Source organism: Triturus cristatus, chromosome 3_1, assembly GCF_964204655.1.
Source record: "Triturus cristatus chromosome 3_1, aTriCri1.1, whole genome shotgun sequence".
Lineage (NCBI taxonomy): Eukaryota > Metazoa > Chordata > Amphibia > Caudata > Salamandridae > Triturus > Triturus cristatus.
In genome coordinates this window covers 815,352,809-815,424,897 of record NC_140583.1, presented here as the reverse complement: position 1 = coordinate 815,424,897, position 72,089 = coordinate 815,352,809, and positions in this window count along the sequence as shown.

Here is a 72,089-nt window from a genome sequence, read left to right as displayed (position 1 = left end):
TCTTTATTCATGAGTAATACAGCAGCCACCCTCAGCTTACTGGGAACGAACTGCCACTGCCTCAGAACTCTATCTCAACATTCTAAAGCAGCCTTCATGCCAAGATTCTAAAGGTGAACCAAGGGGAAGATGAAGGAGGGGGAGAGTGAGAAATACCATGAGTAAAATTACAACACATCTTCCTCCCTGAAGGGACAGAAAGAAAGGAGAGAGAAAGAGAAAAACAGAAGAGGGAGAGAGAGAGAGAGAGAGAGAGAGAGAGAGAGAGAGAGCTAACTGAAAGGGTGCCCCAACTTACAAATCATAAACAGTGAAAGCATCTTACGCCGAAGACTAACAGCAAAAACAAAAGATGCATAGCTTAGTTCACCCCACTTTGTAATCCTTATGCCAATTAGGTGAACTTCTGCATCTTATTCCTCTTCTCACTGGTACATCACCAGATTTCATACAAGTAACAGAGGGCACACAGTCCTGTTTAAGACCTTCCTTTCTGGTGCTCAAGGTGACGCGATCCATGCTCCATTTCTTTCCATCCTCCATGATTACCACATTTTCCTTTACCTCTTATTTTCTCTGGAGAAAAATATTTGTCACCTTTGCCAAAAATACTTACTGGTTTTCTTATTTGGATTTTTTGACCTGGACTGAGTTTGCTAGCCTTTGCACCCCATTTCTTGTCATACCATTCCTTATACCATTTTTGATTGTAATTCACATTTGACCTAAACTCTTCCTGATCGACTTCCACCCTTTCTTGCGGGCACAACCAGTTGGGAGACAGCTTTGATCCTGCCTTCCTCCCTCTGAGCAATTCAAAAGGAGAATGACCCGTGGTGAGATTGGGTGTAGTAAGAAAAGACCACAACATGTTTCTTAATGCAGACTCAATGTGCTTTCCAGCTTTAACTGCAAGTTGGATGCACTCTTTTATCATACGATTGGCCCTCTCGACTTTCCCATTAGCCTTAGGACAATACAAAGGAGTTCTTATGTGGGTAATGGACATATCCTTTAAAAATTCCTTCATTTCCTTTGAGACCAACTGGACACCATTTTTGGTGATTATGGTGGAGGGAATGCCTTCACTTGAGAACACTTCACTTAAAAATACAATTAGACTCTGTGTTGATGTGATTCACAAATTTAACTGTTATCCAATTTGAGTAATAGTCAATGAGTACTAACAAGTACCAGTCTTGCGGTCCCCTTGCGGATATGGGGCCAGTGATGTCAAAACCCAGCTTGTCCCAAGGAGACTTTGGAACTTCTACAGGTATTAGAGGGGAATGTCTTGTGCTTTTGGATTTATCACTCAATGCACATGCGTAACAGTCCCTTACTTTTTCTTCCATTAACTGAGCCATCCCTGGAAACCAATATTCTGCTCTCACTCTGGCCTTGCAAAGACTCCTCCCTAAATGTCCCTCATGGGTGAGTTCAATGATTGGGAGTCTCATCCCTTTAGGTGGAACAATTTTTCCTGATTTCAGAAGCAAATTGCCATCAATGGACAAAGCATCTCTCACATTCCAATAAGGTTAGATGTCTACAGGAAGACAATGACATTTCTTTGGCCAACCCTTTGTCATGTAAGATTTTACCACCTTAATTACATCATCTTGTTCCATGTGAAATTCCCATTGATCCTTAGATACCACAGGAAGACTAACCTCTAGAACGCTCTCAGTGCCTATCACATCTACATTACTCTTCTCAATGGGTGATCTAGATAAGTAGTCTGCCACTTTGTTCAATTGTCCTGGAACATAAACCATCTTGAAATTGAAGCCCTGCAGACCCAGAGACCATTTAGCTATGCGAGGAGTCATGTTTTCCATATCTTTTTTAGTGAACAAAGAAAGTAAGGGTTTGTGATCAGTACAAACTGCAAAAGGTACACCCCAAACATAGAAACTGAAATGCTTGACTGCCCAATACACAGCTAACGCCTTTTCTTCTACTGTGGAATAGTTTGTTTCAGCCTTAGACAAGCTCCTGGAAGCAAATGCTACTATATTAGTCTTGTTGTCTACTCTTTGTGATAGAGTGGCCCCAATACCTCTTCCACTAGCATCTGTTGAAATAATGGTATCCTTGCTTACGTCAAAATTGCCAATGAAAGGGGCCGCAATTATTGCTTCCTTTATCCTCTCAAAGGCTTCCTTCTGCTCATTACCCCAAATAAACATACTGTCTTTTATTATAATATCTCTGAGAGGTTGAGACATCGAAGAGAAATTTCTGATGTATTTGGCCATATATTCAGCTAAACCTAAAAATGACAAAACTTCATCTTTCCCCTTGGGAGTAGGAGCTCTTCTCACAGCATCCACTAAATCAATTTTTGGTTTTATGCCATCTTCCGAAATTGTGTGGCCAAGGTAGTCTACTGAAGTAACTCCCAATTTACATTTGCTAATTTTAGGGGTGAACCCCACCTCTTAAATTCTTGAGTACTAGTGATGCATTTAAGTTGTGTTCCGCTTCACTTGAACCATAAATCAGAATATCATCCTGGAAGCACATGGTTTTCGGACAATCTTTTAAAACATGTTGCATGACACGTTGAAACGCAGATGCTGCAGACGCAAGCCCAAAAGGCATCCTCAAAAATTTAAAGTTACCAAACGGCGTAGTGAAAGCAGTCAAAGGTTGCGACTCAGGATGTGATTTGATAGTATGCTGAGGATAGATCAAGCACACTAAAAAATCTCGCACCCTGAATCGTACTCACCATCTCATGGATTCTAGGTGGGGGATACCTATCCACTACAATGTTTGCATTTAAGGCTCTCAAGTCCACACAAAGTCTAATACTTTGTCCCCTGTCCTTGGTTGTGATAACAATGGGTGCCAACCATGCAGAACTTTCTATTTCCCGAATGACACCTTGGCAGACTAGTTTCTCGAATTCTTTTCCTAATGGTTCTCTCATGAGTAAAGGTATAACGTGTTCTCTGTATCACTGGGTTAGCTCCTTCCTTTAGTACTATTTTGTGCATGTAGTCTTTAAGCAAACCAAATTTGTCAGTGAAAACCTCAGGAAATTCCTTTGTAAGATTCTCACCAATTTTTGGGGGATCAATCAATAATACTTGTTCTAGATTATTGGGGTCAAGAGTAATACCTAAATCTTTTTGAAGTTTCCATCCTAAAAGATTCGAATCTTTCTTGGTAATGTATACTTTCCCTACTGTATGTCTATCCTTAAAAGAAATTCTCATTCTCACCATGCCTTCCAGAGGTATAGGTTCTCTGTTGTAACCTGAAGGACAAATGTCTGCTTTCTCTAATTTAATATTGAGTTTAGAGAACTTTTCATCAAAAATACTTTTCTCCACTAGAGTGAAAGGGGAACAGGAGTCCGCATACACAGTGAATTTTTCATCATCTAGACCAATTTTGCATGTAGGATACTGAGTTTTTTTTCATCAACACCCTCTTCATCAATCTGGAAAACAAATATCTTGTCCTCCCCAACCTCTTCCATCTGATTGGCCACCATATGAACTTTTGTGCTAAAAGCTTTACAAACTTTCGAAAAATGACCCAACTTGTTAAATTTTCTACATTGATTACGACTACCACATCTAAAACATTGTAGATCCTCTGACTTTTTAATGGGTACCTCTATATATATTTTTTTTTTTTTTAGTTTTTAAAAAAAAAACTTTATTTGTGATTTTAAACAGTTACATAGTAAATCAGCAGGTTCAGTAAAGCATTTACAATGAATGGCGCACATTCCATAATACAAATCACGTGAATGGTATCTCATGTTCAATCATACTGTCTAGTCAATGGCTAGGGCACAGGTGAGTAAATAGCACAACCGAAACCTCATGCAAGCAACGCAGGGTGACCGCAGCCACACGTGAACCCTGTCGTGATCCTTAAATCCTGCGGCACACATGCAGCCCCCACAAGGTCCGCATCCAGGCCACACCTAGCAGGTAAAAAAAAAGGGGAGAGTACCTATGCAACAAGAGATTGCCGTACTGTTGATCCTACTCCCCCCCCCCCCCCCCCCCTTCAACCTCAGCCGTATGCGGCGCAGCAGCAACCCCCTCGGGACCATGCGTTAGAAGTTATCCCACTAACGGCCCCCATACATCCTTGCGCCGTGAGGTCCGTGGCAATAGTTCAGCATATGTGTTACTCTGTTCTTGGCAGTATACCATATCCGCCATCCATTCCTTAAATTTCGGGGCTCGGCCCCTACCCCATCTGCAGGCTACTTTCTGTTTTGCCAGCAACAGAGAGATGGCAACATACTTTTTGTATTTCGTAGGTATATGTGCTGTGTGCCCCAGGAGTGCGAGCAACGGGTCCCTAGCTAGGTGAGTATCAATCATTTCCTCTAATGCTGTGAACACTTGTTCCCAGTAATCTCGCACTTTTTCACAGTCCCAGGCCAGATGCAAAAACCTCGCGCCCGACCGACCACATCTCCCACTGCAATTATTGTCAGGTAGTTTAAATCGCAGTTTCTTAACCGGCGTGTAGTATATCTGATGCAGAAACTTAAAGTGTATTACCCGGAACCTGCTACTAGCCGATATCTGTGCCGTCTGAAGACTGCAATATCGCCACTGATCCTCGGTGACTTCGCTCTCCAACTCTTCCTCCCATCGTAGCCTGGACGAACTGTCGGCCACCACACTGCACTCCCGTATTGAGGCGTATAGCCTGGACACTAAGTGTCCACCTTCCGCTGAACGCAACATACGGTGCAATGGTTCTAAACTCTCTGGCTCCCGGGGGAAGTCCGGAAGTATCGATCTCATACCCTGTCGCAATCGCACATATAGAAATACCTCTCTATTTTTGACACTGACTTTGCAAACTGCATCTTCACCACTATTAGTTTTTATTTCATTCTTCTCTTTAAATACTTCTGTAATCTTCATTTCTCGCATACATATAGCTGTGTGTTCCAAACCCTTTGCAATGTTAATAGCTTCTTCTAGGTTAGGATTTCTAGTAAGAAGTTCCTCCTGAATGTTACCATCATTAGTGCACCTGACTAATTAATCTCTAATAATGAGTCTGTGAGTGCACCAAACTCACGTGGCCGCCAAACCTCTTAACACCGCCACATACGAAAAACCTTCTCCTCCTTTTTCTGACACCTTTTAAAAAAATTATGTCTCTCCAGAACAATGTTTACTTTAACTCTAAAATGTTCTTCTAATTTTCTTAATGTATACTGCTAAACGTCCCCACCAGCATCCTCATCCAAAGCATCGCCATCCACCAAACTCCCAGTAATATCCTCAAAAACCTTCCTACCTTGTATACCTAGATTGTGCAATAAAATGTGTTGTTTCCTTATATTTGAGAAATTTCCCCCACCAATAGCTACCGGGTATGATTTAAATATACCTTCCCATCTTCTCCAAGGTATATCTGGTTCACCCAGTTCATTTAAAAAAGGAGGTGGTTGACTCATTTATTTAGAAATCTGTTTATTGAATTTTAAAGTTTGCAGCAAGAAGATTATACAATGCAGTGCAGAATGGCAAAAAGCATAATTACAGTTGATACACAGTAAGGACTCGTAGAGGAGGTGGTTGACTCATGCCTGCACCAGCCATGGTAAGGACCCACACAGATATTATGCACACAAACTTATAGAAACTTTCAAAAGTACTCCTTTGAATTTACCTCAAAGAACCCAACAAGCAATGATATACAAACTTTTAGTGAATGAATGGAGCCCTAGAACTGTAAGCAAAAATAAACACAAATAACTGTCCCCTTTTTATTCTTCAGTCCTCTTTCTGCTTTCATTGAAGACAGATTCCTTGTAAATAAACAGTCTCTTCCTGTGGGTGGGAACTTCCTGCACCAACAGCCAGGGGAAAAGAAATGACAGTCACACATGGAAAAAAAAAATCTAGTCAAAACACTCTCCCTTGAACCAAATGAGCTCTGGATGCAAAACGCTAAGTTTTTTTGAATAAATGAAGCGTCAACGATCCTTCCTGACGCTAAGTATTTCGCAAAAGAAACACTGTAGTAATCGCAAGATGACCTAGAAGTTAAATTCACTTTAAAACGTAACCAACTCCGGTTGTTTCGTGAAGCGGAACAAATGCTGCTGATCCAGTTTAATGCCGACCGCTCAGCAACTAAAATGCCAATTCCACGGTGACAAAACTTTAATTGAAGAAAAGCGACCCGGGAAAGGTCAGACACCATCAAAAAATTTCTTTTAAAGAATGTACGAATTCCTTTCAGCCCAAACAATGCAGTGTAATAACACTGCCTTCTCTCAAACTGCTCCAAAAAAATGACGATATTAAGGCAAGACAGATGAAGGAAAAGTGCTGCCGTCCCGTGTGGTACTCGTTTATGCCCTCCCAACCTCAATCCAATTTACGCAGGAAATGTTTCACAAAAATCCAAATCCTTAAATTCACTGGCTGAAGTTGTGGCATAAACAATCCTTGAGGCAAATTGTCATTTAATAATGATAGCCCCCACCAAGTACTCAATGATCTCACCGGCAGCACTGGACACACGAAGCCAATACGAAGCAGACCAAAATGTACTTTACTTCGTCTCGTACTCATCACGTTCAAAATCCAGTAAGGCGAAAATCATCCGGGGAGGGTGCAGCTCCGTCCCTGTCACGGCTTCTTTCGCTCGTCGCCAAAATGTAGTGAAGATCCACACCCAAAAGGTAAGTTCAAAGCTTCTTTATTCATGAGTAATACAGCAGACCCCCCTCAGCTTACTGGGAACGAACTGCCACTGCCTCAGAACTCTATCTCAACATTCTAAAGCAGCCTTCATGCCAAGATTCTAAAGGTGAACCAAGGGGGAAGATGAAGGAGGGGGAGAGTGGGAAATACCATGAGTAAAATTACAACCGTCTCTTAAGATTGGATTGCCTCTCACCTTTCTGTTTCCCTTTGATTTATGACCGGACACCATCCTTTGTCCTTTTCTACCAAAAATAGGCTGCTCTCAAAAACCTGCTCTGATTTTTCCTACTTCTATTATTCTTTTGAATAAGAGATTATATATCTAAATCTACAATACTTTCCTGCTCCTTTGACATCCTTATCTCTTTGCTCTTCCACCTGATAAGGACAAGTCACAAACTCTATTACATACCCTTGAATGGTGTTTAACACCCAAGGGTCTTGAGTCAACTTCTTCCATTTTTTCCTGAAAGATCTTAAACGACCCCCTATTGTTCCGGTGGAAGAACCAAAAATAAACCCCGTACTCAATTTGTTCTCTGTTACTGTGCAGACCTTGTCCACTTGAATTCCTCCTGGTTTGTCGTCTTGCTCTTCCTCTGCTGGGATAAAATTCTGAGTTCGCTTGATAACCTCTTCCTCTAAATTGATTTCCATACTGTGTATAGTATTGTGTACTGTATAGATACCTCTCCATTCCACAGCCAGTAAAGGGTTCCCTCCTACTGGCCCTTCCAAAAACCTTCCTCATATTTCCTTGCTCATCATCCAAAACAGTAAATGTATTCACATATTTTCCTAAGCCCTTCACTAGCCTTCTCCAAATAGCAACCGCTTTGCATCCTCACATGTCTCCTTCTGTGCCAGGTCCCCCAATTTTGGATTTCTCTTCATAAGGATAGCTCTGCTTCTTTCCTGTAACAATCCCACATTCGCATTCCCCAATAAAACTTCCCATCCTCCCAACAAATCCACTTGTTCATTAGCCTAAGCCTCCTCTGCCATAGCCAGTATTCTTGCCAGGGGTCCGAAAACATCTAAAAGCTTATCCTGGCATATTTTTAATGACCTCTCTAAACCTTTCCTTGGGTCCCTACCCAAGCAAAACAAATAACTAATTAATTAGATCCGAGTCCAAATTCGGGGTGGCACACACTTTCTCTTCAATCCTTGATCTTTAGCACTTCACTCCTTATTCTCCGTACTTCCCTAGCTAAGGGTTTTCGTATCCAAGTCATGATAAACTTTCCTATGTGTTCCATAGGTCACCATTCCCCGCTTCTTGGATGTTTAATGTTAAGGGGTGTAAACCTATCTCCCCAAACGGATCCCTAACCACATAATTTGAACCATCCACCTCCATCTTTTTAAAATCCTCATAATCCTCATCCAAGTACAGAACATATGCATCTAAATCTTTTGAATTATTGCCAAACCTTGAAATACGAAATCCATTTTCAAATTTTTCCTCCTCCTGTGCGCTGCTAAGGGCATTTCTTCCATATATGCCGGCTTGGACACCTTTCTTTGCAGTTGTCTGAAAAACAACCTTGTTTTGCTTTGACGTCAATGATATGTTCAGTGGATGGATTACTTATGCACATTAGTGTTCTAGTGTTAACGTGTTGAAAGTTCATTAAAGGTGCTGCTGCAAGAGTGGCATTAAAGGGTATAATGCATAATGGTAGCCTCCAGTCTTGAAATGAAATCCAGCCGGCAGCTCACCGCAGCGGAAACGGGCCTGCCAGGCACCCCAAGCAATCGGTACAGCCCAGGCTCCCTCCAAGCTGCTCCTATGATGAAGACATCGCAACTCTCGGGGAATATCAGGGGGATGAGGGGGGGCGCGCCAGGTCAGACGCTATCACTTCTCCCTCAAAGGCGGGTACACCTGGCAGTCCCCTTCCGGGACCCCAATCCAGCAAACGTCTCCAACAAATGGAATATGCTGCGCAGCCCTGTGGCCACATCTCCCCCCCCCCCACCCCCCCCTCCCTCGGCTTGCCCCTTCATTGTCAGGAGGCCTGCAAGAGAGTTGAAGACTTAACACATGGCTGGGCTCTGTCCGCCACCAGGAGGGTGAGCCCGTCGGCCAAAGGAACTCTGAGAAAAGTTCCAATGGCTGAGTGATCGTTCGGGCATGCTGACGAGGAATCTGTGCCCATTCTTTAGGGCATGCCTTTGGTATAATCAGTTCTGTGAAACTTTTTAAACTGTAAAAGATCTCTGGCTGTGACAGCCATCTCACGGAGGGAGCACAAGGGCACCTCATCAATCTTCATCAGACAGACTACGCACATCACCCTCTCAGTCTTTTTGTGAGAGAGTAATACCCATGGATTTGTACAACTAAGTAACATTCGCACACCCTTGCACCCTCACAACCCTTCTCCCACCGAGTCGAACCCCTTAGCTTCCAAAGGGTAGGGCTCCACTATGGTTCCAGTATCTTTCAGATATGGGAAGCAAACCTAATTGTCGCCGAAGATAACATGAAGTTTGATATTTATGCAATTGAAAATGATTCTGCATATTCCTGGATGAACAGAATTGCGACTGGAAATGTCTTGTAAATGGAAGATGACCCACACACAAGGTGACTGGTCGAAATCTTGAAACAGCCACTGGCAATCACTGGGTCTAGCATTCCAACCCATCTTTCATTTGCCCCCCGTGCCACTTCAGATTAGACCTAGCCATATGCAAATCAGTCTTGGTCCTGCCCCAAGAGATGCAGTTTAACCCGATCTGTCAAGGCAAATCCTATCTGAACTGGAACCCAAGAGCGTTTTTACCTGATTGGGACTCTTCATTCTGGTGTAGTTTGGGCAAAACAAGTCTTAGGTTGCTTGTGTTCTGGTTCAGAGGGCCTGACAGTTCAGTCTGGATTGTTGTTCTTTTGGAGCAGGTTCAAGACTGATTTGTATATCGCTTGGTCCAAATTGAAGTGGCATGGCAGGCAAAAGAACAAGGGGTTGGAATGCTACCCTGAATGTTTGCCAGTAGTTGGACATAATGCAAGCATTCCTCCAATCACTTATATTATGTTTGGTTTTAACTGGGAGATACCAGTAGGTATTCTATTTTTCAAAACCATAAAGTGAGGAGACTTGTCTCAGTCAGGTCACCACCCAGAGCAGAGTTTTCCCAGTCAGCCTGCAATTACACATAATTGCACAAAGCAAATCAAGAACTCTCTTCCGGGCTGGATAGAGTTCAATGGGGAAGAGAACCTCCATACAAAGTGTAACTGCTAACCCTTACCTAAAGCACGCCTCCGACCCGCATAGCCAGTCATTAACAACTGATAGGTGAGGAGCCCAATAGTAAGAAACCATACCCAACGTGCTGATTTCCTAGTCCTAGTGAGATTAGTAACACTTTGTCAGAGACCCAATGAGCACTGACGCTCGCTCCTCCAAAGAAGGAATGAAGCATGGCTACACGTCCCCTAAAAATGAGAAAGCAAAAGGATGAGATCTATATTTAAGTGCATAAAGTATATATGGGTGGGATACCATCTTGGCAATGTTCGTTCTGCCCGTTCCCATCAGTGTTTGGGTTGGGGGTGGAGGGGACCAATAACCCAAATCCTTGGTCAGGGAGTCCAGAAGAGATCTGACGTTACTAATCCAGTAATAGGAAACAGATATGTATTTTAACACCCCTCTGCTGTACATTATAATGATATCACAAGTCACCGAAGTTCCATGACTATATAAAGTCCTTTATCAAGTCCTAGAACTCTGAAGTGAGTTCATATAATGTATGACTGGGTTACTCTATTCCTTATAATACATGGCCACATATCACTCTTCCCTTCAAACTACCTACGAACTTGCCATGGTGCTCTTTAATATGACGGAGAGAGGATATATATAAATATCTATTTTCTACTTATCTGTGTTCATCTAGAAAGTGCGGCTTTAATTATGCTGTGTGACTTGCATTTTCCCTTGGCTGCTTGCTCTAACAGTAGGCATTGTGACGTCAGACCTCAACAATAATAGGTTCTAACACCATTTCTTTATTACAGGCGTCTAGATCCGTTAGTCACCTATAATAAGGGAATTCGAGAGAGGCTATTTATGGGTTGCAGGCTCACATATATTTTATGTATATGTTTATTTATATCTTCATTCCTATTCTGTTCTAGTATTTGAAACCATCAAGATCGTGCTCGAAGCCAGTATCCCAACAAAATGACTTCTGTGTGACCTGTTATCAGGCACACTACATATTTTGAGCAGTTTACTTGTAGCCCATTGGCCATACCAAAACAATTGAGAAGTTGCATCATCAATGGGCTCGTGGACGAGGGTTTTGAAAGGTAGATGAGAAGGTGATCTGCATGTAGGAAGACCTTGTTTTTGATGTGTCCGTCCTTCAGAAACCTTGTAAACTGTGTACCAGTCCTCAAAATTATAGACAATGGCTTGAGCTAATAGAACCAGATCACCTGTCTGGTTTCCTCATCCAATGGGAAAGCTGGCAGAATATCTCAATTTACCCATACCCTAGCAGTAGGTCTAGTATGTAATACTGGTCTACATGCTAAGAAGCGGTCCCAACGCAAATCTTCTCTAGTATGACAATGTGATATTGGGTCAACTGAAATCGACCACCAACCATGTCGGCAGACATTGTAGATAAGAGCGCAATGGCATTGTGGCGTCTTCTGGTATGTAGATCTGTCCGGCTTAAAGCCCCTTTGGCCACTAGGCACCGAAAGCAGGGTGATAGGCAATTAGCCAATACCTTAGCCAAGAGTTTGGCTTTAGTATTAATAAGCGAAATAGTTTGAGAGGACAGGTTGGCTGATTTGCTCAGCTTCATAGGACCGCGGTCAGCATCACCCCGGAGGCTACTGGCAGAATGTCTTATTCAGTCGCCATAGAGAGTATATCAAGGATATAGTGGTTACTTTACAAAAGAAGCATGTGGATGGTTAGACCGGAAATCCATTGGGACCTGCAGACTTTCTGGATGAGACCTAGGAGATGGTCTATCTTACTTGGTCAACGGAGATTGGTAGATTGCCTGAAATGATATATTTGGGTAATGATCAGACGACTCTTGGACGCAGGGGTGTGGAATTTAATAAAATATCTATTTGTCCATGGGGCAGGTTGCTTCATAAATCTACTTGTCCTGTAACAAAATCCACTTGTCCCTTTTTTGTGCCATGTAATGTGGCGACAAATTACGGCAGCAATCTCATTATGCAAGAGTTCTGATAAAGCCTCTCTAATTATGCCAGGGCTTGTACCATAGTAGGATTTGAATACTAGCAATTCCCTTACGTTGCTACGTTTCTGCATGTCTACATACTGGGGCTGAAGGAAGTGGTAAGCAGTAGTTCAAGGGTTGGAATGCCATTTTGAGTCTGTGCAAACCTACTAACTTGCATGTTTTAAGGGTTTTCACCAACTCTTTTCCAATCTTTTCCCATACTGAAAAAGGTTGGAAATTTACTCCTGGCAGTGGCAGACGTAAAACTTCGTCCTGGTTGGGGAGAAAAAGTGGTTGGAGGAAAAGTGAACTTGAAACATTCAGATTTTCACATGAGCAAATCTACACAAGCACATTTGCTCATGGTAAAATGTAGTTCACAAATATTTTCTTGGAGTACTATTTCTTGGCCTACTTCTGTAAATTCTTGTGAATTCACGGAGACTGTATATATGCACTTAATGCATGGATATATACCATGGATGCACTTTGAGACTTTCTTTAATAATTGGGCCTCTAATTAGGCCTGGGGTTAACCATGACCTTTTGTGTTTAGTAAAATTATCTCCCTCCTTCACCGTGACAGTATTTTGCTCTATTACAAGGAGCATATTGGCACACAAAGTTTTGTTCAGTGCCTGGAACTGCTGTGGCAATGTGTGTTTTTGAGACCAAAAACAGTTTTTTGCTTTTGGCAATGCTTGTTAGAGTGGCGAGGGCCCTGCAGCTCCCACACAGAAGGTTTTACAAAAACCATGCCTAAACAAGTCACGCATTGGCAAAACCAAAAGCCTGACCACCAATTTCAGACCTACTGGCTTTGCCAATGCTTGTTTATTTTTGTTTTCCACAATCTTATTTTAACTGGTTAAACTGGTTTTCCATTAAGAATATTTTTGGGAAATGCAAGCATACATCAACATGTTACTAAATGATGCTGCAAAGATATGGTACCTAAAATCTTACAGTAGTTTAGCAAAATATTTTTTTCCTACTTGCATTTTTTTGTGAACATTTTATTTTGAAAGCAAAGAATCATCACTGTTGCTTTCAAGCTTCTGCAAATATTTGCATATAATCAGAGTGCATTCTGGGAGCATTATACATAGCCTCATATTACTAAAATTTGAAAACGTGTGTACACGTTTATACTGGAACTACAGTCCGTAGTGCAGGCAGAGCTGGCAACATTTGCTTTTAGTGCTCACCCTAATAATAAAGGCTTTGCATTAATGAACCATAAATACAAGTTTGAACAGCATTAACACATGGACACACATATTACCTTAACTGTAGACAATGCCCTTCCTTGATCCATAATGTGCTATTGTAAACTGGCAGCTAAAGGGTTTGTGCTGTAGGGGGTTGGGCCTAGTTGTCCCAAGGACAAAATAGACCATAAAACGTGTTGCCCTTGACCCCAAACAACATGTGCCGGGCGTCTGGTTATAGGAATTCCACATCCCTGTAGGACGGTTCACGTGGGGGTAAATAAACCTAGTCTGTCCAAGTGAATGATTTATGTGCTCCTGAGAGGAAATTGTAGCCTCTGGTGCTGGTGTTTAACATGTGCCAAACATCTGTGAGGCCTAATGATGAGGTAAAGTGTGAAAATAGGGTACCATTCACCTTTGTGTTGGGCCATTAGCGACCCCTTGCAGATTCTTCAATGAACTCGGATGGGCGAATTATGGTGCAGAAGAAATGACATCGCATGAGGCACTTGAGTTAAGGACATTCTTGAACCAGTATGCGCTTGCTTCTTTATTTAATCATTCAGAACGTACCCATACTGTGAGGCAATCTTGAGTGGAGGCAGTCCAGACGTAATCTAATCGGAGGTCATGGCAAAGAAGAGAGGGCTTTCGAGGACCTCTAAGGCAGGAGAATTACCCTTAAGTTTTGGTGAGTCTGTCCTACTCAAACTCATTTTGAGGCCAGGAACAGAATTGGATCGAGATGGCGCAAGAAGCAGAACACAAGCAGGTAGACACAGTATGTACTCACGCCCCCAATATAACCGTGAATGGTGCAAAAATGGAAAAGGAGGGAAAAAAGGGAACCTAGCATACAGTGCCCAGTCACACAAACATGTCTATTCTGCATAAAATCTTGGTCAACAGGCCTTGTGTTAGATTATACAGTAGTAGAAGATGATGTGTGGGAACAAGGCCGATTTGCTAAGAACCTTCATCAGATCACCAATATGGTTTCTCTGGAACAGTCGCTGTTTAAGCTTATGGGAGTTTGTGGCCAACCACAGTGTGGCGTCTATCCGCAGTAGGGTACTCTGGCGATCATAGACTATCGAGGAGCTCCAGGTGCAGCTTCTGTGCAAGGGCCTGTTGTGCACGCTCCAAAATAAAGCAGGAAGCTGTCCTACTTCCTCCCCTCTTTCCCTGCCTGCCTCCCTGCTTTCCCTGCTTGCCTCCCCTCTTTCCCTGCCTGCCTCCCCTCTTTCCCTGCCTGCCTCCCCTCTTTCCCTGCCTGCCTCCCCTCTATCCCTGCCTGCCTCCCCTCTATCCCTGCCTCCCTCCTTCCCCGCCTCCATCCTGTCCCTTCCTTCCGCCTCCATCCTGTCCCTTCCTTCCGCCTCCTTCCTTCCCTCTCTTCCGCCTCCTCCTCCCCTAACACCCCCCCCCCCCCCCCCCACCTCCCATCCCATTCCTTCCTGATTACAGCAGGATAGGGACATGATATAATCTTGGTAGATCTGCATTCATGGTTTATGCCGTGCTATCCTTGCATGTGTAGAAAATATAACTGAAGGTATTTATTATGAACCAGAACGCCGGTTGTGTTTGGGTATAATCTCTCTAAATAAGCCTTGTGGACATGAAAAATGTCCTAATGATCTTGGTTAGCCTGTATTAAGGGAGTAACATTTAAATTGACCTTTGCGCTGATGTCATAAATGTGTGAATCCAGGTTTATACGGTTACTTGTTTTCAGAATGTGTTTTATTGGTTCACTAGCATGGCATAAATGTTTAGATAGCAATCCCTTTTCAATCTTGCTTCCATTTGAGCTGACGGCACAAGCAAGTTATAAAATCCTAGTTTAGTATACCTTCCAAAGTACATTGCCCTCCTGTGTGTCTACTCCAGTTGTTTCCCGATTTTCTTTTTTTTTTTTTTTCCCCAAATGCTGTTGAAAAACACTGCATGTAGAGGGGATTTTGGCCGTCCAGCTCACAAAGAAGACTGGAGGTCTCCAGTTCTGTTCAAATGCTTGAGACTGGAAATTCACATTGGAGAGTACAATGCATAGGGACAGCAGAAGAGTTGTCAACCGCAGCTCTGTATGTTAATAGAGTGAACACATATTGAAAATATTTTACATCTAAAATGTGTTCCCTTCATTGACAGCCACATGTTTCCTTTTTTAGCACAAGCCCACTGATTTAAAGAATTATGTTAAACTGACGTGTTAAGACTTTGGCCCATTTAAGTTTTATTGCTGGTCTTTGCACAGACAATTTATATTTTTACTGACTGCTGTATTCTTGCTGTTAAGTCTGTGTACTGCTTGTCTTAATGACTTTTTTGTTACTTTCCAGGAGCAAGAGCCTTATTTGGACATTGTTGCCAACCAGCTGGAAATAAATGTGTGTCGCCCATTCGAAGGTCCATTTCTGGAAATGAATGTTGTTCAGAACCAACTGGTAGGAGATGAAGAGGTGGATGGTGACCTAGTAGAGCACTTCTCAACACCGATTGGATCCCAGGACAGTGAGGATCTGCTGGAGCACTTAACCCAAACATGCAGTCACCTCCAGGAAAAGTTATTTATGCAGACTACATCTGAGGAAGGTCTCAATTTGGGGGAGCATCTGATTCATCAAACTCCACCACAGAATCGGAAAAAGCTTTCTCAGCAGACTGGATCCCAGGAGGAGACGAATTCGGAGGAACCTCTCCCACATCATGCTTTATCCGAGAATGAAGATCAACTCTCTCAGCAGATTGCATCCCAGAAGGTGGAGTATTTACAGGAATATCTCCTCCATTCTGCTCCTTCCCAGAATGAGAAACAACTACAGCATTGTGGATCCCAGGGAGAGGAAGAACTGCCAGATTATAATGCAGGCCAGTCCATTCAGCAGGTACCTTTTTTTTTATTTTATTTTTTTCATTTGAGAGTTCACACAATCCAAATCAGAATTTGTTGTTGTTTTGAAATTAATCATATTTTAAGCTTCAAGTGATGAATATTGGTTGAAAAAGTCTGCATCAATGCTGGTTGGACATGAACTGGAGCAAGATGGATGAATGTTCTGTAGGTAAGTAACATCTGCATGAATGAACCTATCCATAACATTTGAATGGTTACAGAAGTGAAATGCACATATAGGTTAAGATTGTATCGATTCATTTTGGTATATGTAGATAACCTGTTAGTTTAAAATGTTACTTGTGACATTAGAAAGTTAAAGATGTCATATGTGCGGTTATTTCTTGTAGGAGCTAGAGTCTGCTCTCAAGGAAAGAAATGCCATCATATATCAGCTGAGCATCAATCTTCAGCAGGTCCTGCAAAGTAGGGATGAGTTGCAGGGAGAAGCCATGCTGTTGGCCACTCAGTTCCAGGTTTTGCAGGAGAGAATGAAGGAGGTAAAAAACTGCCTGTTTAGAGATGAGCCTCCGTTTGTGAGGTAGGAGGGAGATTAAGTGGATATCCTTTGGCAATATTGATGATGAAACGCACTTCTAGAAGACCAAGTTGGGAAAAGGTTAAAGGCTGAGTGCTTATTGTATATAAAAAGTATTAACCCGGACTAGGCTGGCTCAGGGGAATATCCATGGCCCACCATCTCCTTGTGGAAAAGGAGGGGTTTAAAAATGCAGTTGATACCAAAACCTCATTTTGCATTGTATTGCAGAACCATCAATATACTCTAAATGAATATAATCTGAAGAACTCTGATATTTTTACATGCAGTGACACAAAAGTTGACAAAACTGGAAGCATTCGGTGGAGGATGTATTGAGTCTTACTAGTGCACTTGATCATAAATAGAAATATCATTTGAAACCGTGGTTGTTGGTGAAAAGAGTATTGTTTTAGCTTTTTCAAAATTTTATAAGACTAGATGCTCCTTGCTGACAGATTGGTAGGAAAAACTATCTGTTTGGCATGCAGTCATTATGAGTTGTATATGTTTGGAGTTTAGGTTCATCTTAAAATGTTCCGGTTAATTTTTTAAAAAAGTTTTTATATTTTATTTTAAACAAACATTGCAGGCATATACACTAAATTGTCATTGAACCTGCAATCTACTTTGACAAGTACACAGAACATGCAAACACATGATTTGAGGTATTGTACTCAATTGGTATCTTAGCAGTGTACCCACAACCAGTGCTATTTGCCTGCAGACGGTGTGGTATCTGTTTCCCGGTTTTAGAGGGTGTTCAGACTGACTCAGGCCAGCGAGATATGTTTGCAGCGGGGCCTATAAATTGGTAGGTCTGGAGGCAGAGGGGGAGAGGAGTGCAAATATCTGTGTTTAGCACAGGTTATAAGGCCTCTGAGCCATTGGGCAGATCTGGGGGTTCTTGCGATTTCCTATTGATGTTCATCCTTCCCTTTTCAAGCAGTAGGGCTAGTTCAATACATTTGTCGTAGGGCTTTGCGACATCCCTAACATAGCCAAGAAGTGCCACCATAGGTGTTCTGGGCAGATCTGGGGAGGTCATTGCCTCCAGTTCAGTAGTGCCCAGCCCAGGCAATATGCAGGAAATTGCCATTGAAGGCTCCATACTGTCAGCATCTGCAGTCAGGACAGTGCCATATCAAAACATAGCAGTGGCAGTGTAGTATGCTTGTGTATGAATTTTAGATGCATACATATAAACCGGCCATTTGAGGATATTGTCTCGGTCTGTTCACAGCAATATACCTATTGCATGCCCGTCAATGCATGACTGAGTTCGCATTCCCAACTAGATTTAGTGTGCTGGCCAACAGTCGATGGAATTGAAGTAATTGTGTTGTACATCCGGGTTTTGAGTTTTTTTGGGTGTAGGGTTTGTGGTAAGCATTGTTAGTAGTTACTACTTTTGTGGTTCTACCGGGAATGATGGGCACAATTCCTGCATGTAGTTGGTGGTATGTCAAGACTTGGAGTGGGTTGCTTGTGGTGTTTTGCAAGTATTCTGCATAGGATATGAAGGTTTTATCTACAACAAGGTCACCTATTGTGTGTAGCGTTTTTTGCTGTAGCTGCCTTGCACTCTTACCTCCGTGGTCCGTGTGAGTTGGAGGTTGTTGGCCAGTAGAATGTGTGGAGAGTACATTGCATCAACGTATGAAAGATTGGCTAGCCCTGTCCATGTCCATCGTGAGCACTTGACTGTATATTTCTTCTCGAGGTCACGTGTAATGGATCCAGTGGTGCTCATATTGTGCCTGGGCAACTCAGTAGTGCTCTTCTAAGTTTGGGGCATAAAAAGCTGCTGTCTTGTATGGCTGTTGCATTTTGGACCATACTATTCTGGGCTCCCGACCAGCCAATGCCAGTTATAGCATTAGCATTAAGGATCTAAGTTGGTTGAAAAATGCTTTGGTTAGTGGTGTAAGATATTTTGGGAAAAGGTTGAGCAGCTTGTAAAGAATCACCATTTTCCTGAGTGCCACCTTGTTGCCACCAACGACAGTAGCCCAACCCCGATTGATTATTATGTTGTAATATGCCAAACGTAAATGTAAGTGGTTTTGTCTAAACTACAAGTATTCGATTTTAGGTATGATTTACAATTTTGATTCTCCCTGAGTCACTCCTAATAACATCTCAAATCTGGGTGATCTGCTTATTAGGAGTCATTTAGAAGAATCAGAATGAAGATGAGATTGATGCCTGCCTCCACTACCGAAAATGCTTTTCTACTGTGGTAGCTTAGAATAAATAGCATTTCAAAGTATGATAATGGTATTATTTTGAAGAATATAATTAAAATCTGATTCTTTGTGAACTGTATTTCAGCCTTGAAAGTTGTTATACAATTACCCTGCAATTGAAAGAGGGGAAAAAAGAGTAGTAAAATGCCACTGAGGAATAACTTGTTTTGGCCATGTAATATAAAAACAATTGTTTTAAAACTATTTGTTATTGATGTAGACACCAGACACGAGATTGGGCAACCATGAACTGATTCTAAGAAAGAGAAGCAAAATGGATGCAGAAATTGGACCCTAACTCTAGTAGGGAAGAATGGTGACTCCAAATGGCATGTGTCTTTAGTTTGAAAGTGGACCAAACCACCCCTATCTAGTCTGATCGGATATTTTTGGGGAACAGACTTCAGTGTGTCTGAAAACGCTTTCGCAAACTTCATTAGATAGCAGGAGTAAATTATCCAAAGATGAGACTAAGATAATTTTGCGATTGAAAGTCAAATTCAGTCAAGTGAAATAACTCCTGAACAATTAAGCTTTTGGCAAATTACTCACTATTAGCTCCAATAAACATTTGCTTCAGATACTGTACAGTGACCTAGTTTGAGATTTTAAACTTAGTGCAACATCTGCTTATGCTTCCTCACTGATATTCGTAAGCTTAGAATATTGACTCCGGCATGCATGTCTCCTAATACTTTTTAGGTCGAGCCTAGCTCAGCATCCAGCGCTGCTCTAGGAGATGACCTTTTGGAATCGGTCTGCACTTTTCCTCACACTCGTGCTTGTATCCACCTTGCGGGAGCGAGCAGGGGCCATCTGTTACCAATTAACGTGGCCGCACGTGCTTGTTGACATTTCTCTACTCTCGCTCCCCTGCCTATCTCACCCTCCCTTGTCATTGCCAGCGTTTTCCCCCCACCCCTTTCTGTTCCACTTTGGCACCCCTTGGAGCGACCCCCACAGTTTTGCTATGTATCTTTTTTCCTTTAATATTTATTAGCTTCATCTTTTATCTTGTGACCTGCATATCACACTTGAGGGCAATAAAAAACAAGTTATTCTGACCCTTGCTGACCTTGGTAAAGTGGGGGCTTTCCTACACTCTTGCCCCGCTGCCTTACTACATTTTGTGAGGCGTAGGCTTTCTGAAATTCTGTTCCTTGTCTCTTAGCCACTTTTATGCAGTTGTTGTTTCATTCCGAAGCAAAGCCAACGCCTTCGGTTTTCGGAGAACGGGAAACATGTCAAACCCTTTTCCTTGTCGCCCCTCCCCCCGCAGCCAGAGAGTGGCAGGGCCCTACTTTCATAGCATTATGGATCAGATGCCCAGAGTCCTTGCTGTATTACCGATTTGCCCTTTGTCTGCCCAGCCAGCGATTGTGTCCTGCGACGCGTGCTCCCTCTATTACCTCTCATGGGCTGGGAGGGGATGGTAAGTCTCTGCGTTCGCGTTGTTTGACTTCTCAGCACGGAGAGGCGGGTGGCAACATCCTCTGCTATTTAAAAAGTATATTTTATATATAGCTTGCCAGTTCCTGGTGGCCGCCTTCTTCTTTTTTTTTTTTTTTTTTTTTAAATTCAAATACTGAATATCTTCAGAATAAACCTACCTTTATCTCGATTTAGGCCACGTCGCCCTATGAAGAGTTAGCAGCAGGGTCGGTGATGTTTCTATGGAATGGTTGATGGTTTTTTTTTTTTTTCCTAAAAGATATCAGCGATCTCTGTATGGCCAATACACCAAGTTCTTCCAGTGTGGCGCATGGAAAAAATCATAATCTATGCATAGATACATTGCGATGAGTGAAACCCAATTTAAAAAAAGAATACTCAATCCCCTATTATACTAACATTAAAAACATTAGAACACGTACGTGTCACGAAGGAGATATGTGTAGCAGCATCTTAATTGTTTGCACACTTTAGGCAATTATAAGAGATAGAATCTATCTGCATGTTTCTACACATTCTGAGCTATTGTGTGTTTTTTACTCTGACTTGTATTAAACTGATTGTAATATATTTTACAATCTATTTCTAACTGCTTTCCCTGCCTAGAGGAACTTCTATTAGTAGAAGGGGGCCCTTCTATTTACATTACATCCACTCATACACACAGGACACTAAAAAGATCTGTACCGAGATCAAACTAACCCACACAGACCAATCCTAAGGTAGTCATTGACAAAGTCTACTACCTTTACTCAACAAACACCAAGAAACAACACACGTGAATGATGGCACTCCCAGAGATACACAGAGCGAAAAGCAGTGCCATAAATTAACACAAGTTACTATAATCTAAATCGTATACAAGGTATGGTGTTGATTCTGTTTTGAACATTTTGGACTAATCCGTGGTAGTCCTTCACTATTTTTTTTTAATAATTCATAAAAACAGGCAGCGGGAAGAAGTTGCCAGCAATGCAAGGACAAAAAAACTATAAGACATTTTTTATGTTCATTCTTTTTTTTAATATGGTTGTTCAGTTGTACATAATGTCTTCTTGGTTATATATAAGGTAACAAAAATGCTTATAACACTTTTTTTTATTAGACTTTTCAACATGCTGCAATGCTGTGCAACATAGATTAAAAACATTGGCAAAGCCAATAGCTCTTGCTAAACACTTATAAGGTCCCAAAGGCGAGACCTATTGGCTATGCCAATGCTTGTTTTATTAATGTAGTGTTGTCAAGTCTCTATTTGGAGGTAGTCACAAGCGATGGCAAAGCCTGTAGTTTTAGTCTTTATAATGCGAGTGCCAAGCTATTGACATTGCCAGTGCTAGTTTGTGAAGCATTAATTGTTCAAAAAATGTAAATGAAATGTTTCAATGTACTGGCGGAAAAGAAAGCTTATTTCCAGAGTTATTTCAAAATTGTACATTGAATTCAATATTTTCAATCTTATTGTATGATCTGCTTCATTTTTTATACTCTTCTTAGAAAATTCTGAACATAATTTAAAAAGAAAAGGGAAGTGTCAGAATTTAAAGGAAACCACTTGCCTGGGCATCATTTACTATCTACTGGACTCCAAACTGAAACGTGCTCCAGCCGTTTGCTCCTCCTGCTGTAGCCTAGGGGTCAGATTTATGCGCCTACACGACAAGAGGCCGCTCCTTTAGAGTCATGCAAAGTATACCTTTTTCCTTATATACCAGCTGAGTTGCACACAATCCAGCCACTCCCTCAGCCTCACAAAAGCCTTTACGACATGTGCATTCGTGCAATATCGTATTGTAATTGCATTTATATATCGCTTAATGCCCCCCCCCCGACGAGTTGTTAAAGGGACTTTTCGGTAAGTCAGTACTGATCGATTTCACCGCACGTGCTATAACTATAGAGATGACACGCAAATACTCCTTCAACTGGAACGCCCCAAAGACATTGGAAACTCGCCAATTTTCAGTTCTCTCAAAGCAGTGCGTCAATGGATGACGTGGAGCTATCTCAAATTGAATGCTTCCAAAACAGAAATGCTCACGTGTGGCAATGACTATAGAATGCAGGAAAATAAGTATCCTTAAAATCTGCTCTTAAGTAACACTTGAGCAAAAATATACCCATTGCAGTGCTTTTACAGACAAAGCTGTGAGGGGTGAGGAGCAACCCTTTAGCATGGAGGTTGGGTTTTGAGGAGGAATATAGAGAATCTGCACACGAGGGAGAGAGCCAAAAAACTCTCGGAGTGCTGAATGGAAAAAGCAAATCCCTGAAAGTGGAATAGTGAAGTCATCCATTCAAAAGGATGATGAAGAGGCTATGCTGCAGTGGAGGAACAAACACAAGAGGAGGAAAGAATACATGGAATAAACCATAAGCAAATGGGTGTTAAGAAAGCCAACCAGTGGTAAGTAATGGGCAGGCTCTAAGTCCCTGTAAGTGTTTGATATGGTCCATTAGAGGTCTTCCAACAATAGACCGGTAAAAGTTGTCTTTTCTTCCCTCTACTTCATGGGTTTCCAACCCTATATAGCTTTTGAGCAGTTCTCTTTACATTTCAAACTTTTCCATGTTCATTCAACGGTTGAAGCAACACAAAAGAAGTGAAATCATTATATTCTCTCTGCAGAGATTTTTTCTTCACAATGTCTTCAATGTTTATTAAGTGCCCCTCCTGCAAGAGGATGAAAATTTGCTTCTGACCCCCGCTTTGTATGTATGTGCTTGTGCCATGGTTTGTCTGTCCTCCACAATGTCTGTAAAAGATTGTGAACTTTGCCAGAAAATATATTTTACAAAGACAAGGGAACCCAATAGGTAGACGGGGACCTTGGGTACAAAATATTTTAAGAAACAAAGGTCTCTAGCAATAAAATAATTGTGGGAAATCCCATATATATAATATATATACAATGATAACTAGACTTTGATTGTTCAAATGAACATAATATTTTAATGAAAAAGTATAGGAAAACCTACAGGTGGGGACATGTGTATCATAAAACGGAAAAAGCTCAGGCAATATAGGAAGGTGCGGCCAAAAAAGGATTATAGCTGTTAGGCTAACATCAAATATGTGAGAGCACTCTAGCACACATTAATACACAATATACATTTTTTTGTCAGTGTGCAAGAAGTAGACGGCGTTTTGATCCCTTTAACTAAATACTGGGATCATCTTCAGGACAGAGCAAATGGGTGCCTGAGGCAATTGCCTGTCGATCAAGGTTCTAGAAGGATTCTGCTAAACATTAAAGATCGCCTTATCAGGGCTAGCCCCCCCCCACCTCCCCTCCCCAAAAGAACTACTCAGACACTTAATGATCTCTGGAGCCTTTGCCCCTTAACAGGCCACTCTAAATGTGGCAACTATGTTGCATACCAGTACACTATGGAGAGTAAAGAATTTGTGTTTGATGCCATTAGAATCTCGCTCGAACATTTTTCCCAACTGTAACACATCAAATGTGATTTATGCTGTCATATGTCCATGTAACATGATCTACTTTGGCCAAACAACCCAAAAAGTAACACCTGGAGTCGCATTCGCTGCAAGGTTCAAGGTGCCCCCCTTGTGGACCATTGTGCCTCAAAAGGACACACAGAGGACCATATCCGTTGGCAAGTTATCAACGTAGTAAAACCACCCCGCATATGTCCAGCAGAGGTGAGCTCAGAAGATCTCATTGATTGCAATGTGTTGACTAGTGTCCCAAACAGATTTTGCAACACCAAGACTGGGGTCACAAGACTCCTGGTTTCACGAACGTGCGAGTTTCTCTTCATCTGTGGCTTCTTGTTTCCACACGGTGGTTCCTCATCCAGCACCACCTCTAGGACACAGGTACAGTCTCCCGCTAAAACGATCTGCTGTTTGGTATGTTACGGCTGCAGCTGATACCCCGCTATAGAAAGTCATGCTGCCTTTATTGGAGACATGTACATTTATCAGGCACACCTCCTGCCCATCTAGGTCCCCATATAGAATTACATATCACCCTTCCTGGTCTAGGCCGTGCTCCCTTTGTCTGAACGGTTCCCTGGGAGCCACCCATATCACGGCATCATGGGTGTATCCATGTGACCAGCGGGACCAGGCAGGGTTGCCCCCTCTCTCCTCTCCTCTTCGCTCTGGCGATGGAGCCCCTGGCCATTAGGCTGCGACGGGAGGGGGAGACTTGGGGGATCCCCATAGCGGGCGTCACCCACTGCGTGTCTCTATATGCGGACGATTTACTGATCTATGTCCGTGACATATCGGCTGACCTTACATCCATTTGGACGACACTACAGGAGTACGGGGACACTTCGGGACTCCGGGTCAACTGGGAAAAATCGTCCGGTTTCCCTTTGGGCGCGCGCGCAGAATCTCTGACGATAACGCTAGGTGCGCAGACATTGAAATGGGAAGGGACTCCCCCCAGATACCTGGGGGTGCGCCTATACCACTCCCCCAGAGACCTCTTCGAGGGAAACCACCGGAGGGCACTGATCAGCCTGCGCTCGGCTGTGGAGTTCTGGAAGACTTTTCCATTAGCACCTATAGGACGCGTCGCAATCGCGAAGATGATCATGGTGCCGCGAATGCTCTACTACTTCGCAAACCTTCCAATAATCCCACCCTGTCCTTTTTTCCGGGAACTAGACACGCTGCTAGCAACCCTGATTTGGGGGGGCGGTCGGCACCGAGTAGCGCTGCGTACATTGTATCTACCTACGACGGCCGGAGGCCTGGGGGCCCCATCCTCCGAATCATACTTTCTCGCGGCACAGCTCCAGTGGTTATCCCAGTGGACGGCGGAGCGACATATGGAGGAGACAGTCACGGATGCGGGTAGACTACCACTGCCCGCGATCCGGCGTATGCTGTTGCCGGGCTCAAAGCTGATACGCACACATCCGCTTCAGGTCGTCGTAGCACGCCGATGCATGATGCGGATACACCGCATGTCCAGGGGACGGCCGCTGTACTCCCCCCTGCTCCCCCTGGTGGGGTTCCCGCGACGGAACGGACACTACACCGCGAGGGCCCTCCAGGTGTGGACGGACCACGGCGTCACAGAGATGGAGGCGCTGTTTCAGGAGGGGCAGTTGAGGACGTACGCACAGATGGTGGAGTGGTATGACCTCCCCCAGGGACAATTCCTGAGACACAGGCAGCTGCTGGAAAGTAGTGGCCGCTTCTGGAACCCACGCGATGGGGAACCCCCGACGCATCCGGTATTGCATACAGTGCTGCGCATGGGAGCGGGCAGTCACCTGGTCACCTGGCATTATAAAGCGATCAGGGAGTTGGCGGACGTTTCCCTGGACAAACTCCGGGAAACGTGGGTGGACGATGCAGGCCGCGTATTCAATGACGCGGAGTGGCGCAAAGCCCTGGTGTCCCCCAAAAAGGTGTCCAGGAACGCGCGATTTAAAAATATCCAATTCAACATTCTCCACCGGGCGTATCTTACTCCAGACAAACAACACCGGTTTTACCCTGAAACGCGATTTGACTGCCCCCGATGTCACCTGACAGACGCCGATTTCAAGCATATGTTCTGGGCCTGCCCCTCCATACACCGTTTTTGGGAGGAGGTGTACCAAACCGTCTGCGCTACAACTGAAATCCCGGCCGCCGCCACCTGGGAGGAGTGTGCACTGGGGTTGTCCCCGAAGAAGAAAACCGCGAAGGTTCAGTGGAAGTTTATGTCCCTAGCCGTGCTCCTCGCGAAGAGCAACATCGCGATGCATTGGAGGGCCCCAGAAGGACCGTCCATACCGGCGTGGGCAGGCGCAGTGCTCAAATGGGGAGCAGCCGAGGAGGAACTGTTAAGGGAGGAGGAGGCGAAGGGCGCCCGTAAACACCCGATATCTATGGAATGGGCGCTCCTCCTCATCCTTTTTAAGCAAAACTACGAGTCGGGGGACGCCCCGGACGTGCCACAGCTCACCCCTCACGCCGCTCCGACACCCCCTGGCCGCCCCAACCTGGCAGAGGGCGCAGACGACTCCGCAGGTAGACAGAGTACCTAGGTGCGAGAGCAAGCGCGGACCCGGCCCCCTGTGTCGCGACAAGCGATGACCGACAGACCCGACCCTCCCCCCCCCCCCCCCCTCCTCTCCTAAGTAGATCTCAGGACGGATCGCTCGCACTAGCTATCAGTCCTCCCACAATCTGGCACGTGAACCTCGCCCCCGCCAGTCCCGCACTCCCACCCCCCCTTCCATTTTTCACCTCCTACTCCCTTCCTTCCCCACCCCTTCTTTTTCCAAGTTTAAGGATCCCCCCCCCCCTCCCTAGGGCCCGTTCCAAACCGCCCCGTAGGCGGTAGTTGCCCCGGTTGACGGCTTACACGCCGTGGTCCTAGATACATGACCTGACAGTGAACCTGGGAAAGAAGGGAACGTTGCATACACTACATTGGGGAGGTAGTGCTGACCCCGATAGAGACGGACGCTGGCGACATTACTGTGCAGACATACATGGGGACGGAGCAGAGTGCACTAGGGGGCGACCAGCCTTACCGCTTATAATAGATACCTTCGGCAACTAACGAACCACAGCACCCACTCACTATAGCTCACGCAACGGTTGATGATGATGTAATGTAATGATTGGAGCATATATAAGCGAAGGTTTACTGTAATGAAATGCATGCAAAACCCTAATAAAAAAATTGAAAGAAAAAATCATGGGTGTATCCAGAATATGGGGTCGCATACAACTATGAGCGAGAATACAGTTAGATGCTGAGACATGATTCGGCACCAACATGTATACTGTCAAACGTTTTTGGCAGCTGTATCCAGGTGGACCCTGTTGCCATTGTGGGTACATTCCATGTTGAAGCAAACTCTTCTGACGCATTCGTTGTCAAGACTGTCCAGTTCGACATTGATCATTTAAATGCTTTTTGATGTCTCTAAATTACTGTTTGGGTGTTTTTCCTTTCAAACTCTGTTCTCTCCTTTTGCACCTGCGATGCCGATCATTACAGATGAACCTTTAAAAAGAAAAGAAAAAAAAAGTTTAACCTCAGTTTATTGAATTGTACATTTCTTTGTGCTTGCATTCATGCCACATGTACAGTATTCACTTGTCTTTACAAGAAGTTAACACTGTTGGTTTGCTTTAGCTATTTGTTACAGTCCTGTTTTCACATATTTGCAATAGTCCGAATGTTGTGCCTCTACAGCAAGGCTGCCAGTGACTATTTGTAAGGTTAGCCAAACTTTGTATTTGTTAAGCATTCTAAATAGACCATGATTATAACCGATTTTAACATGGAAAACAATAACTTCTGAGCATTTTACTACAGTTTGCTGAGTCACAAGAAAAAGGGAAAAAAAAAAATTCAAAAGCATTTTCTAAAAAAGAAAATAGGTTGAGTTCACGCAAGGTGTGCGGATCCAGCCTAAGAAATTGGAGGAAGGGGCTCGAACCCCCCCTACACGGCCCCAAGGATCACTACCTCCCCGGGGCACCCTTTATTAAAATCCAGGGGTCCGTTGCACCCACCACCTACCCGGGGCTTTAGACAGTTGGGAGGAAGGGCCTTGCGGACTCCCTCATGGAGCCCTCCTTGACCCTGGGGACTGCCACCCCTCAGGGCCGGCTCATGCGATGTCCCGGGGTTCCCAACCCCGGGACATTGCCGTTTGCGATGGCAGGGCGGAAGCTCTCGCTTCCGAGAAGCAAAGCAGAATTGCTTTTGGGCAAAGGGAGCTGCCTGTCAGCAGCTCCCCTTGCCCAAAAAACAATGGCAGCTGCCGCAGGAGGTGGGGAGCCGGCAGGGACAGTGGGGGCACTGGGGTTTCCCCTGCGGTCCCCAACTTGAGGGCCGGCCCTGGTGCATTGGGTCCCCAGGGCCAAAGGTGGACAGGGGCCACTCGGCCCCTCCCTTACGAAGTATTTTTTTTATTTAAATAAGGCCGGGTCCTGGGGGATGGGGTTCCCAACGCCTAAAAAACACTAAAAGAAGGGAGGCCACACAGCTCCCCTTCTAAAAATATAAAGAAAAAAGAAAAGCAGGCATCTTGCCAGAGGCCCCGCCCCCTCCCTGCACCACTGTACAAACGCCCCTCCTTGGGCGATTGTCCCCTTCAATCCTAAGGGTCCTTAGGGGCTAACTAGACCACCAGGTACCCCCAGTAATCCCCACACAGTGGGATTGCCGAGAGGTGGTCCGAGGCCACGCCCCATTTTACACCACTCTGCAAACGGGCCTTCAGGCGACTCTTGTTTTAATTTTTTTTTTCAAGTGTGGGTCTTTCAGATGTGTATGATAGGCTAGATCTTATGTACAGTATTGGAGTGTACATGTTGCAGTCAGACATTACTGAGCCTGTCACAAGTTACTTTCCATCATGTGTCTGAGTGACCCTCCACAGTCTTTGTCCCATGACCGCCTGTCCCAACTGCTCAACGTCACTGGTAATGGCATAATATAATATCTTTATTTCATTTATACCATGGCCACTGGAATTACGTGATTTTGCAATAATTGGTTCTTGCTGTAGTTGGGTGCCAAACTGGTACTAAGGAGGTGGACCCTATGCCAAACCGTTTTAAGAAATGTAAATGATAATATAATAATGACCTAATACTTTCACAGAAGGTGCCTCATTGTGCCGCATAATTTGTTTTTTCTTGCTGCATACTTTAGTCAACTCTGCCGATAATGTGGTTCTACCCTGCCACCTAATTCTAGTGGACCAGTTCTTTAAAGATAGTCTAGTTTTGCCCCCTAAAAACCATCTGCGAATATTCCCGTGCATTATCCTCCCTACTCCATGTATTTCCTGATGATTTACTTGCTGTACAAATTATGCAGTAGAAAGAGAATAAGCTATACAAACGTCCTCTAATATAATGAGAAATGATCTATAAATAGTATTGCCATTGTGCCCAGGTGCTAATGTCATGGAGCTTGTATAGTAGGGGACCATAATGCCTTCTCTCTGCAACACCTGGTTGTTTTTTGTGGATATAGCCAAGCACTATAAGACCGGATAATTTAAGTGTATATTTATGTGTGGTTCTTATGGGACCTGGGAGTTGATGCATGTTTAACCACGATTATAGTTGGGGATCAGTATTCCTTCCTTCTGTCTCTCATACAGGCAACATGTTACTGGACATGGGGTCAGATGTACGACCAGTTTTTGCATGCGGAAATGGGTTTGCGAACCCGTTTAAACCCGTTTGTGCATGCAAAAACCTATTGGACCATGTACATAGCCTTTTTAGCAAGTCACAATTTTTTTGCGACTTGCTAAATAGGTTATGCTACTCGCTATTTGGAAGGGGCGTTTCCTTACAAATAGCGAGTCTCAAAACCATGTACAAATGTTTAGCGACCACATTGCCGTCACAAACCGTTCGCAATTACCACCTACTTCAAGTAGGTGTTAATGCATTTGCAAATGGGAAGGGGTCCCCAGGGGATCCCATCCCCTTTGCAAATGCATGCAAAATTATTTTTTAAGGGCAGGCAGTGGTGTTAAAAGATTAAACAAAAAGGTTTCATTATTTATTTTATTTTTTTTATATTTTATTTTACATTTTAAATGCATCCCGTTTTCCTTCAAGGAGAACGGGCTGCTTTTTAAAAAAAAAAAAAAAAAAAGAAAACTGCTTTATTTAAAAGCAGGCCACCACCCATGGAAGGGCTGGCATTCCCAATGGGCTTGTAAATTGTGAGAGGCTCATTAATAATGAGCCTCGCAATTTGCAACCCCATTGGGAATCGCAAAGTGTTTAAACACACTGTTGTACATTTCATTTAGCGCCTCGCAATTTGCGACTTGCAATGTGTCGTAAATTGCAAGGCGCTAAATTGAATGGTCGTACATCTGGCCCTTGGTTGGAATTTCCTGTATTGTACCTAAGCCCCTGGGACAGTATCGTGGCCCCAGTTATATATTATGACTTGACTACAGAAGCTGCAGCTTCGCGGAATTTAGAGCATCATGGAAGAGGGCAAAGATTATTTTTGTTGCTTAAGGCTTATTTATGCTGTGACTAGTCAGTGATTAGAGGGTAGTGCATTTGCTGATTGTAGTCATAGATTGTAGTTTGCATTGCATGCATCTTGTAATTGTAAAGAAGAGCGAATTGCTGTACTTTCACAGAACTTTGAGTCCTCTGTGTTTAAACCTACCATAAAAGCTTCATTATGTCACTTCGGAGTATGCCTTTCTGCGGCAAAGAGGTTGGGGTTGAAAGCAAGTCACTGGAAGCACAGAGCAACAGATATCTTTTCCATTTTTTATTTTTTTGGGCAACTTTGTCCTTGAAAGTTTGTAGTTCTTGTACAGTTGCATGGTGCAAATTATGTTTACTTTATTTTATCTAGGCCAATTCATTACTGAAAAGCAAGAATCAACACAAGAATGACCTGTCCCAATCTCAACAACATATAGCTATCTTTCAGAACCACCTCAGAGTACAGACAGCTCGCCTCCAGATGTTAAGTGAGAAAGCACGCGAGTTGGAAGAGCAGCTGGATTCCTCTGAGAAGGTACCAGCATGTTTAGGACTGCACTACAGCTTCATCTCTTGAAATGTTCCATTTTAGCAGAAAACTGTTCATTAGCCATAAAAATAGTTCCAGCTGATTGGTCTGCCTCCTATATGGATCTGAATCTGATATGTGGGGCACTGGTCAAAGTACTGGGAAGACATGGTTTGATCAATTTCGGCTCTTTGGCTGACAAAGTAATAGTTTACTCTGGAGAGAGCATAGTTTTTCTGTAAGTACAGAGTTTGTGAGTATACTTCACCGATTGTATGGACTCTGTAAAATAACTTTAACTGTGGCAGGTTCCACCTCTTGTCTTCATTGGAACATTTCGGTTAACCTTTTGTGACCTCCCAGATACCCGAGACACTGCCCCTAATTACTCTGATGTTCTGGCTCTCCACTTAATGGCGTGGTATGGAATGTTCCAAAGGCTACCACTTTAAAAAGGCTCTGCAAGATCCTTGTTTGGTTGCAAATTGGCTCCTTCTCCAACTCATGTATCGCCAACTGTCCTGCCTGGTTCTTGTTTTTCTGCCTATTTGCAGGATGCACAGAAAATAGTTTTTTGATGCTCCGTTCTTTGGTGGTGGTGGTGGGGGGGGGGGGGGGGGGGGGGGTTTGTCTTTTTCCAGCCTCCTTTTTCTGCAAATGTAATTAATTGTGTTTAAGTTTTTAATCCTGATTGGCGAAAGTGAATTAAATGTCCATTTGCCTCTTATGTTGTTGAAGACTAGATTGTAGTGTAAGCTTGATCGTGCTATGTTTTTCTGTTTATTTTATGTCAGACTGGCCCTGTACAACAGGAGACCATACACTTTGAGAAATGAATCCACCTCTTGAATCTGGCTATAGATGAATTTGCACTGGATGCAGTTCGTGTTTGAGCTTCTTCTCTTCTGATTTAAAGGGCACCTTCCCATTCCAGGTCTCTGAACAACTTTTTGCCTCTTGCAAGCAGAGGTCCTGGTCCTAAGAGTTGAATCCTGCGGTACGGAACACACTATTCAAACCTACTAAGATCATCATGGTCTTGCAAGGAATACTCCTGCCTTTGAACAGCTGAGCTATTTGAGCACACACGGAGGATGATCATGCACTGAACTGCAACTCATTTCCCAGGATGTTCCATAGGCCAAATCACTTCTGTTGCAGGACATCTTACTCCTTCATTGGTATTGAGACTTCAGACTTAATTTTACCTGGTTCCACAATGGTGAGCCAGAGAAAGAACTCTTGATGGTACCCATATATGGCATAATGACAAGAGAAGAAGCAGCTTTCAACTGTAGGTTTTTGTGCCAAGCCCTAAGGGTGCTCCTTCTAGTTGAACAGAATGAATAAAGGTAATTCCATTTTTCTAGTGCTTTTTCCAGTATTCAGCCTGGTTAGTTCATAATCTCTTTTCTATTATTTTTACCTGAAGGTAAAAAGCAGTTTTCAGGTTTTCACCACTAGCATATAGTACATTCTGCTAAAGATTGCCAGATTATCTTATTGAATCTCGGTTCAGTTTTCAACAGCCGTTGGGTTTTTAAATTGATCTTTTCGCGTCCAGCCAGAATCTTGAGTATCCTCAGATGGCTTCCTACATGAGGGGCAGGAAAGCATTTTCTGTGAAAGTTTCCATCTGGGTTGATCAAAACATTCCTCTGCATTTACTCCAACTTCACTAATACTCCGGACTCTCCAAAAAGTGCCTATTTAGAACTTGTCATAGATAATGCCTCTAGCCCTGCCTGGCTGCTACAGGTGTGATTTATTTATTTAGACCAGGTTCTGCTTTCAATCAGCAAGTTTTAGATTTCTGTTTCTGGATCTTCTTTCATCAGGAATCTGACTCAATCCATAGCTACCTTTGCTGAAGACCATAGCCAATGGCTTTACTTTTGTCAATAGTCTTTTGAACATCACCATAACGCATGAAGGGGTTTCTGAGACATCTTGATTTCAAGATTGGTGAGGTTCCAGCTCTGTCCTAAAAGGATCCATGCTTGCTTTGCTACAAAAATAAGTTGGAAATGATGACTGCTCTTTAATTGTTAAGGATTTGAAAGAATGTCATCTTAACCAGGAATTAACATTAATTAATTTTTACAAGAGATATTGTATGCTTGGCTGAGGAAGGCCTTTAAAATCGAAGTATTTCCAAGATTGTTGTCTTTGCCAAGTAACAAAGTGACAAAGGCTACTATTACCAGGTGTGTATTCTTGTATTGAAAGCTAATGACATGAGAGAATTTCATGCTCATTACACTGCAGCTAAGACGCCATCGGTGATTTCCAAAGAAACGTTCCATTTGCAGAAATTTGTAAGGCAGCCATTTGCAGAAATTTGTAAGGCAGCTATTTGCGCTCCACCACCACAGGTCTTTTGCAAGCATTAATTACTATGCAGAGTCCCAAAAGTTGTAACCTTTGTCAGGAGGTATTGTACAATCTATTCGTTTGATGCCTTGTTTGGCATGCACAGTTTCCTGTAGGGTTTTGGGGTTGTGAAATCCGCTTTCTACCTGGTTGGAAAGGAGGTAGAGCCAGAATTTCATAGTAAGAAAAATTACCTTTGTGACCTCTTTATAATATTGCTCTCCTATTTCACAGCCTCCACCCACTTATCCCCTTTGCTCTCTGTAAACCTCTATACTGTGATGCATGCGTAGATGCCAGAAAACACATGTGGGAACTGAACATCTCTGTCCATTTCCCATCTGTGATGGATGGATTTTGGCATCCGGGGTGGTGCTTGAGGATGTATGCTTATACTGGGTTCTTTAAAATTTGTTTCGGGGGGAAATATGGTATTTTTAAAATGTTTGTTCAAACCTGGACAAAAGTGCTGGAATCGCCATGAAATTTCTGTGTTGCATTTATCTGTAAGAAATCGTTTAAAAAGTTTATTCATTGGTTGTCATGTTTAACAACGTTTAGATATAAATAAAATTCATTATTGTTAGAAGGTATTTTGCTTGTAAATGAGTTTGAATAATTTGCAAGCATTTGGAGGTCAAGAAAGCATAATTCATCAGAGCAATGCAATTGCTATATATATTCCACCATCAAAAGTTGTTCTTTGCAGAAGCCTGGGCACCCAAAACTCCCAAAATGTGTTAACATTAAACACTGCCAAGGTGTTTATTCTACAAGTCCATACTTGTTACAAATGTCTGGGTCGGGCTTGACATGTGACACATAGATGTCTATTTGTTGGTCTAGAAACCCCATCACTAATAAATTGGCCCAAGAATCTAAAACACTTTCACAAATATATTTAGGTTTGGATCATCCTAAATAGCATACGTCACTTTAGCTGTCTAGTTGGTGGAGCTCCCTGAAATTAGGCAACAGTTGGCCATTCCAGAATCTATGAATTTTCAGGCAGAGCCACAGTATATGGATACGTTTTGGACTGACTTCCTTGAAGGTATAAATCATTAACTCTTTCAAACGTCAGCAGTTGTGTGCATGTGTCATAAAGCATGTTAAGAATTTAAAGTTGTACCATTTTGAATGGAGGCTGTATTGCCACTTCTCAGGGGTCAAGCAAAGCCTCCTCCCACTTCATTGTATTCATCGGTTTCTTGTCAAACGCCCCCCCCCCCCCCATTTAGATTTCAGACAGTCCAGTATGATAGAGAACATAGCACTAACAACTAATCACTAGTTAAGTAAGGTCTTTGACACTTAATAAAAAGTCTTCTATGTGAGCCATCAGGGAAATCTCTATCACAACTGCCACATTTCTTCAGTGTATGTCCCACCTGGAAGTATTGAAAAATCTGTGCCTGCAAGTGAAAATTCACTAATAAATCGGTCAGGCACTTAATGCCTTGAGGACAGAGCACATCACCCGGTTAAGAAATTTCAAGAATGACACGTTTTATAACCTTTACTCTCAAGACCTTGAAGAATAGCACTACTCCAAAGTGAAGTCTCGTGGGTTTCAAACCAGCCCCACCCTAGGCTTGCTATGGCAGTGTTCCAAGCATGTACTACTGATTTTTAGATTCTGATCTAGTGCAAGTGAATGCTGCTGTTGTGGCGAAAATGCAAAGTTGTTCACTGCTATTAATTGTGATACCTGATAGCACTGGGGCATATTTAACAAGGCTGTACAACTGTCTAGGACTCTACCCAGTGTTACTAGTGCGCTACTAGGTTGCTCTGTTCCCAAAGCAGGCCAAGGAGCTATGTAATGAGTCTGAAAAAGTAATCCTCCGCGACCCAGAGTAGTGCGTTCTGAAGTACCATAATAATTTTACATGCTGTCCAACCCAAGTGGGACAGCGGAGCATAGGCATGTATACTTGGCGGTCTTAAACTGTGTTTTTGCTTTCATCACATTTTCCTTAAAAGCATCTTGAGCTATAGATGCATGCATTGCCAAGTACCTGAAGTCCTGTCTGAATATTTAAAAAGTGCGAAAATGGGTTTGGGGGCACCAGTTGGTAAAGGTGAATATGACCAATTTCCTTCAATTAATATTAAGGCTTGGAAATTCTCCAAGCACATTCATTCACAAGAGCTGTTTATGTAGTCCTCTAGTTCAGCTAAATAAAGGAATATGTTGTCTGCAGAGTGAAATCCTATCATCTCTTCTCATTCTGATGAGGGTCTCTTTTAATCCAGATCACCAATAGTTCCATGGCAACAGCAAAGTAATGGGGATGGGGGAGGTGTGTGTTTGACATCCTAGTCTTGTTTTGCTCCTCAAATCTAAGGGAGTAGACTATGCACAGTTTACCCTGACTCTGGTATGTGGATTATTTAAAATCCGTCCAACCCAGGAAAGATTGCATGGGCCATTATCCATCGTATTCTAGACTGAAAACCTATAAGGCTAATTAGTAAAGAATTTTTTTTTGCATCCAAAGGGAGAATGCCCATTTGTTCTGATGCATAGCTGCCTGGATTGTACCTGTAATGTAAACATTTGAGTTTGTCTTGTTGCTCCTTTAGAGGATGATCCAGTGATTTGTTGATCACTCTAAACTTATTGGCCTCTACATTGGCCAATATATTTATTTCATTATTCAGTAGTGAAAAGGGCTAATAGGAGACACTTTTGCTGTCTGGCTTATAAATAAGTGGAATCATAGCTGTATGCAATGTGTGTGCAAACTACCTTCATGCCTTGCTGTTTTAAAACCTGCACAATCCTGTGCCCCACAGTCTTGCTAAGTGTCTTCAGCATGGCCCCTTTTTATGCCAGAGAGCCAAGAACAGCGCCTTACCTGTCAAAGCTAAACCCTCCCAAAGAATGATATTCAGGATGCATCACCTATGCTTCATACGAAATGCAAAAATTGTATAACTGCCCTAACCTAACCCCACCCCCCCTCCCCCCGGCACCACTGTTGATGGACATACTACTACCATATGAAAACCGGTGGTACCTCTTGCCCCAACATGGTGAATTTATTTTTAAAACTCTGGAATATCCTAGTCGGCTATAAATCTCCCTGGTCATCAGTATACAGGTTGGAGAAAAAAAAAACACTTGAATGTATTTGCTCATGTGTGGATCCGTTGTGGTTAGTCTGGCTATTTGGTAAATCTTCATGTTGCGCTTCCTTTCGGGGAGTTGATTGTAGGCTTATGTGTTCCACCTGGAGTGGTACTCTCTGCCTCTCAAACCAACCGGAAAGGTATTGGAAGAGCTATTTGTAGTCCGAGTAACCCTGTCCAGTTTCCATTCCTGGTAATGCCCAACTTGCTATCCTTTGCCAGCAGCCTGCCTTGCCTCAAGCCAGTCTTGCACAACCTCTAGGAAGAAGAAATGCCTCGTTTTCCGATCTGCTGTGAGTCTCTGACATGCCAAGAAATACATTGTCAGTTTGATAGCTACAGCCATAACTCCTTTTTTAGGTCGAGGACCGTCCGGTCTGCCGAAGGCAGAACCGGAATTCGGAGATTTAATGTTGTGGAGAAGAGGGGCTTGCAGCCGCCCCTCTTCTCCCCTCTTCTCCCCTCTTCTCCATTGGCTGGCCTCTTGAATGCTGGCCAGCCATTGGAGAAGAGCTTCGTCACTCCGAACAGGCCCCGTCCTTTTCGGATTCGGGGGCGTGTGTTTTGCAACTTTTCTGATTATCTCCTCCAGCCATTGGCAAGAGGAGAACACTCCCCCGAATCCGAAAGCGCCGCTGCCTTTCTCCGAGGCATTTCTGCTTCGCCTCGGAGAAAGGCAGTGGTGTTCATGGCGTCATCCCCGTCCACCACTCCCCCTGCTCTCGGCTCCCTCGGTGTAAACACGGTCCCTCCAACTTGGACGGTCCCGCCTTTCCGCAGAGAGAGCCTTTCCGTCCCTCCTCCCCCTCGCTCAGTCTACTGCTACAATAAACGCAGAAGCTCCCCGAGGCAGCTCAGTCTCAGATGGTAATAACACAACAAACCCAGCAGCCGCCGGAGGCCGCTCAGTCGCGGGAGGTCATTCCGATAAAAATCGGGATTGATCAGTCTCAAAAGCGAGAGCTTCAGTCTCACTCCAGGAGAGAACTCCTATTAAAGAGCAATGAAGAGCATGTGAGCGCTCCGGGCAGAGTCAGCATTCAAACCTGCTTGGATTTGGGGGGGGGGGGGGGGGGAAGGGTACAGCTTTTGAACGGTGAGGGCACACCGGGGGAAGCTACCTCACAGCTCCCCAGAGAGCTGCAAGGACGCTTCCCTTGCCACCCAAGCGCAAACCTACACAGTATTGACCCCCTATGAGATTAACCTCACCACATCTGGCGTTTAAAATGGCCGCACCTCATATGACTGAGGAAGGCGCCCAGTGAGTCCCAAGCACTTCACTTAGACCTGCTGAAGGAAAAGAACAGCTATTAACACAATCACACAACTACTGTTGTAGCTGTGGGAAGTACCGAGAACTGCCTCCGAGTCAATCAGCGGCCTCAACTGGCTGTCATCGGAACAGCAGTCTGCAGAGAACTCCCCCCGCCCAAGCAGCGCCTAGAGCTGCGTTGTACGGTGTAACCTGTGAGGAGCTACACTTCTAACCATGCGGAAGAGACAGGGCAGGAGGGTGCGCAGCCACCCTCACAAAGAGCCCCGCCCCTTCAGGAGGGAAAATGAACCCCACACACAAATAATGACCAGCGCCCCCCAGAGTGCACTGGAGACTTGCAGGAACTGGAGATGTTGTGTTCTGTGATTAAAGTCATAAGGGATGTGGCGCAAGCCCTGCAGACCTTGTGCTCTGTCACAGACTCTGTTGGCAGGCAACTCTTTGAAATCTACAGATGGGGGCGACAATGAGCTTCAGAGGGGTCTGCTGGTCGGCAACACAGAACAGATCACGATGACCTCTTTGGTGACGGGCAAGCACCTTCAGGAGAACTTCTGTCTCCCAGATGGATCGACCTTAACGCTCAAAGAGCACTTGTACATTCTCTCAAACGGCACTTTATTTTCAATTGTGAAATGTACTGCGGTCCTGAAAGTGCTGACTGCAAGAGTGAAAAATACTTCATTCGCTGCTATTGAATAAAAGCTGGAATGATTGCAATATTTCTAAATAGTTTGACTGCCGTCTTATAATTGGCTTCATTTCTTGCTGGTGGGTGACTGCCGTTTGGAGAACGCAGCCTGGTCCTGGCCCTGGCCTCATTTGCATAGCCATAATGCCATGGGCAACAATTACCGCTTTGGTTTGCTTTCTTCTTTTTAAGCGTCTGTTTGCTGCAGCAGTGATATGTTTGTGAGCTGGGAGTGGACAAGTAGAGAGTGGTGGGCTGTGGGCCTTTATTCTTAAGGTCACTCTGACTTTCAGGTCTTTCGAGATGAGGGGTTCATATACCGCGGCTTTCCAAATGAGGCGTTTCTCCTGTTGTTTCCATTCTGCCTGCAGTGCATTGAAGCCATTCAGTCCCAGTAGCCGCTAGTCTCGGGGTGGGTGAAGTCTGAGGAGCATCTCATTGGGGTAACTGGGTGATATTTCCACAGCTGCTGAGAGCTGCTGGAACTCTGCATTCGGTGGAGACAGCTCATTACCGGGTACCCACGTGTAACTGGGTGATACCTCCACAGCTGCTGGTAGCTGCTAGAATCCTGCAGTGGGTGGAGGCAGCTCATTCTCGAGTTACCCGGGGAAACTGGGTGACATTTCCATCGCTGCTAGTAGCCGCTAGAACCCAGAAGTCAGTAGAAGCATTTCAATCTAGGGTTTCCAGTTACTGGCGGGTAACTGGGTTAAATTCCCACAGCAATCCTGGCAGCTGCTGGAACCCAGCAGTCACTAAAGGCAGCTCAGTCATCTCGGGGATGGGTCAAGGTGAATGAATACCAGTGGAGGACGTCTACTTGTGAAAAACGAACAGAATGTAATTTTGACACTAAATTGTACTCTGCGCCAGCCCTGAAAATCTCAAAGAAAGTGTGCCGAGACTTATTTAACTGTCTGAATAAACGCGAGATTCACTGCAAAATTGTCCTTTTTTTCCCACTACACTTGTAATGTTGGCTTCACTTCTTACAGGTCGCATACTGCAATGTGGAGTTCCTGGGCTGATTTGCATACCCATAATGGCATGGTGTGCAATTGCTACTTTGGGCTGGTTTATTCTGTTTAATTGTGCTCCTGCTGGTGCAGTGATATGTTTGTAAGTTGGGAATGGGAAGCACCGAGTCCACGGACAGTGGGCCTTTGTTGGCATAGTCACCCTTGGTGTAAAGTATTTCCACATGAGACTTTTATATAGCGTGTCGGAGTGAAAAGATTTAATTCCCCGGCAGCACATTGTAGCGTCTAGGGTTTCCCCTCGCACTCGTCCAGGGACAACATTGTGCCGACTCGAGGCTAACGCAGCATCTGAGGCCTCCATCGGTGCAACAGCGAAGGGTGCCAGCAGATAGAGGGAGCTCAGTCTCCGGCTACAATACACTCACAAGCCGGCTGAGGGAGCGCAGATGCGATAAACCCAGCAGTCAATGAGGCAGCTCAGTCTCCAGGTGAAACAAGCATTTACAATGCAATGGTCTCGGCATGGTTAAAGTTAGAGCTATTGGCATTGCTCATGACATTATTTTTGTATGTTTTTATGTTTAAGCTATTGACATTGTAAATAACAATGCCGTTTCTTTAACCCCTTCGCTGCTAGGCCTTTTCCCCTCCTGTGCTAAGCCTTTTTTGGGCTATTTGGGGTAGTGCGCGCTTAGGCCCCTGTAACTTTTTGACCACATTAGGTATCCATGCCAAATTTGCATCCTTTTCTTCCAACATCTTGGGGATTCTAAAGGTACCCAGGGTTTGTGGATTCTCCTACAGGGTTCCCAGAAGTTAGTCAAAATACAGCAAAATTTTGTTTTTTTTGTGACAAATTGGAAAAACGGGCTGCAAATGAAAACTTTTGGGTTTTTCTCTGCAAATGGTATCAAAAAAGGGTTTGTGGGGCTGAAATCACCATTTCTCCAGCTTTTAGGGAATGACAGAATTTTGTCAGAAAACCAACATTTTTCACAGTTTTGGCATTTTTCTGGGACATACCCTATTTTTGCTACTTTTTGTGCTTTCAACCTCCTTCCAGTTAACGCTAGAAATGGGTACAAAAACAATAATGGATCCTGGAAAGCTATACATTTTTGAAAAGTAGACAAAATTCGGAATTCAGCAAGGGGTCATTTGTGTAGATCCATCAAGGTTTCTTTATAGAAACTTACAGGTAAATATAGGAAAAATTAAAAATTTGTTGAAAAAAGCAGCATTTTGAGTCAACGTTTTCACCTGTAACTTCTTCGAATTATGACATCTCTTTGAAAGCAATGTACCGTTACATCCGGTGGACCTTCCTGGTTGTGGGGACATATAGGACTTGTAGGTTCACCAAGAGCCCAACGAACCCAGAGTAGAAAACTGAGCAGCATTTTGTAATGTTTTTTTTTTTTTGTTCCGGGTATATAGCAATTATTGTGGGAAAATGTATACATGGAAAAATCGGTATGAAAGTCACCTATGTATTTCTGAAATGGGAACAAATTACAGAGTTTAGAAACAGTGCATATTTGCACATTTTCGAAATTGGGAATACTCATATTTGCATGACAATTATTGGTCATTTTTCAAAATGACTTTTTTTTTACACAATGTCTTTCATTTGGAAGGGAGAAATGCATCAAAAATCAATAGGTAATAACAGTTGCTTTACAAATTTGAACTACCCTAACTCTCCCGATAAAAATGGTACCTCACTTGTGTGGGTAGGCATAGTGCCCACGACAGGAAGTGGCTCAAAACCTAAGGTGAACGCACCACATTTTCACACTGAAAATTTACACTTTATTTGCGAAGAGTCTAGCTGTAGTTTTTGAACCCTAGCCCTGCCGGCACCTAGGGAAACCTAGCAAACCTATACATTTTTGAAAACTAGACACCCAGGGGAATCCAGGATGGGGTGACTTGACTGCCTCCCACCATGGTCTGTTACCCAGAATCCCTTGCAAACGTAAAAAATTGACAAAAAACACACATTTTCCCCACATTTCTGGGATGGAAAGTTCTGGAATCTGCGTGGATCCACAAATTTCCACCCACCCCGCGTTCCCCAAAGTCCTACGAGAAAAATGGTACCTCACTTGTGCGGGTCGGCATAGTGCCCGCGACAGGAAACGGCGCAAAACGCAACGTGGTCACACCTCAATTTTGCAGTGAATAATGACCCTTTTTTTTGGCAAAGTGACTAGCTGTAGATTTTGAACCCTAGCCCTGCCGGCACCTAGGGAAACCTACCAAACCCACGCATTTCTAAAAACTAGACACCCGGCGGCTTCCAGGGAGGTATGGCTTGCGTGGATCCCCCAACGTTTCCTTACCCAGAATCCCCTGCAAACCTCAATTTTTGCTCAAAAAATCACTTTTCACACATTTTGGGGTGGGAAAGTAGTGGCATCACCGGGCTCACACAAATTTACCACCACCCAGCGTTCCCCCAGGTCTCCCGGTAAAAATGGTGCCTCACTTGTGTGGGAGGCCCAAGTACCCGCGGCAGGCAAGGGCCCAAAACATAGTGAGGCGACATCAAAATGGCCTATCGCAATACCACCTGGTTTTGCAAGGGGGGTCACTTTGGTTTTTGGCCCGGTGCTCGGCGGCCATCTAGGGAAACCTACCAAACGCACGCATTTCTGAAAACTAGACACCCGGCGGCTTCCAGGGAGGTATGGCTTGCGTGGATCCCCCAACGTTTCCTTACCCAGAATCCCCTGCAAACCTCAATTTTTGCTCAAAAAATCACTTTTTTCACACATTTTGGGGTGGGAAAGTAGTGGCATCACCGGGCTCACACGAATTTACCACCACCCAGCGTTCCCCCTGGTCTCCCGGTAAAAATGGTGCCTCACTTGTGTGGGAGGCCCAAGTACCCGCGGCAGGCAAGGGCCCAAAACGTAGTGAGGCGACATCAAAATGGCCTATCGCAAAACCACCTGGTTTTGCAAGGGGGGTCACTTTGGTTTTTGGCCCGGTGCTCGGCGGCCATCTAGGGAAACCTACCAAACCCACGCATTTCTGAAAACTAGACACCCGGCGGCTTTCAGGGAGGTATGGCTTGCGTGGATCCCCCAACGTTTCCTTACCCAGAATCCCCTGCAAACCTCAATTTTTGCTCAAAAAATCACTTTTTTCACACATTTTGGGGTGGGAAAGTAGTGGCATCACCGGGCTCACACAAATTTACCACCACCCAGCGTTCCCCCAGGTCTCCCGGTAAAAATGGTGCCTCACTTGTGTGGAAGGCCCAAGTACCCGCGGCAGGCAAGGGCCCAAAACGTAGTGAGGCGACATCAACATTGCCTATCCCAAATGTCGCCTCACTATGTTTTGGGCCCTTGCCTGCCGCGGGTACTTGGGCCTTCCACACAAGTGAGGCACCATTTTTACCGGGAGACCTGGGGGAACGCTGGGTGGTGGTAAATTTGTGTGAGTCCGGTGATGCCACTACTTTCCCACCCCAAAATGTGTGAAAAAAGTGATTTTTTTTGAGCAAAAATTGAGGTTTGCAGGGGATTCTGGGTAAGGAAACGTTGGGGGATCCACGCAAGCCATACCTCCCTGGAAGCCGCCGGGTGTCTAGTTTTCAGAAATGCGTGGGTTTGGTAGGTTTCCCTAGATGGCCGCCGAGCACCGGGCAAAAAACCAAAGTGACCCCCCTTGCAAAACCAGATTAACTATTGTTACTACAGCGTGAGAATTTTGGAATAATACTGCAAAGAAAATGTGGCAGACAGTTTGAGGTTTACAGGACAATGGGGCTAAAAAATAATTTTCAATTCACTAGAGAGACATCACCATGAACTCTCAAGGGTTTTCGACAATATCTACAGTTGGTGGGTTATTCTTGCATGGAAAGTGTACCTTGGCAGAGAAACTAAAGACAAAGATTCCTGCACAACCATCTATTCCTCAAACACACACACATACTGGTTGGATTTGGCACGAGGGCGAGTCATGGTTCAGTGTATTCAATTTTATTAACAAGAGATTTCACAAAAATGAAATGCACTGTCAATAATTAAATTCACAAAAAACCAAACCAATGACTCGCAGCTCGTGAGCTGTAAAGCCACGTCAAGGCACCAACCACTTTACAGGCCATTCACACACCTTTCATACGTGATCCAAACAAGACCATTCGCACCACCAGGTACAAAAGCAACACAGTACAAAAATCACCAAAAAGGGACAAGGTACACCCTGCTTCAGAAAGACAAAGATTCCTGCACAGCCATCTAATCCGCAAGCACACACACATACTGGTTGGATTTGGCACGAGGGTGAGTGATGGTTCAGTAGATAAAATTGTATTAGCAAGTGATTTCACAAAACATGAAATGCACTGGTAATAATTGAAAGGGCGAGAAACTGAACCATTGACTCACAGCTCGTGAGCTGTAAAGCCACGACAAGGCACCAACCTCTTTACAGGCCATTCATACACCTTTCATACGTGTGAGACATACAAAACCATTCACACCGCCAGCCGCGGGCCCATCACATAACAAAACTCACACCAGCACACAGCGCCATTCAAGGGCCCATCACTTTCACACGCCCACAATCCAGACACAGCAACTACACAGGCTGATGGATTGCGTGGAGTGGCACTCAGCTAGCAATGTGTGTAGTGACCAGCAGAAAGTCACTACTCACACACAGCCAGCCGAGCACCAGTCCACACACACACCGCCAGCCAATCGCCAGTCCAGGCACACCGGCAGCCAATCGCCAATCCACCTACACCGCCAGCCAAGCCCCAGTCCACGGACACCACCAGCCAAGCACCAGTCCGCACACACCACCAGTCCATGCACACCGCCAGCCAAGCTCCAGTCCACGCACACCGCCAGCCAAGCTCCAGTCCACGCACACCGCCAGCCAAGCTCCAGTCCACGCACACCGCCAGCCAAGCTCCAGTCCACGCACACCACCAGCCAAGCTCCAGTCCACAGACACCACCAGGCAAACACCAGTCCGCACACACCACCAGTCCACGCACACCGCCAGCCAAGCACCATTCCACGCACACCGGCAGCCAAGCACCATTCCACGCACACCGCCAGCCAAGCACCATTCCACGCACACCACCAGCCACGCACCAGTCCATGCACACCGCCAGTCCATGCACACCGCCAGTCCATGCGCACCGCCAGTCCACGCGCACCGCCAGCCAAGCACCATTCCACGCACACCACCAACCAAGTGCCAGACCACACACGCCAACTGCCAAGCGCAAGCCTACACACACCGCCATCACATTTAGGATTTTTTTAGAAAAAAATAAAAACACAAACAAATTGCAAATAGATACAAATCTTCTAACAGAAAATCAGCAACTAAATACATTGCACTAACACCAACCTTGAAACAGAATCATATTTTCCAAAGAATACAGACCAGCCAGTTCACTTTACCACTCATGAATGTGTCCAAAAGTTTTTTCGCGTGTGGTACGCTCTGAAACAAGCAGGGAGACACAGTGCAGGATGAGAGGGACAATCGGGGCAGTACATACGACTCTCCTTCCGCAAACCTCTTCGCCAACAGACTCTACATCTCCTACTGGCAAAATCTTTTGCGGGTGTGGGAGGAATGTAATCTGGAAAGTGGCGTTCTTTCAATCTAGCAACATCCTCCACCACTCTAACTCTAGGAACACTTGCCTGTTCCACTACAACAAGGCTGCCTATTACAGACTCCTGAAACTTAGCAAAAGTCATCTTTGACTCAGGGCAAGAATCCTGGAACACAACAAAAGCATAAAACATTGCCAAGTGGAAAAGATGGATAGCCAACTTCTTGTACCAAATGTAAGCCTTACGAAGAGCAGTGTAAGGTTCCAACCTCTGATCTACTCTGTCAACACCACCCATGTGCCTATTCTAGTCTAAAATGCACACAGGTTTGCGCGCTTCAGCGACCTGACCCCAAACAGTCACAGGTGCAGTGCTTTCATCATGGATGGAAGTCAGCATGTAGACATCTCTCCTGTCTGTAAACTTCACAGCAAGAAGCTCCTGGCAACGCAACGCACTGCACTGTCCCCGCACAAGCTTTTGACAAACAAGTTCTTTCGGGAAACCTTTACGGTTAGAGCGGATTGTGCCACAAGCAACAGTGTCCACTTTGGCCAATTCCCTGAACAACCGCACACCAGTGTAGAAGTTATCTACATATAAATGGTGGCCTTTGTTAAAAAATCCTCTACCAAGTTCCCAAACAATTTTCTCAGTCACTCCAAAAGTGGACGGACAACCAGGGAGGTTAAACCTAGATTCCTTACCGGTGTACACCCTGAAATTAGAGACATATCCAGTCCTACTGTCACACAGCATATACAGCTTTATTCCATAGCGTGCCCTCTTACTAGGAATGTATTGCCTAAAAACCAAGCGGCCCTTGAACAACACCAAAGACTCATCCACTGCAATTTCTCTACCAGGGGCATAAATCTCAGAAAATCGATCAATAAAGTGATCAAGGACAGGCCTAATCTTAAAAAGACGGTCACAGTCAGGGTGATCTCGTGGCAACGCTAAACCATTATCAACAAAGTGCATCATCCGAAGCAGAAGCAAATACCTGTCACGACTCATGACTGCCGGAAAAATAGACGTTGCCATCAAGGGACTGCTAGACCAATATGAAGACATTGATGGCTTCCTTAGCAAGCCCATCAAAAAAGTTAAACCCAAGAACTTCTCCATCTCTTCAACATTTGTGGGAGTCCACCGGGTAGCTCTAGAGTGTGGCTTAAGACTGGCACTGTTGTCCCTCAAAAACTGTTCGGCATACAAATTAGTCTGCTCAACAATCTCTGCCAAAAACACATCGTCCATAAACAACTGAAAAAAATTTACCTGCAAAAAGTTTTCAGTATTCACTCTAGGCCCTGGAACACCAGTAAACTCTGGCAATGCCGGCTGCACCATGCCAGGGGCAACCCAGAGGTCATCACTTTCAACGGGAAGCCTTGCAGCCCCAGCCTGCAGCACAGATGCCTCTTGCCGCACTACACCAACGGGAAGCCTTGCAGCCGCAGGCTGCAGCTCAGAAGCCTCTTGCCGCACTACACCAACGGGAAGCCTTGCAGCCGCAGGCTGCATCCCAGATGCCTCTTGCCGCACTATCGGCACATCAGTCTCCTCCTCTAACACAGGCACTTCATCCGCACTAAGAGTATCTTCATCATCCGATGACCCCATACGGAGAGAAAACTCACTGCCAGAATCGTCCCCTGCCTCCTCTCCCTCAGATGCAGAGTCAGTCTCTGAACCATGGTCAGAGGAAGACTGAAACAGCAAACCAACAACCTGCTGAGCAGTAATCCTGCGGCTAGCCATTATACTTACTAAGATAGAAGACTGCACAAACAAGTCAACAACAACCAACAATGTGCAAACCAAGTAAGTAAAGAAATGTGTACCTTTATCACAAAGATCAATGTACTCAAAAACTATACAATCCAATTACAAGAGACCGCTGCACTCACCAGAAACCAACTCTGCAGTGACACAGCAAAAACCAACGATATCAAACTAGAAAGAAGAAAAAAAAACAAATTACTCACAAGACAACAAAATACACATCGAGCACCAATGCAAAAAGTTTTTGACACTCAAAAAACAAACCTACTGCTATTATTACACCATTTGCAAAAAAAATTCATGCAGAGAAATCAAACACATTTACATTGTACAAAAATAAGTCTCTTACCAAACTACACAAACAGCAGAACCACCAGTCACAAAACTGCAACGTGAAATGAAGAAAAGCCTTCACCTAGAACAAAAAAGTACACAAAAAAAAAAAAACATTACAATTGGAATTCACAAAAAATATAACAATAAACATTATAACATGCTATGTCACTACCCAAATGGTCAATCGGGTTGTGTGCCAGAAAACAAATTACACCCTGGAAGCGAGGGGTCACTTCTATTTTTATTTGAACTAATTCCCTGGTGTCTAGTGGCCTTTTCTGCCCCCCCTGGGAGCAGAAATGGCGAAAAAATAAAACCGATCTGCCCCCAGAGGGAGCAGAAAAATCTACAAAATAATTAGGGGCCCAAGGAAGCGACCCTTGCCCAAGGGGTCGCTTCCTACAATAATAATAATATCCCTGGTGTCTAGTGGGCTTTTCTGCCCCCCCTAGGAGCAGAAACGGCAAAATAATGACACCGATCTGCCCCCAGAGGGGGCAGAAAAGTCTTCCAACAATTTAGGGCCCCAAGGAAGCGACCCTTGCTCAAGGGGTCGCTTCCTACATAAATAATGATATCCCTGGTGTCTAGTGGGCTTTTCTGCCCCCCCTGGGAGCAGAAACGGCGAAAAAAAACCACCAATCTGCCCCCAGAGGGGGCAGAAAAGTCTTATATTTATATATGGCCCCCAGGAAGCGACCCTTACCCAAGGGGTCGCTTCCAAAAAAAAATAAAACACATCCCTGGTGTCTAGTGGGGCATCCCTGCTCCACGATCGCGACGCTGTGCGCGATCGTGGAGCAGGAATGCCCTGTATTGAGACATCAGGGGAGAGGAAATACTCTTTCCTCTCCCCCGATGCCTCAATACGCTCTGAAAGGCCCCCGCCGCCCCACCGGAACACACAAGACTCACCTACTCGCTGTGGACGCCTGGAAGCAAATGGCTTCCAGGCGTCCGAGCACTTCCTGATGACGCCGGCGTGCGCTGTGCGCGCTGACGTCACCAGGAAGCGTGGGGGGGCTCGGGGGTGGCAGCGGAAACTCTTCCGCTGCCATCCCCGTCTGTGGGGGCACGATCGATGCCCCAGGGGGGGGGAGCGCCAGCGCTTCCCCCAGGGCTGTCCTCATGACGGAGCGGTTCCGTCATGAGCACAGCCCAACTGATGCTCATGACGGAACCGCTCCGTCATGAGCATCCAAGGGGTTAAATGTTTTAAAAACAAAAATAATGTCATGAGCAATGCCAATAGCTCTAACTTTAACCATGCCGAGACCATTGCATTGTAAATGCTTGTCTAATACATTAGTACTTTCTCTCATGGTGAATTGCTTGGGTAAGAGTTTGAAGCAAAAGCATGTGAGTGTTTGCAAATAGAAATGGGCCCTGTCTTCTTGTGGCCTGCAGCACGGCATCTTTCTCTAACATTAATAAGCAAGCACAATATTATGCCAAACTTTTAGAGCTTGAGTGATTTGTCAAATACTCCACAAATAGTTCCACTTTCTGCCACTCTGCACATTCATGCATTGTTTAGTTTGAGTGAGCTTCAATATTTTCAACCCAATAGTCCATGTATAGGGAATTCACCTCCAGCCTTGAGACCAGGTCCTTAAGGACCTTGATAACTTCCCTGCCTTCTTTGCCAACATTCCCAAAGTTCTGTTTTTTCCAGAGGTTGTACTGAACAGGTTGACGTCACTGGCGTCAATTTTCTATTCAAGCACAATTCTTGTATCACAGACTGCCTCTGAAATGTCAAACTGTGATCCTGGAGGGCTTTCATCATTTCTATTTGCAGGACTGTATAAAAGCTTCTTGCAAAGGTATATTTATTGAGACTATTTTTCAGTATCAATAGGTACCTCAGTCCCGACCCATTGAAGGATCCAAAGTGGCAAACTTTGAACAGGTTTATGAGCGGTAAAACCAGTCCACCTTAGTTGGAGGTGTTACTATTGACACCTACTTTGTGTATCTCACCTGATGCTAAGGAGAGGGTTTTGGGGGTAACTTGCAAATAACGTGATTTTCGAAGGACCCCAGAAAATGCCCCCCGCCCCTGATCTGTTGTGGCTGTAGTGGAACTGGGTACGCTGCATTCTTCCAGCCCCCCCCCCCACACCTTTGCCTCTGCCAAAGTAATTAATAGAATCAGAGTCCACATGGAGCAGCGGGACACATCATATGGACCTAGTCGGGGAGGCAGGATAGACAGATGTCATGTGGCCAAGTTTACTCCAGTATTGGAACTGTCATAGATTCACATCCTTAAATCCTTCCGTGTCATCATGATGGGAGTTCCCAGTACCTTTAAATAGTAGTACCATGATAGGTATAGATTAGAAAAAAGGCCTAGGCCTCTTAGTTTATTAACATATCATTGTCCTTATTAAAAAAGAGACCAAAGTTTTGCCCTTATTAATCAGCATGAATCATCCTATAGAATACTCCTGGGAGAAGCTCAGTACCTCAGATTTTCTACCGCATGTTGTGCTAAGGAGTCTCTTCTGCGCTCTGCTCAGCTTTTCTCAAATTAACAGAAGATTTCTGACTTCAACCTTCAGAAAAATATATATACTCTGACAAATCTATATTCTGCTCTTTATATCTGTTATTTGACATAAAATCTGACTAAACAATATCAGACAAGGCAAAACAGGCTCTCTTCAGAGTGTGTGTCACTTGCTTTAAAAAGAGATTGTATGTAGAGGACCCTCACAAAGACTGCCTTTACTGTTTGCATCTGTCCCATAAAGCGTTAGACTGCAAGATATGTTGTACTTTTTCTAATAAGACCCTCAGAGAAATGAAGACCTGGTCTGATCCTGTGTCAGACTCTGGAAGTATGCCCAGACGTGGGTCCCGTGCTCTCCATGCCACTGGAGTCAAGCTATCCTGGCTGATGAGGGCTGAAAGCCCAAAACCGGTTCTAGGATGACATTGTTCTGCGTTCTGTCCATCAGTTGTTCTTTTTGCAGACTCTCAAAGTGAGCAATCTGCTTCCTGTCGAATTTCTCTCAAAAGGGAGAGGGATTCTTCACACTGAGTAGGAACCTCACAAGAAATGTTCCAAAAAGTCCTCTCATGAATCTTCCTCTGAGCGCAAAAAAGGTGCTGACAAAAAAGAACAGCCATCCAAGATTGTGTTTGAGCCGAAAATGCCACCTCTAAAGCTCAAGCTGACTTTCAAAAGGCCTTCTTCCAACAAGCCGCCAACTAGGTCTCTGTCTGCGAAGAAAAGTTGGTCAGCCCCGTTGATGTCAAATGGCTACAGTTCAGTGACGTCTATGTCGACTACGTTCTTCACTGCCCTCTCATCGTTGGCGACATCCTTATCGTTGTCTACTTGTGCTCCAATTTCGTTGACCCTTCCTCTAGCCTCTTCCTCTAAGGCGATCGACCCATTGTCGACAAAGCAATTGTTGTTGCCTTTAAAATTGAAGCCGACGTCCAAAGTGGCGTCGGAGAAACCACGTAGACGGCTGAGACACCATGGTCTACGAAGGCATCACCATCGACTAAGGCCCTGCTGTCGATGAAGACACAGTCCCTCATCGATTAAGTCACCGCCGATGATAAAAACACAGATAATGGAATCGAAGACGACATTGTCTAGTCCGCTGTCCACTAAATCCCTCTCGTCGATGAGGATTCCTTCACCACCAAAAATAGTCAAGCACTAAATCACCATCATGGATAGTACTTTTGCAGTTGACAAATAAGGTTGGGAAGACAGATTACACCAGAATATACTTCTCCCTGTAAAATTACACCTCTCTTCCCCACTCATCTGCTAAAGGAGGGAGATTCTGAAGAGGAAGAAGGCCTATTTGGAGATGCATATAGCCCGTCTGACTTGCATGTTAAATGTCAACTGAATGAGGATGAGCAACAATACTTTAGTCAGGCATATTATGCCCAACCTTAACCAGGCCATCGGCAATATCAGGAAGAGATGGTTACAATGCCTTGCTATCAGGTCTACAATTTATGCTGGAAGACTACCGAAGCTGCTTCCAACTTTAGTTCCTGTTAATAAATCTCCACCTCCTCAGATGGGACCACCAGTTCAGGTGAATACTCCTACAGTGCTTTACGTTCCAAATACTACGCAGTTTATTCCTCTTCAGGAACAGATCTCTTCAGATGAAGAAAGAGAAGGAGATCTTTGCAATACATCCACGGAATAGGACAGTTACATAATGTCTGTACCTGCCTCACCAACACCAACTCCGGTAGATACCCCGCCAGAAGACATAGGGGAATTTCATAATTTGCTAGAGCGTGCAGCGAAAAGATTGGCTCTACCAACACCTGCTAAAGAAGCTGATTGTTTTTTATACGCTTTTAAGAAACCATTTCATGAATCGGTCAGGGCTGTACCCATAATTGACTACATCTGGGATGAGGGAATTAAGATCATGGAAACCCCAGCCTCTATACTGGCGGTGCTTTCACGCCTTGATGACAAAAATTTAAAACCATGGATGACGCCCCAGCATGCCTCACCGTGCACCCAAAACCAGATTCCGTTGTCATGCTGGCTGCTCAACGCCGTTCAAAAAATCCTGCTGCACCTCTTTCTGCATTGCCTGATAAAGAAGGCAGACTTCTGGATCCCATCGGCAAACTGTTTTCGGCAATGTCAGCACTGACCGTGAGGGAAGCGAATTCTCAGGTCGCTATGATCCCAGATGTGGTCAGACATTGCTCTCTACATTGACCAACTGCCGGAGGATGCCAAAGAAGAAGCTAAAAAGATCTTGGATGAAGGAGAAAGGGCGTCTAAAGAAATAATAGATTTAGCAATGGACGTCGCCATCACAGGTTTTAGGCGGCTAGCAGCAGCGGCAGTTCGAAGAAGGCAAGGATGGCTCAAAGCCACCTCATTCCGTCCGGAAGTCCAAAATAAGATCTTGGATCTCCAGTATGATGTAGAGGCTCTTTGTGGCAGTCATGTGGAGGAGGCCTTCAAAACCATCAAGGCGGACACGGATACTGCCAAGTCTTTGGAAATGTTGCATTTCAACATTTCCGAGAATCCATAGGAAGAGGGCAGCCATCCTATAGAGGGGGGGGGGGGTATCAGCAGTACCAATACCCTTCCTATTCCTTTAATACTCAATCTTACAGGCCTGAATGCCAACAGACAACCACCTCAGACAGCCTATGTCTGAGGGAGCAGGGGGAAAACAGCACGGGCTGACAAAGATACTAGCCGCTGACAATATTGTACAGGTTCTGGCTGTAACTCCTCCTCCATTCTCGCCTCAGTCTTCTCAGCCTCATCCCTCCTACCTGGGAGGCAACATTTCCAACATCCTCTGCCAATGGGAAGCCATTACCACAGATCGGTGGGTTCTACGCCAGGTACAATTTGGACACACTCTAGAATTTATCCAAAAACCACCGCTAAACTATCCCCCCCCCGCCCACACACACAACCCTCCCTCCAGCGGCATCTCAAGGCTCTTCAACAAGACGTCACAAGCATACTTCACAAAGGAGCAATAGAGAAGGTCCCATTATCCAGCACGGGCACAGGATTCTACTCTTGTTTCTTTTTGACCATAAAGAAGTTAAGGCAGTGTCGACCAGTTTTAGACCTTAGAATCCTCGCCCTCTACTTGAAAAAAGTGAATGGTCACTTTACAGGAAGTACTGAAGCTCCTAAACCATTGCGATGTCAACCCTAGACCTATTGGAAGCCTATTTCCACATACCCATCCACCCAAGACACAGAAAATACCTGAGGTTTATGGTAGCCGATGCCACTACCAATTCAGGGTGCTCCTTTTTGGTCTCAAGTCCGTTGCCATAATTTTTACAAAGTGCCTTGCTCCGGTCGCAGCATTTTTCAGACAACACCAACATAAAGTCTTTCCATATCTGGACGAGTGGCTGATCAAGGCACCTTCCAAGACAGCAGTGAGAGCGTTCACAAAAGCTTGCCCAACTTTCTTCCGGCAGGTGAGTCCGACTCTCAATCTACAATAATCCAGACAGAATCCATTGCAAACAATTGACTTTCTAGGAGCCAAGTTAGACACTGTATGCTTAAAAGCAAACCCTGCGGAAGAACGACAACAGTGGCTTCTCACTAGCAAACTCCATCAAAAGAAAAAAGTCTCTTTCGGTCTGACTTTACAAACCACTCTTGGGAATGATGTCATCATGCATAACGCTGATCCCTTTCTGTTGTCCTAAGATGCGTCCCATTCAAAAGGAGCTGGACAAGCAGTGGGTACAATCTGTCTGCTCTATTTCCAACTCCCCAGAACCGCTAATGCAGATACTATGCAAGTTTGCATCCCCAACTGGGGTCATGGGGGAATGTCTTTTCAAGTGCATGTTCTGGCTTCTTTGCTTATGCTTTTCTTCCCATTCCTCTCCTCCCAAGAGTCCTCGGGAAGATGGTCGAACCCTGCAAACTGATTCTCATTGCTCCAGCATGGCCGCGTTGACACTTTTACAGAGTTGCTTCTTTTATCCCAGGTCCCACACATCCGACTTAGTCTTTCCCAATCTTCGAACAATGAACCAAGGGCAGATCCTACACCCAGATGCCAGGCATCCACTTAACGGCATGGCTCCAGAGTACAATGAGTTCCAGCGCTTGAACATTTCCAGGGACTGTAGAGAAGTCTTAGCCAGGACCAGGGCAGACCGTACCAGCAAAACTTACTGCCTCAAGTGGAAAAGTTTCTGCATCTCCTGCCATCAAGCAGGAATACATCCTCTGTGTCACTGCGCTGAGACCTCGGATCAAGTATTTGAGGAGGAGTGCTATCCTATGTTATCAGCCAGGAGATATCGGCTACCGGAGTAGCCGTTATTCCGTTTTGGCAAACAACCAGGTCTTTAATTGTTTGCGGAAACTGCTTTCACATGGCTCTGTTCTTAGGGCCATCGGTAGGGTATTCCATGTCTTTGCTGCAAGGTATCTGAAGGAGCGGGCCCCCATTCTTGCTCGGTTTATTCTTGGTACCGCCACCAGGGCTTTCGCCATGGATCTTAAATTTCGTCCTGGGATATATTGGATTAGCAGTGGTTGAAGATTACTTTAACCGTCTTTTCTGAGGATACGATGGCTGTGGCACATTGCCTTAAACATAACTCTATTTTCCACTGGCAGCCAGTGTAGTCCTATCAGTGCTTCCTTCGTGTTGGCTCCTTTCGGTAAACTGAGTACCAGTCGAGCCGCCGCGTTTTGCACTCTCTGTAATTTGTCCAGTCCTTTTTTTTTTTTGTGGTGCCAAGGTATAGCACATTCCCATAATCTTATTGGGAGGTTATTACAGCGTGAACTATTGTTTTCCTGGCCATAGATGGTAGAAGATCCAGGATCTTTCTCAGAATTTTCATGGCCTCGTAGCATTTACCCACTACTTTCCGAATCTGCCTGTCAAATGTCAACTTGGCATCAAACCATATTCCAAGGTTTTTAACTTCTGCTTTCGGGGTGGGTAGTTGACCTAGTGATTCAGGCCACCACGTCGATGACCAGATGGTTGGTGCCTTGCCCGCAATCATTGCCTCCGTTTTACTCCCGTTTAGTTTGAGGCAGTGGTTAGACATCCAATCTGCCACCTCTTCTAAACATTTGGTGAAACGGATTGCCGCCTGATCCCCCTTTTGAGACAGCAGCACAATCGGCTGGGTGTCGTCTGCATAGGATACGATTGACACATTATGTTGCTCCACTTGTTTAGCTAGTGGCCCCACATACAGATTGAATAGTGTGGGGCTCAAGTTTGAACCCTTTGAGACTCCCTGGGACAATGGAAAACTCTTCGATAGGTGAGTTTGTTGTGATGCTTGAAAGCTTCGTCCAGAGACAAATGTTGTCAGCCATATCTGTGCGTTTCGCCTGAGGCCGCAGGCTTCAAGTCTTTGGAGGAGTAGCTTGTGTGATACTGTGTCAAACGCCGCACTGAAGTCCAACAGTATCAGTGTGGCAGTTTGTCCTCGTCTGCATGTTTTCTCAGAGCTTCGGTGGCCAGGAGTAGTGCCGACTCCGTTGAGTGGGCCCTTCTGAAGCCTGACTGGGAGGGGTGTAGCAAGTTATTCGCATTGATGTGATCTGCCAGTTGTTTTAGTTATTTTTTCAGCAATTTTAGCTGCAAATGGGAGTAGTGAGATTGGGCATAGGTTTTCTAACACACTGTTCTCTATTGATTTTTTTATCTTTCAGTGGCCTGGCAATCGCCTGTTTCCATTTGGTGGGAACCACCCCTTTCTGCAAGGAGCGAGAGATAAGCTCATAAATATATGGCATAATCACATTTGCTCCCTCCATTACTATTTCTGGCTGTGCTGGATCTCGAGGTGAGCCAGACTTTATACCCTTGGCTGTGACTAGAAGTTCTGATAATTCCTGGATCTTAAATTCATCCAGGGTCACGCCTATGAAGTTTGTTTGGTTAGCATTGGTTATGCTAGTCCCCTGTCTCGCTTCCACCGGAAAGGTGTCATATATTTTTTTCACCTTTTCTGCGAAAAATGCTGCTATCTTGTTAAAACTCTCCACAGAGGTCGCTGTATCCTCCTATTCTCTGTGTTTTGAGGGATTTCAAAATAGTGAACATTTCTCTAGGGGTGTTGTTGACTTTTTTTATACTTTCCATGTAGAAGCTACATCTGAACTTCTTAATTGAGCGATATAGTTTTAATTCACTTTTATAGTTTCCTTTGGCGGTGCTACAATATTCCTTCCTTCATAGTCGTTCAAGCTTTTTACACTTTGTTTTGGCTTTTATCAGTTCCTCATTAAACCTAGGTGCTGTAGCACTTTGTCTCTTAGGCATCCTAGTGCTCCATGGTGTTATCTCATCTAGTGCCTCTGTGATCCATGATTCCACTTGGTTGTTCGCTCTATTGACATCTTCATCTTGTGTGGGTTTTTTCTTCGTCAGCGCCTGCAAAAAGGATGAAGAGTTAAAATTGTTCCATTTCCTAGTAGTAATTTTCTTTGTATGTTGTAACTTTTTCCTAAGAAACGGTATTTTGAATGGGACTAAGTGGTGATCTGACCAGGGGATTGCCCATGGTGTTCCCACCTCTATCTCTGCGAAATTAAAAAAAAAATAGGGTCTAGAATGTGGCCCTTTCGGTGTGTTTGGGTATCTACTTTTTGTACCAGATTTCGTGTAGTAGGTCATTGCATTGAGCGTCAATTTCTTGATGTGTCTTATTGTCAAAGTGTATATTCAGGTCTCCTAGCACCAAAAAATGTTTGTGTCTGAGAGCTGGGTGTACTACTTTCTCTTCAAGACTCGCCATAAATTGCGTTGCTGGGCCTGGTGGTCTGTATATTAAGAAACCCGCTTTGGTGGTGTCTTCTGTTGGCAGCATCTTGAATAAGAATGCCTCAGTGTTCTATTTCTGCTTGTTTTATCTCACATTTTATTGTGGGGTTGTGAATTATGGCGGCCACCTACTTGGCCTACTCGATCCTGCCTTACAATCCTGTACTCACTTGGGATGGCATCCAAGACGTCCGGAGTGGAGCTCTCGGTGAGCCAGTTTTCTCGCAGGAATAAAGCATACATTGATCTTTCTCTTAGAAGGTCATGGCTCTCATGTTTGTGTCTATTCAGTGATCTGCAATTTAGTAGTGCAAGTTGCAGCTTGTTTTTATTAATGTTTTGTGTTATAGGCGTTAGTATCGCGTTGCAGTGTTCACATATTAGTGTTTTACTCTCTACATTTAGCTTCTATTCACATACTTTGTCCATAGGCCTTGATAGTTTGCGTAACTCTTTTCCTGAGTAAGTAATCCTATCTTGTGGTTCTAAAAGATCAAAAAGATCCGGGGTCCTAGACCCTGGGCCCGTTCAGGCGCATACGGGCTTGCCTTTGGCGCGCCCGCTGTGCGGTCGCCTGCACATTGATGTTTTATAGGGAGCGGGCGTGAAGCTCCTCCTCTGCCTTCCACACCGGAAGTGTTTTGCTGATGCCCTGCTCTGCGCCTGCCTCGGCCACGCCCTCCACACAAACTGCACACATCTGGGATGGACCGGGCGGGTGAAACAGGCAGGAAGTCCAGGTACAATGCTTTTTAAAAACCCAATTTGTGCAATTCAGTGTGACCGTTTTAAAATAACAGTGCGCTTGCCTCGCTATCTTGCTCTGAGGGTCTCTGACATCTTTTTCCATTAAGGTGAGCCACCCCTGTCTACCCTCCTTCCACTATCGCTGTATCACATTTCCATAGTGTGATATTTTTTTTCTGTTTAACACTTAAAGGAATATATTTCTTAATTATTGTTCCTGTTAATACTGTTTTATACTTGCTATGTATTGAGTGCATGTCGTACTGATTATATATATATATATTCACTGAAAAAACCAAATGTTTCAGGGGCGTTATAGTTAGGAATTGGCATTTAAAAAACCTTAGAAATTCACTAAAAAAAACATAAGTTTGAGGGGCGTTCTAGTTAGCTGGACATTTCCCTCGTACAAAACACTAGAAATTCCCCTGTTATAGTTAGTTCATTTAACTATAACTCGCGCCCCCGCAATGCACTGCTGATGACGTCACATATTACATCACTCATGACATGGTCAGTGACATCACTGATGACATCACTGACATCATCCAGTGAATGTGTGTTTTTCTGAAAAAACGCTGGAGCAAACTGTGTCCTGAATCTGGGGATCTGAGCACCGCGGGACTGCGAGGACCATAACCCCTGCCAGACACACCTGTGTCCTCTTCCCGCTGGTTCCGCCTCCTGGCTTCCGGATAATACTGGGCTGCCTCACCACTTCGCGGGACGCATGCGAGGTGTGCGCCGGGCCAAGGGCGGGCCAGTTTATGCCCGTTCGTGCCCATGAGAGTCCGGTCCGGCCCTACTCTCTTAGTGCATCTATTCTGTGAGTACATTTAAATTCTTGCTCAAAGTGCCGGAGAACAATGGTGAACAAAAGGGGTATGAAACCGACCGCCACTGATCATGTTGCCGGTTCGCTGGATAAATTCATTGTTAGAGCCTCTTCAATACTTGAGCATGAAATCGCAATTACTGAGCGCCGGCTGTCTATGGAACCGCTCTCTTCTAAACGCTCCTCACTGGGCCCAATTGCACTTAGTTGCTCTCCTGCTGTTTCCCCCTCCACCATGTCTACCACAAATACACATAAAGGTCATTCTCTTTTACCAACTCTACCTATTGTCCCTGCTGATAATACTACAGTCATGGCTTTCAATGTTCCTGCTTCTGTACAGGGACCCTCCTTCATGCCTGTAATTCCAGCCCGGGAAGTGGGCACTATCCCCAAAAGGAAACGAACTGGGACTTCGCCTAGAAGTAGGAGGAATAAAATACAGAAACCAAATTCCGACACCCCGGACACTTCTTTGACTGTATCCACAGCTACTGCCCAGTCAACCTGTATAGAGCGTCCCTCCCCAGATGTAGCCTCACAGTCTTTTGATATAGATCAGCTACTTGGGAAAATGTCTACTGTGCTAGCTCTAGCCATTCAGCCCCTTGAGCTTAGATTAGTCGCTATAGAAAATAGGTTGGTTGCATTGGAGGTAGCCATAGTTAAAAATGATAAAAATTTACAAACCATTATACCCTGTCTACATCCTTGCCAAAATCAAGACAAAACTTTTGATACCCCCATAACCTCGCAAGACTTATCTGGCACTCAGCCGACCCAACAACGGGGAGTTTTACGTAATCCCCACCAGAGTCTACGACGGGGGCCTTCTTCACCTAAATCACACGCCAAAAATATGTCTGTCAGCTTACTTCCAACAGACAACCATTGTCCTGAGCCTCCCGTCGAGGCTCTTCCACCCTTGGATCTCCCACGCATTGACCTTCCCCCTGAAAGTGCCCCTTATGTGGTCGTTCTGACCAATGTTCCTAAATTGGCCTCTAAGAGACCAGAATCTTTCCAGGAACTTAAAAACAAAGTAATGTTCTGGTTGAACACCTATAGACCTCTGCCTACGAATGTCCGATCTTTTATCTTGTTTGTCAGAAGAGTTGGTTGGGTGGGCCACAAACTAAAAAATGTGGGTGGTGACTGTGTTATTGTCCATTTTAAAAACCCTGAGGTAGTTGGTCATATATGTAGTTCCGCCTTTGACAACCTATTCTCCAACATCAAAACGCTTCATCTAGGTTATTTTTACCCCTCGCCTATCAAACCTCCTTTTCCTTGCTTAAGGCCCCTTGCTCCGTCCTATAATTATGCTGACCGAGAGCAATTTAGTGATGGTATGCGGGGTAGGATGCCTGCTAACGAAGCCTTAGGCTTTCCAATTAATAATAGGTTCAGCCCGCTGGATGAGGTGGAATGACTTAAGACGCAAGGTAATTACCAACTATCCCCCACCTCCCCTGTTGATGAGACCGGTGGCAAGGGAGGCCTTGGTGTCCTAGCGGTGACTTCTCCAGAGGGTCCTGTATCTTCGGTTGTCGAAGCCATTCCTCCTATCGTTTCAGGTTCCACGAGGGACGCCCCCACTCAACCTTCGGCTCTGGAGGTTGCCCCTGTCAACCAATTTGTAACTACTGATACTCTTCCCGCCCAGACTAATTCTATAAATGACTTTCCTAATTCCGACAGATTGCTCAAAATTCTTAGTTGGAACATTGCGGGTCTAGTTACCAATATTGACAATCCAGAGTGGTGTTATTTTATTGATCCCTTTGGGATCTGCCTATTACAGGAAACCTGGTCAACAGAACCCATACATAGATTGGGGTATATCACCTATATGCAACCTGCCGTAAAAGGCCCTAGGGGGAGACCTTCGGGGGGGCCTGTGCGTTTGGGTGGGCACTCACCTTGGCTTTAAGATCAAAAGGGTTGAAACGAATAGTAGTGATATAATCTGCATTCTTATGTCCCATAAAAAGACCCCCAAGATTGCACTTATTAACATTTATTCGCGCCCTACTCGTGCGGGCGGTACATCATCTATTCTCGATTCTCTGTCAATCCTTTTGGAATCCCTCCCTGACGATGTCGTGTTGATGATCGGAGGAGACTTTAATTGTCACTTCAAGACTCTGTCTGGAGCAACCCCAATTTCACTCGAGGAAGATGAGGTTAGATCTATACCACCCACTAGTATCTAGCAGTCAAACGTTGGACCCCCTTGGTCCTTCAGCTTACCTCCCTTATTTATGCATTCTCTTTGAGAGCGTGTAATGGTCGCTTTAACAGGGATATACCGGGGCAGTCAACCTACAGGGGAATGGGTCACGAATCTGTGATTGATTACGTCTTGGTCAGTCTAGATCTGTCGCCCAAAGTGTTGGATTTTAAGATAACTAGACGAACTGAGAGTGACCATGATCCCTTGTCAGTTGCTTTAAATTTTCAATTACTGAACATGGGGCCAGTTATAGACCCCCTCCCAGCAGGTAACCTAAGTCATTCAAGGGGGGAAGAGGATTCGCTGGCCTACTATAAAACAGTCCGATATGGCAATTGCCAGCCTGTATCTAAAAATACTCCCTTTACTTGAAAAGGTGTTTAAAATGGATGGTAATAATTCTGTTGCTGACGGATCCATGGATTTGGTTAAAATCCACAAGGATCTTGCTGAAACACTGCGTGGATTTTTCCACACTATAGGCACAGTCAATGCAAAGAAGCCGGGTAATAAAAATCCCTGGTTCACAAAGGGCTGCAGGCTAGCCAAACAGGATTTATTACAGGCCATCAGGGTAGGCATCCTCCCACTCATCCTGGAAGCAAGGCGGGCATATAGAAAGATAATTCTTACTGCTAAAACCGAGTGGGAAGAGGAAAGATGGGTTGCTATGAGATCAGCTCTCGTGGCAAAAGATTCAAGATCCTTTTGGAACCTTGTCCACTTCGGGAAATCGGAGGGCAACACTTTGATTGATCCCAATGTTTCTGAAGACGCTTGGGCTTCTCATTTTAAAAATTTGTATTCCATTAATACAATTAGGAGAGATGATTCCCCCCCCCACGCTATTTTAATGGCCATGGATCCATCTTGGCTTGTTCCCCCTTGGACGCAATCAGAAGTGGATCTGGCACTGGATCAGCTCCAAGCGAATAAGGCCCCCGGGTTAGACCGCATTCCAGGGGACCTTTATAAAGACGAACGGAAGGTCTGGGCCCCCTACCTTCAAATCCTTTTTAACGCCATCTTGCAAGGCTTACCGGTACCATCAACCTGGATGGGTGCGGAAATTATCCCCATTTTCAAAAAGGGATCCCCCCTTGACCCAGGTAATTATAGGCCTATAAGCCTAATAGATGTGAGCCAGAAAATGTATTCTAGGCTCCTCTTGCAACGGCTACAGAATTGGATAGAAGAGAATAATATTCTAACCCCACTTCAAGCGGGATTCAGGTCCAAAATATCAGCTATGGACCAATTATTTAGGCTCCAGATACTTTATTGGAAACATGTCATATTGGATGGGGGTAGTCTATATATGACCTTCGTGGATTTGAAATCTGCATTCGATATGGTGGATCGTAACCAGCTATGGAACCTACTGCTAGCCATGGGGGCCCCACCATACTTATGCTACCAATTGAAGATTCTCCACGATGGGACTTATGCTAGAGTCCGCTATGGAAAATACGGCAACCTGACTGGCCCATTCCCAGTTGAAAAGGGAGTACGACAGGGTTGTGTCCTTGCCCCAACCCTGTTTTCTCTCTTTCTTAATGGGCTCATTGACGACCTTTTGGACAATACTGATATTGACGCACCAAAATTGGCCTCTAGAAAATACCCTGCCCTTATGTTTGCAGACGACACCCTGCTGCTGTCAAAATCCCCAATGGGTATGCAGCGGGTGTTGGACCAGTTTACCAATTTCTGTAAAAAAAGGAACCTGGTGGTCAATATAGGTAAAACAAAGTATATGGCTTTTAACGTAAAATCCTCCAATTACCCACACCCCAAAATGGAAGGTATCGCCCTGGATCGGGTTTCTATATTTGAGTACCTAGGTCTGACCCTGAACGATAAAATGGGATGGTCCCTCCAAATGCGTAAAGCTAATTTAAAACTTAATCAGGCTGTGGGGGGCATCCTCAAAGTTTACAAGAAATGTCGTTCAAAAATTATAAGTGCCCCTCTTGAAATCTACCGTGTGCAACCTAGGTCCTCTACACTGTACGGGGCTGAATTATGGGGCCATACCCGTGCAAATGACCTGGTTAGCACAGAAAACAATTTTATCAGGAAACTCTTAACCCTCCCAAATAACACGCCGCTTATGCCATTGAGGTTGGATCTCAACATCCGTTCCATCTCAGAGGTCGTTGCCGCCAGGCCGGTGATGTACTGGAGAAGGCTCTGGAGTACACCAGAGCTGGCGTGCTACAGAGACGAATTGAAAGTAATCCTTGGTTCATTTGGGGCCGATAAGATCCCTTGGCTCCAGTATGTTCGGCAGACATTAACTTATATTGGCCTTGCTCATCTCTGGGTTAACCCAGAGAATTCTACTTTAGGCATCTCTAAAAAATCTCTTGCCTTAACATTTAAAGATTACTTTTTAATGAAAGTTTATCGTTCAGTTAAACCATCTAGTCTGACTGACGCTTTCCTTGATGTTAAATCACACTACGCCTTTGTACCTGACCTTGATGTTATCCAGCCTATTCTAGCAAAGAAGCTATATCTACAGTTTAGATATGGAACCCTCCCTCTTTATTCATTTACCGATCGATGTGTGGGCGGTTCCCAGCATACTTGCCCTGGTTGTTCAACCGAACTGGAAACTATGATCCATGTCGTGCTTTTCTGCCCAGCATATGTCGGTATTCGGAAAAAATGGATCATACAATTATGTTTAAACTTGGGTATTAGGAGTTACCTTGATTTCTTTAGGATCCTGAGAAGCGATACAAATCCACTTGTTGTGGTTGCAGTTTCTAAGTTTTTGTTTGCAATGTGGATAATTCGTAGGAAATTAATAAGCAATAATACTGATTGATTTACTGGTTCTAAAAGGGGTCAGCCTACTGATAAATTATTTTGATACCCTGATCTCTGACACTGGCTTCTTGTATTAACTGGAATATGTACTCTAAATGAATTTTGTTTTATGTTTGTACTTTTATGATTTTAAACAATCGCAATAAAGTATTTTGGATTGGATTGAAAAGTTTAAATATGTTTTATATATTTATAGTGAAAGGCCTATGGAAGAATGAGTGGGTGTATAAGTGTGTGAATGGGTGATTTTCTAGGTGCGTAACTGACTCTATGTGAGTCATTAAATGTATCTTACTGCAGACTAGTGACTAAACTGTGTGAATGTCTGTATGTGTCTGTGTGTTGGTGTATACGTGGCTGCATGGTTTTGTGAATAGCTATATGAGTGTCTACATGGGTTATTGATTGGTTGTCTGAGTATCTGTATGGGTGCCTGAGTTTGTGTGGGTAGGGTGTGTGTGACTCTGTGCATAGATCTGTGGGTGGGTGATTCAGTGGGTGCATGGTTTTAAGAGTGCATCTGTGATGGACTGTATGGTTGGGTGACTGTATGTAAGGGTGTGTTAGTGATTGAATCTATATCAGTTGTACATGTGTCAGTAACTACATATGTGAAACAGTGTATATGTGTGTAAGAGTATATAACGATTTATATGTGAGTGTGTGTGATTTTGGGAGTGGCTGTATGGATGAGTGTGTGCTTGTATCAGTAATTGTATAAGAGCGTCCGAATTTGTTAGTATTTTTATGAGTAAGTGAACTTGAGTGTGTTTAACTGTATAGGTGAGTAAATTGGACTGTAATTAATTATTTGAATGACTGACTAGGTGTGTCTGTACCTCAATGGATGATTGGCGGTGTGCGAGTGTCTATGTAGGTGTATAAATGCATATGATTGTCCTGTACTGAGTGACTGTAAGTATGAGTGACTGTACAGGTGAGTGAGCGGAGGTGTATGTAGACCTAAGAGTCAATGAGTGGGTATGTAGTTATTGGTATTGGAGTATCTATGGTTTTCAAAATGGCCGTCTGAAATTTTAAGTCGGTGTATCAAAGGTTATATTAGGGTGTGAGAAGATGCACTAATTTATCACATGGATGACGTCATCAGTGATGTCATTTGAGATGTCATCAGTGATGTCACTGACCATGTCATGAGTGATGTAATATGTGACGTCATCAGCAGTGCATTGCGGGGGCGCGAGTTATAGTTAGCTGAACTAACTATAACAGGGGAATTTCTAGGGTTTTGTACGAGGGAAATGTCCAGCTAACTATAAAGCCCCTGAAACCTATGGTTTTTTCAGTGAATTTCAAAGGTTTTTTAAATGCTAATTCCGATCTATAACTTATCTCTAAAGAAATCCTGTTTAATGATTTTCATTGGATTTCTATATTTTTCAAATTCAGTGTGTCAATTTCATTAATAGTATTTTTTAAATTCTTTTTTATCACCATTTTTTAAATGTTTTTTAATTCTTTTAAAAATTAAAAAATGTGTTTTTATTGGGTTTTTCAAGCCTATTTTTTTTATATTTTTAAAAATATTTTTTTTTAACTATATGTTCAAAACTTTATTTTATATATATTTTTTCCAATGTTTTTGGATCCGCGCACCCTATGCGCACCGTTCTCGATCCCTATGCGTTAGCATCCGCGCCTGGTATGCGTTGGGTACGTGTTTGGAGCGCGATCGCAATGCGACCGGTACGCGACTCCCAGCCTATACGCGACACGTTCGATGTACGTAACGCGACGCTTCCGCATCTGCGTCTGACACGGAAGGTGTGCGGATCCCGCGAAATATTTAACATTTTAAAAAATACATATATATTTCATGTGAATATTAATTGAAGACAACCTCTAAACTAGTCTTAAAACTAATATATTTTTACATCTAATCCTATAACTTTTTTTAATTCAATTTCACAGATGCGTGCTGCCTATGCGCAGGGTGCGCGAATCCCATGTGACCTGCAAAAAAAGAGATTTGATTGGTTCATTACACTTCCTCTTCTAACTATTGAAAGACCCCACCCAATTCAATCATTCTTCTTTGACCTTCTTTGGAGGAGCATCTCTTAGCTCTAACTTTTTTCAACTAAAAATGGCTTCAGGGCAGCAGGCATCACCATACATCTGAGGATGAATTTTTGGAGGAGGCACCACGCAAATAACGTTTTTCTTTAGTGGTGTGGACATTTTTTACTTTTCCCGAGGGGCAGAATAAGACCAATGCCACCTTGGTCACATGCAAGATTTGCAAAAGAGTGCTGTCGCGAGGGGATCCTAACAAGAAATACTCGTGCGGCACGGCTAGTATGATGAAGCACCTAAGGACCCTTCATCCAAACTATCTTGCACAAGAAGAATGCTGACGGATGAGAGACACTCCTGCGCCTTCCACCTCATCGCAGCCGAGCACTTCAAGAGTGAATCCATCAGCCCAAAATTTGGACATCCGTCCTCCATTTCAATATTTAAAAGTGCTCTGCACGAAGTGCAATGCGACTTTGTGCTACGGTGAGCAGTCGATCGATCTGATCTGCCGCCGGCAAGAAAGTCACATTTGCTAGTTTTTTTAAAACATTTTTTATTGTTCCCTGAAGTTCATTGTTTGGTTCCTTCTGGTGTTTTTTTTGGTTTTTTTTTTTTTTGCAGAAAAACCAAAAAAAATTAAATTGTTCAGAAAACCTCCCCAAAAATATGAAAGAAGAAAAAAAAAGTTCTTGTAAGAACTAACTTTCCTGGTTTACAAAAAGAGCTACATTTCTTTGTTAGTGTGTGAAAGTTTAGATGAATGTATGTGTAGTACGTAATTGACTGAATGAATGCATTAGTAGCGTATGGTGAATGTATAAGTGCAGAAATATGAGGAAGTGCTGTAGCATTACACAGTAACCTCTTTAACTGCAGTGTGCTGTAGTACTTCCGAAGCACAGGGATGCAACATATGTACATAAATATGTTGCAAATCTATGCTTCTCTCTGCACGGCTGCTTAAACTGCAGCCATGTGGTGACACAGGCACCCTTGCACCATAGTGCAAGGATATCTGTGTCATGTGCTGCTTGTTTTTGTGCAGGAAGACACACCTTCCTGCACAAAAACAATCAGTAAAGGCATTTTTCTCCTTCAATGTATGCTGAGCATTGTAGCATGCATTGAAGATATAAAAATGTGGAGAAATGAAAACAATTCTCCTTCTGCTTTCCTACACCAATTTTAGAATGGTGCAGCATTCACACACATATCGATTTATGATTTATGACAAATCTAGTCATGTCTTGTTCTATGAGTATTCAGTGCAATCATGCACAACAACACTTATAGAACACCCTTTCAACGCAAACTGGTGTGCATAATGAGGTTGTATTTACATGGAGTATAAAAAGTGCACAGAGTGCCTTTTCCTCTCTTTGTAAATATGAAAGAGTGTCTTGCGCAATAACTATGTTACAAAAAGTGACATATTTCCAGTTTCCTTGCAAATGATAGAAGGTAAGCACAGAGTTTTGTCTGCAAAGATGTTCAAAGAAGAATGATTGAAATGATTGCGGTCCTTCAATAGCTACAATGGGAAATATTATGAACCCCTCAAATCTTTTTTTGCAGGTCACATGATATCTGATTATGGTCAGATTTCAAAACTACATAGGTATAAAGAGTGTTTTTAGAAACGTGTTTCAACTTTGTAGCTTCTTGCAGACCTCCTCATTCTGCATATATATGACTTAGTTAAACTTACCTTCACAGTAATAGCAATAAAAAATGGTATACATTTTTTTTCAGATTTTCATTGCAATCTAAATTCATATAAATTGCTCATTTTTAAATTTGGACCTGTGAAAGAAAAGGGAAAAAAAATTATAACCTGTAATAATACATTTTTTACAACACCGCATAATTTCCACAAAGTTATTTGTTTGCCTTTTTTGCTGTTCTCAGAATATATTGAATTTCACTAAAAATAGTGAGTTCAATCGTACTCATCACTTAACAGCGGGCAAAAAAAAACAATCAGAAAGATTGTTAAAAAGAAACCAACATGCTATTCTCAGCAAAATACCACAAGATACAAATCACAGATATATAAAATGCTTACGGCTAACAAAATTTTATAAGTTCAACTTACAAAAACTGTAAATGTTGTCGCTTTAAAATATTCACCAAATCTAAGGATGAGTTTTTGGAGGAGGCACCACGCCCACAACGTTTTTCTTCAGTGCTGTGGAATTTTTTTACTTTTCCCGAGGGGGAAACCAAGATCAATGCCACCTTGGTCATGTGCAAGATTTGCAACAGAGTTCTGTTGCAAGGGGATCCTAACAAGAAATACTCGTACGGCACGGCAAATATGATGAAACACGTAAGGACCCTTCATCCAAACAATCTTGCACGAGAAGAGTGCAAACGGATGAGAAACACTCCTGTTCTGTATCTGTAAAAAAGAATCACAAATACATTTATATTAATAACTTTCATATTTATCCTATTCCATTACTGTACAAACACATTTTATATAAAAACTGACTAAGAAACTATAGCCCTGAACCACAAGTGTGACGATGGTTAAAACACTACATGCATAGTGCATACTACTTTGAAGCAGTTCATGCCCTAAAGTCTACCTCACTAAAAGACTACATGCTAACTGACTGAATGATTACAGTACTATAAGGAGACACACTGGGTGAGTTACAGGACGTTTGCTAGAGGTGTATGAATACTGACTGGGGAATTGAAGGTGTGAAAGAGAACTGTGTAGGTGGTTAGAGGCCTGCATGCATAGTGAATAGGCATTTGAAGCAGTCCATGTGCTAATGCCTGGCTCACTGCATGAGTACTTGGGAACTGACGGAATGATTAGAGTACAGCAAAGAGTGCCTGGGTGAATTTATAAGTGGTTGGCTTTTGACACAGTGATTGGATTAGTACTTGGTACTGAATGGGTCACTAGAGGAGTGCAAAGGGAGTGACAGGATGTTTGCTGGACTGTATGGATACTGACTGGGAAATTGAAAATGTGAAAGACAAGTGTATAGTATGTTAGAAGACTGCATGCATACTGCATAGACATTTGAAGCAGTCTGTGGTAATGTATGGTTCACAACATGAGTACTTGGAAACTGACTAAATCATCAGACTACTGCTAGGACAGTGCCTGGGTAACACTTTTAGATTTTCAGTTCTGGCACAGTGAAGAGAATAGTACGTAGTACTGCACTTTAGTGTCAAAGCATGACTCATTTTATTAATGCATAAGCAAAGACTGACTTCTAAAGCTACTAAAACTTGACAACATGACAGGTTTTAAAAGAGTTATCTGCCAGAAAATACACTATGTTGCCAAATGCTTCTCTCACAGTGGTTCCCAAATGCACACAGACTGTGTGATTCTAGACAACAACCACTATACCTAGGAGTTTACCAAAAATCATTCACTACTGTGGAAGTGATAAGGGAACTGCACACAATCTACATATTTCAGCACTGCACTTTTGTGTCAAAGCCTAACTCATTTAATCAACGCATAAGCAAAGACTGGCTTCTAATGCTACTAAAACTTGACAACATGACAGCAAATACATGATGTTACCAAATGCTTCTCTCACAGTGGTTCCCAAATGCACACATACTCACTGTGGGATTCTAGACGAGCAACACTATCCCTTGCACTATACCAAAACACATTTCTTCATCTAGAAGGAGTACTACAATTTAGTATAGAAACATAACTCATTTAAAAAATTCATAAACAATGACTGGTTTCTAATTCTACCAAAATATAAAAACAGCACAGTTATCTGTCTGCACATGAAAAACACAAATGCTAATCACAGAATGGTTTCTGCATACACGCACACTGTCCATAATATTGTAGAGAAAAAAAGTACTCCCTACACTTTAGCAGGAGAAATACATTAGTCTGATTAAAATCAAAATAGTCTACATACATCCCCTCACATTTAAATAACTCGCCTTTCAAGTTGTTTTGTAGATTAAGAAGTATATCGGTCACACCCCAGATTTTCTTTTACAGAATCTCTGCACTGTGCACCTCTCAGCAAAAACAAAGAATGGAAAAGTTTCCTTTTCATTTTCCACACATATGTAAGCATCAAATCACAATCCTTCACACATAAATTCAAAAGCAAACACACATTTCTATTGGTTAAACATTTCAACCCTTTCCAAATGAAATACATTTCAACCCTTCCCCCCAATCTGCCTTCTGCCTGTTCCCATAGAAACAGGTCATGGAACACTGCACTGAGCACACAGGTCACAAGTTCAGCACACAATGTTGCTAAAGAAGACAGCAAGTGTGCTTGACTTTTCAACATATCTGCTTCTCATATATAATGTTCCTTACAATCAGTTTTTGTTAACCAATAAGAATCATGCCTTTAAAAAACAGAAATATACACCCTACCTTTCAGTGTAGAAAGTTGTCATACAACCAATGATGTTTTGAAATTCATTTTATTTTTTTCCTTGGATCCGCGCACCCAACGCAAGAGAATCAGTGCACCCAACGCGATAGGATGCGCGCACCGTGCGCGCATTTCGCCGTTCAAAAAAAAAAGGGGGGCCCAGGGGGTCCTTCTGGGACCCCCTAGGCACCTCTAGAGGGTCAGAGTATTTCCACTCTGCCCCCTTTATATGTTTTACACACTTATTCCCCTTGCTTCTAAAGCCTCGCTTCTACCGAGGCAGAAAATGGCCGCCAACAGTTCCTGGTTTCGAATGTAGACACACTCGACAGCCAATTAGCATTCAGCGCGCGATCCGGAGGGTGCGCGCTTGGTTCGGGGAGGGTGCGCATACGGTGCAGGTAGGGTCCGCGGATCCTCTCTGGCAATAGATATCACTAACTTTTTTACCCTAATTTTCTCAGGAACTACAGAACAGATTCACACCATTTATGCAAAAGGCACAAGTCTGAACTGAGGACTACCTCTTTGCCAAACTTGGTGTCATTCCGTTCAGCGGTTCGGGCTGTAGCTGCGACGACAGATCCTATGGGAAATTGCATGGGCAAAACTCGTTTTGGGACCCCCCTTTTTTCTCGGCCTATATACCTATTAAGACGTTCAAAACTATTGTAACTGTGGTACTTAACTGCAGGCAATTCTGATTCAAGCATGTGAATCTATGTGAGTTCTAATAATGGAGTAAGAAGTTAGTTACTTACCTGTAACTGTAATTCTCCAGTATTGGAAGCTTTCATAGATTGACATGCGGCCCACCCTCCTCCCCAGAGAAAGCCCACCTTCATCCATCTCAGCCTATTAAGGCTAGCACTAGTGCTCGAAAATCTGAGGTACTGAGCTTCTCTCAGGAGTGTGCTAGAAGGTGATTCTTGCTGATTTGGTTAAGGCAAAACTCTGGTCTATTTTTTCAATAATGACTATGATAGGTTAATAAACTAAGAGGCCTAGGCCTTTTTTCTAGTCTATATCTATCATGGTACTACTATTAAAAGGTACCGGAAACTCCCATTATGACGACGGGAAATGATTCAAACATGTGAATCTAAGAAAGCTTTCTATACTGGAGAACTACAGTTACAGGTAAGTAACTAATTTCTCCTTCTACCCACGATGTCTTGCCCAGCAGGGCGCTGCCCCCGGGTGGTCCCAACAAGTCCTCCAGCAGCTCTAGGGATGATCTGGATCCCCTGGTCCCTGTCTCAGTCTGCCCCATCTCTCATGTTCCACTGGTGGATTAGCTGCAGGACTTGTGTAGTTGGGGCTTTCAAGCAATCCTCACCACTGGTCAAATAACTGGTGAAAGCCTGGTCTCTAAAGAACTTGGATATAGGTTGCCACACTCTCCACAATCTGGGTTTTTGACAGAAATTCCCTAGGCTACTTTCTTAAAGGCTTTTCGTATGATAGGATTTGCAATGCTCCTCTCTAGTCCCATCTCTTTCACCTGTGCAGATAGTTCTGGCTCTAAGCAAATATTCAGCCCTTCTCCGTTGCCTTGCTTCATTGACAGAATTGCTTAAACTCCCGGATTTCACAGCGTTGCACATCTGTGTTGTACGAGAGACATGTTTGTGGGGACTTCATTGATTTCAGTTTGTCTAGGAAGACCCTTTCCTTATAATATCAGACATACAACCTGGTGACTGGGTAGAGATAGTCTTGCCATACCAGCATCCTGAAACTCTTGAACTCTAGGCTGTGCATGTGCATGTTTGTGTTTTTTATTTTTATTAATTTTTTTATATTGCTGAACCCATCCTTTGTTACTTTACTTGAAGATAGTTATTAACAGCAGAGAGTTACTGTCACAACTGCTCCATCAGTCTGTAGTGGGTTGGGCTAGAGGATTCACAATTTTATATTTGGGTGAGTTGGGCGATGGATGATCAAGGTACAAATTATTTTGAAATTGTGTTGAGATTGACTTTAGCATGGAAGAGATGTGCACCTGTCTGTCACATGACCCCTGCAAAAACAACCTGTCTCTTGAATGCGTTCATGTGCATTAAATACGGACGTTTTTTTGTGGCAGGTGAACAAGAAACTTACTGGAAAGTTAATCTTACTCTAAAAGAATAAAACCTTTCCTAGTTCTCATTCATAGCTAGTCTGAATACTTAAATGTTCTTTTACACAGGTTGCCACCTTTCAGAATATGTAAATAATGATTTAATGCTTGTCCTTTTTTTAAATAAAAAAAAATAAAATGGACTGTTTTATCTTTTTGATTCTTTTTAAGACCACAAATGATAAAGAGACTCTATCTAAGATGCAAGAGACACTGAAGGATACAGAGCAGTCAATCCATCAACTTGACCAGGACATTGCAGAACAAGGGCGAACCATCCAAAGCCACGAGGGCCAGCTGGATCTTTCCAATCAGAAAATATCTGTGCTGGAACAAGTACTGTCGCTCAGAGAGCAGGAGGTCACAGATTTAAAAATGGAGATAGCCTCTGTGAGGCAGATTGAGAAAAATACCTTTCAAGCAGATCATGGTCTATGTGGCACACTTCAGGAGATGGTTGTGCATGAGAGTCACGGAGGAAAGGTGACTTGCAAGAGCCAGCTATTTGATGAGCTAGATGTCAAATGCAAGAATGAGCAAGCTACAGTTCAATTCTGT